General features: G+C 39.7%; 3 protein-coding genes across 6 annotated transcripts in view; all 3 read left to right on the top strand.

The window, feature by feature from the left end:
• Nucleotides 1-8,226, top strand: part of LOC139764896 (uncharacterized) — a 45,310-nt gene extending 37,084 nt beyond the window's left edge. Inside the window, exons 13-15 of one of the 3 annotated variants that reach the window (XM_071691957.1) lie at nucleotides 887-1,031; nucleotides 4,214-4,319; nucleotides 5,940-8,226. In XM_071691957.1, coding sequence (XP_071548058.1) covers nucleotides 887-1,031; nucleotides 4,214-4,319; nucleotides 5,940-6,123 — 435 coding nt within the window. In that variant the 3' untranslated portion in view covers nucleotides 6,124-8,226. The remainder of the gene's footprint in view (nucleotides 1-886; nucleotides 1,032-4,213; nucleotides 4,320-5,939) is intronic. The other 2 variants (XM_071691959.1, XM_071691958.1) reach the window with 2 other exon arrangements.
• Nucleotides 8,227-21,177: 12,951 nt separating this feature from the next.
• LOC139764901 (GSK3-beta interaction protein-like) lies at nucleotides 21,178-26,915 on the top strand. Its single transcript, XM_071691964.1, is given in 4 exon segments — nucleotides 21,178-21,333; nucleotides 22,989-23,189; nucleotides 23,191-23,201; nucleotides 26,643-26,915. Coding segments are annotated over 4 exon segments (534 nt in total). The 5' UTR covers nucleotides 21,178-21,192; the 3' UTR covers nucleotides 26,824-26,915.
• A 140-nt stretch (nucleotides 26,916-27,055) lies between these two features.
• Nucleotides 27,056-55,420, top strand: LOC139764900 (RING finger protein 141-like). Of its 2 annotated transcripts, none has more exons than XM_071691962.1 (6): nucleotides 27,056-27,197; nucleotides 28,650-28,805; nucleotides 33,472-33,643; nucleotides 41,623-41,701; nucleotides 43,156-43,465; nucleotides 54,153-55,420. In XM_071691962.1, exons 2-6 carry the CDS (start codon nucleotides 28,654-28,656, stop codon nucleotides 54,310-54,312), a joined length of 873 nt encoding a protein of 290 aa, XP_071548063.1. In that variant the 5' UTR covers nucleotides 27,056-27,197; nucleotides 28,650-28,653; the 3' UTR covers nucleotides 54,313-55,420. The 2 variants fall into 2 exon arrangements, with proteins under 2 accessions (XP_071548063.1, XP_071548064.1); XM_071691963.1 differs by having other exon boundaries at nucleotides 43,156-43,405.
• Nucleotides 55,421-66,689: the final 11,269 nt, after the last annotated feature.

Below are 66,689 nucleotides of genomic sequence, written 5' to 3' on the forward strand. Positions count from 1 at the left end.
ATTGGAGGTGGAAAGATGGAGTGAAAAAGATTTTGTGTGATCGAGGTCTGAACTTGCAGGAGGGTGAAAGGTGGGCAAGGAATAGAGTGAATTGGATCGATGTGGTATACTGGGGTTGACGTGCTGTCAGTGGATTGAATCAGGGCATGTGAAGCCTCTGGGGTAATCCATGGAAAGTTGTGTGGGGCCTGGATGTGGAAAGGGAGCTGTGGTTTCGGGCATTATTGCATGACAGCTAGAGACTGAGTGTGTACGAATGGGGCCTTTGTTGTCTTTTCCTAGCGCTACCTAGCACACATGAGGGGGGAGGGGGATGGTATTCCATGTGTGGCGAGGTGGCAATGGGAATGAATAAAGGCAGACAGTGTGAATTGTGTGCATGGGTATATATATATATGTGTCTGTGTGTGTATATATATGTGTACATTGAGATGTATAGGTATTTATATTTGCGTGTGTGGACGTGTATGTATATACATGTGTATGGGGGTGGGTTGGGCCATTTCTTTCATCTGTTTCCTTGAGCTACCTCGCAAACGCGGGAGACAGCGACAAAGCAAAATAAATAAAATAAATAGTAAATGTTTTACCTTTTTTCTCACTGTTGATGTTTTATCCCTTTCTGCTTTTTCTTCTGTTTATGAAATCCTTGTTGGATGCTTAATTTGATAATAATCAGTGTGCTGAAGTTTTCAGTAAATGCATTTAAATTTGTGTTAGTTTTCATTACCTGAAAAATGGAGTTGTTTAGGGGTCCAGATACTTGAAGATTCTTCAAGCTCCACCCTTTTTCAAGTATGGATTAAAGCAAATGATTAAGATAGGTGACAAGTCAGTGTGGAAAGAATATACAGTATAGCAATGCTTCATTATCCCATTTCCACAGGTTGCTCAGAGAAACTATACCATTTTAAGCCGAGAAAAGGAGATTCACAACTTATCAGGTGCCCTAAAATTGTTCTTCAGGGAGCTCAAGGAACCCCTGATTCCCTTTGACAACTACCAGGAGTTCATCCAGGCCACTGGCTCTGGTTAGTGGCGTGTTTCTCTGCATGTTAAATAGAACCAATCTCAGATCTGTGTTAGAGCTTTAGGAAGATGTGTTACAATACCATTCAGTTTTTGCTGTCACTTAGCTTGTGCTTGAAAAGTGAAATTTGAGAACAGGAACCAACTTTAAAATGTCATATAAGTCAGCACACCACTTTTCAAAGTGAAACCTAGGTTGCATTAAAAAAGGATCCATAGTACCATCCACCCCAGAATTAACTGAGGCATATTCATAGATAGTAGCCATGAAAACACAACACATTAGTATTTCCCATAGCCTCCACTGGATGGAAACATCTCTATACATCTTCTTGCCATTCCAGATACCACTGTAAGGCTGCTATACCTGCTTCTGTAGTTGTTGACTCTTCCTTTTTTTGGAAGTTCTTGTTTCTTTGTTCCACTTTTGTAGTTCCTTATGCAAATCAAATGCTTTTTTTTAACACTGATTTATAGTATAAGCTGAGAAATGAATTTGAATTTGGATTCACTGATGCTTGTTTTGGTATCATGATGAACAAATCCTGTAATTATGTTTTTTTTGTCTTTTGTCTTTTTAAGTTGTTGGTTTTTCCTTTTCTTGCATGGAAGAGATAGGTAAGCATATCACCATGATTTAAGGAAGTTTTAGCTAATCCTTAAACCTAACTTAATGAAGATTTCGTCTTCAGTATATTCCAGATTTCTTTTAAGGTATTTCAGATTCAATTTTGATTAATCCTTTCTCAAAAGTTTGGTAAAGAAAATTTAAAGCTCAAAAATTTTTTGTAATCATGCTTTGCATGTTACAGTATATCATTATTTAGATAGACCGTCAGTAATGTTTTTCTTCATTTAATTGCTGATAGATTTTTGAATTGTGCGGATGGGCCAGTCATTGGCCATGATTTTGAAAACATTGATTTTTAATTTGATGAAATGCAAGTCAGTAATTAACTTCGAAGAACATAAGGTGAATGTTAATTTGTGCCCTCTTAAGAACCTTGTGTTCCAAGTAACAGCTGAGTCTTATGAGTAAGCCAGAGTTGAACAAATATTTATTGCAAAAAGAGACACTTGAAGTCATTCTTACACTTATACAGTTATTCCCCATGTTCCTATGCATGTTGGCATCTTTTTTAATTAGGCATGTCGCTGGTAGTATCTCCAGAACTAAGCTGAAAATGGCTTGAGTTTACAAGGAAGATATTTTTACCTGCAAAAGATGTTTCTTTTCAAATGTAAAACTGTTTGATAAGACTCAAGTCTTATATTGTTTGATTGTGATTAAGTCATTGTTACTGATTCTTCACTGTTGTTCACAGAAGATCAGTTCCAGTCATAAAAGAGTTATATCTATACTCTGACAGAAATTAAGAAAAGAAGCACATATCCCTTTTGTCTATTCTGCTTAGGACATGTTTGTTCTAAGAGATAGAATTACTGTAGAAGAACGATTTAAATAGTCCTAGCAGCATCTTCTTTGAGTTACTAATATATTTTTTCATAGTTTGTTAATGAGTTAACCATTGAATGATAGGAATTTTGGTTTAACTAGTGAATGATGGTAATTTTGGTTTGTTAGAAATTACTTTGTTTTGACAGTTTAGATTTCCTTTTAGTGGATGATACATGTACAGCTAAATGTTTTTATGAAGTTATTGTTCTTACAGCTCACTCATGTCAAAGTGGTAATAAGTCTTGTACTCAAGATTGTGTATTTTTTCTTAGAATCTTCATGGTGCATTATACATTCCAGGAATAGTAGTGCTGAAGATTTGTCCTTTCATGCTTATCTCTCTTATGCTGATACAATGGTGGTAAGGCTTCTTGACAGGCAGTTGAAATTGGTATCACTGTTGTTTGGAAACACAAGATATTTTGACTTAGGGTTAATTCATCAGTCTTTTCATTAATCCTAAGAGTTGGTTCCACCAGAAAAGGATGGAGTGGTCACAAAGAATCTTTTAGTGTTTCTGCTTTTGTAGTGATCCACACTTGACCAGGTCAACACTTAGAGTCTCACAGCTTTCTGTCAAACTTTTTTACGTCACATACGTTATGCTCTTCGTGATTTCATCTTCCTATGTCTTTGTGAATGTTATCTTGGTTCACTTAATTCAATGATCCAGTCTTTTCATTTCATTACTTTTTGATGATGTTGCACGGATTCCTGATAATTCTGAATTTTGAAATGATGTGTTTAACTTGCAAGCACAGATTTTTGTCCCCCATCATGTAATTGTTTTGCTGGAAGATTAAAATGTAAAACTTTTTTTTCATGCCACCACCAAAGCATGAACATGAGGTATGTATTATTGATCAGCCATCATTATATTTACTGATTTTTTTTGTTTCTTGGATAGTTCATGTAAGTAAACTTTGTTAATGTATATTTCTCTATGATCAGTAGAATCTTTTTTATCCATTGTGTCATGTTAAGTATAACTCAGTAAAGCTTTGTTTCCTTTTTCATGTATCTCCTTTTACAATATCTCACCTGTGTCTCTATGTATCTTATTTAGCACTACCTCACCTGTTTCTTTATGAATGCCTTGTCTGATCACTTTTACTCCAAAATATTATGAAAGTGCCAATATATGGATTTCAGCAAACAAAGACTTCATGATGATGTATTTATTATATTTGGCAGAATTATTCATTGATAAATTACATATTTGAGTTTTTTTTTCCAGTATTTACATTCCTACACTAAATTAACATACTTTTCCAGCACATTGCAGTCACAGAATCATTACTGCTTTCCCTTTCATCATTTATTGTCCCATCACTTCTTCGCCTTCCTCCAACTGGGTCATCACACATGTTGCAGACTCATAACACTCTTCACTTTAATTACTGGATCCTTTAACACAGGCATAAGGAAACTGATATGTAGAATTTTTGGTCAAGTATGTAGAGCACCCATGCAGTACAGTTGGACAATGTAGTACACAAACTGCCTTACTTATACTCTTGGTTCTTATCCCATACCTGGCTTTCATTGAGGGAAGCCGTTTGGTTCCTATCCCATACCTGGCTTTCATTGAGGGAAGCCATTGACCTCTTGGAGAGTTTGTAGTAATTGATGTGATAATTTTGATTTAAGTACTATAATCCAGCAATTATATTGTATGTATTACCTTGACCTCTAATTATCTGACTTCTCATGTGTACTCTACAGAATATCGGCGCATGAATCAGCAAGCAGATAAGTTAACAAAAGCAGTAAATAGACTGCCACCAGAAAACTGTGATACACTGAAGGTCCTTCTTCAGCATTTACTCAGGTGGGAATTCTTTTCTATAGTTTTCTCAGGCAATAAACTGGATAGGGATAGGGAAAAAAGAATAGTGCCCATATATCTCCAGCTTTTCATAGACAGTGACCAGCGGGGACAGGTGTAGGGGCTTTGAAATCTTCCCCAATGAATTATTACTTTCTAAAGAATGTAATAACTCTGGATTTTTCTGTAGTGAGTGCTGTGTGCTACCCCTGCCTTTTGGCAAAATGTTAGGGGCAATAGATAGAAATAGTAGGTAGGAGCGTTAAGTACAGACGTTAGGTAGGTAGTAGGTAGGAACATTAGGTAGAAGTAACGGGCAGGAATATTAGGCAGTAGTAGTTGGTAGGAACATTAGGTAGGAGCCTCTGCAAACATTGTGTTAGACTTGCCCTCTGCCGTTGGCTTGTTAAAGGTAAGATACTAAAGCTAAGAAGCGGCTCTGGAGTTCACTAGTTATGGAGATTCTATTGCTGTGGCCATCCCATTGAAAGAGTTCCAGTTGGGAACAAGCATCTGAGATATAGACAAATAGATTGTTAATGTGCTAACAATTTCATATGTGGGTAAATGAGGTTGGAGATAAGAGTGTAATTTGGTTGTGGGTTCAGGAACAAAGGAAATGATAAACACGCAGAAGCATGAAGAGAAAATGAGTGAGCATGGAAAAGTGACCTGTGTGCAAAAATACCAGGAGAGATCAAGATTGGCATAAGGGTGAGAGTAAGTGAAACTATTGGAGTAGAAGATATGTAGGGAAGTAATGCTATGCGAGTGAAGTTTGTGGCATATAGAAGAAGGGATGTGGAAGTATGAGAAGGGAGATATTAGTGGAATTATGAGAAAGAGAGTCAGTAGTGGAATGAGGTTAGAAATCACTAGTGATACAGAAAAGGTAGGTGCATGGATGGTATTTTCAGAGAAGCAATGAGAGTAGTAGAGGAAGGGCTGGAGAAAGCACTGAGACCTTTAGAGTAAGATATGAGAACTAAAAAGGAAGACATATAAAGGACAGGCTGATAAGAAGGACTTATGTTTTGTCAGTAGAGTGAGCAACAGGGAGTGGGAGACTGAACATTCGAGAGGGCAGGAGGTATGCACTGGTGGGAGCTTGCTGTCGGTGAGCTGTATTGGGACAAATGGAAAGGTTAAGATAAACTGTAGGGTAGTGTGTAGGGCTTGGCTTTGGATGTAGACCCTAGTTTCAGTAGTTTATGTATGACAAGTGATAACTTGGTGTGTGCAAATGAAGCTATTGTGCCTGTGTTCTCAATGCTCCTTTGTGAAGGCAAGATTTTCTGATAGGAAATGAAACCAATTATTCAGTTTTGCGTATGTGAGGTGAGGTTGTGGGGCCCATGGGAATCATTATGATACTTTGTATAGGATTCTGAAGTATCATCATTCTCTCTCATATACAGTGGAATAATTTAACAATAAAGTTTGTCCTGGTGGTAGACATATATATCCAACTGAAAAACCAGTAGAAAAGCTGTATAGTATGACATAATTGGAAAGCTGTTAGATGATGCTGCATAATGAATTTTTTTTCTGAATATTATGATTTAGTATTGATTATCTTTACCAGCCTTGTTATTTTTATTGTAACTTATTTCTCATTCGCAGAGTAAGTGAATATGAGAGTGAAAATCGGATGAGTGTCTCCAACCTAGCCATCGTGTTTGGACCTTGCCTTCTTTGGCCTAGAGTGACCTTATCCCACGACTTGATGACTGATGTGATGCTTCACAATCGGGTTATAGAGGGACTTTTGACTGATTTTTCCAAGATATTTCCCTCCAAAAGGTGATGAATCATCTTTAGTGATACAGTAAGTTGGATCATAAGGGCTTCTAATCAGTTTGCCATGGAAGAGCTTATGACAAGCTCTGTGTTTTTTATTTTAACTCCCTGACAGCATATTTATTGAAAAGTTCATCATATTACAGTGTATAAATGACTTTGTTATTGCTGTGTGAAAAGGTTTTTAACACTTTTATTCTTGGTCATGAAAGTTGTACAATAAGTGATGTAAGTATTCTTGGTGACAAGTGTCCTTCAGATTTTGGAGGCAAATGATATATCAGTATTTGTTACAAAATACACCTCATGTAATGTGTGGCAAGCATCAGAGTTCCTTTATTGAAATCTTAAGGCAAGGTAAATGTGTTTCACTTTGTTTCATAAAAAACAAAAGTGTTCATATATGGTCATGCTTATGCTACCCAGTGATATGTTCAGTATATGTGTGAGGTGCTATTTTATCATCTTTAAAGTGTTTTCCTTTGTAAAAAGTTCATGAAATGTCATTATATGTATTATATGCTATTGCTCTGGCAAGTACATATCTTTTCCTTTAGAAAATAAGTAGACAAAAAGACATTATGACTATGGTGATATTTTGATAAATATGTTTGCACCTGCGAACACTTGTAAATATAGGTGTTATTATTGCCTGTTCCATTCCTGCATTGAGCAGGAAATAGTTATATTCAAGTCAGCTGTGTACAATATTTTTCTGTGTTTTCCTTGTATATGTAACAGATGTATATTTTAAATCTATTCTATGTGTTTTAGATATTGTATAGTAATATTTCTCCTTAGTTGTTAATATGTGTGTGGTGTATGGTCTTGTCACAAAGTATTTTTCTGTTGATAATTATTGCCTCCTCAAGAATTCTAAGGCTTATTTTATTTATTATCCCGTTGTTGGACCACAGGTGGTCTTCAGCTTACCTTTTTAGCAGTTTTAAGTAAAGGTTTTCCCTTACATTTGTAGCTCCCATGTTTTGTAATCATCGTTGTGCAACTAAAATTTGCCATTCATAATGCAAACCCTTTCTGATTTGCAGATCACAATACACTTTGAAAAGCTCACTGCTTAGATTGCAAAACTGTCAAAACAAACCCAGCTGCTTGCAGAATGTTACACCAATGTGTAGGCAACTTATAACTTATAGGGCAAGTTCTTTAGATACAGGTGGTTTAGGTTTACAAACTTTATCCTTAGGTGTTGATGGGTCATTCAAGGACCCTTGTCCCTCATTTGTTTTTGTTTTTTATAACTCTTTATACTGCTCTTGTTATTCCCCATAAAGAGATCTTGAAAACAGATCAATTGTGTCATGATTATGATGATTACTAAATAATTTGGCTGTTAATGTGGTATTCACTATTCTAGCCAAGCCTCGCCAGGTTATTTATGACAAAGTTACCTTCCGAAACCTTGGTGAGAACAACAATGTCAAAATAATTAAATCTTTCATAAAAGTAATGAGTGTGTTAGTGGTTTTGATGCACGAGACCGGGTCATAGTGATGGGTGATTTGAATGCAAAGGTGAGTAATGTGGCAGTTGAGGGAATAATTGGTATACATGGGGTGTTCAGTGTTGTAAATGGAAATGGTGAAGAGCTTGTAGATTTATGTGCTGAAAAAGGACTGATGATTGGGAATACCTGGTTTAAAAAGTGAGATATACATAAGTATACTTATGTAAGTAGGAGAGATGGCCAGAGAGCGTTATTGGATTACGTGTTAATTGACAGGCGTGCGAAAGAGAGACTTTTGGATGTTAATGTGCTGAGAGGTGCAACTGGAGGGATGTCTGATCATTATCTTGTGGAGGCTAAGGTGAAGATTTGTATGGGTTTTCAGAAAAGAAGAGTGAATGTTGGGGTGAAGAGGGTGGTGAGAGTAAGTGAGCTTGAGAAAGAGACCTGTGTGAGGAAGTACCAGGAGAGACTGAGTACAGAATGGAAAAAGGTGAGAACAATGGAAGTAAGGGGAGTGGGGGAGGAATGGTATGTATTTAGGGAATCAGTGATGGATTGCGCAAAAGATGCTTGTGGCATGAGAAGAGTGGGAGGTGGGTTGATTAGAAAGGGTAGTGAGTGGTGGGATGAAGAAGTAAGAGTATTAGTGAAAGAGAAGAGAGAGGCATTTGGACGATTTTTGCAGGGAAAAAAAGAAATTGAGTGGGAGATGTATAAAAGAAAGAGACAGGAGGTCAAGAGAAAGGTGCAAGAGGTGAAAAAAAGGGCAAATGAGAGTTGGGGTGAGAGAGTATCATTAAATTTTAGGGAGAATAAAAAGATGTTCTGGAAGGAGGTAAATAAAGTGCGTAAGACAAGGGAGCAAATGGGAACTTCAGTGAAGGGCGCAAATGGGGAGGTGATAACAAGTAGTGGTGATGTGAGAAGGAGATGGAGTGAGTATTTTGAAGGTTTGTTGAATGTGTTTGATGATAGAGTGGCAGATATAGGGTGTTTTGGTCGAGGTGGTGTGCAAAGTGAGAGGGTTAGGGAAAATGATTTGGTAAACAGAGAAGAGGTAGTGAAAGCTTTGCGGAAGATGAAAGCCGGCAAGGCAGCAGGTTTGGATGGTATTGCAGTGGAATTTATTAAAAAAGGGGGTGACTGTATTGTTGACTGGTTGGTAAGGTTATTTAATGTATGTATGACTCATGGTGAGGTGCCTGAGGATTGGCGGAATGCGTGCATAGTGCCATTGTACAAAGGCAAAGGGGATAAGAGTGAGTGCTCAAATTACAGAGGTATAAGTTTGTTGAGTATTCCTGGTAAATTATATGGGAGGGTATTGATTGAGAGGGTGAAGGCATGTACAGAGCATCAGATTGGGGAAGAGCAGTGTGGTTTCAGAAGTGGTAGAGGATGTGTGGATCAGGTGTTTGCTTTGAAGAATGTATGTGAGAAATACTTAGAAAAGCAAATGGATTTGTATGTAGCATTTATGGATCTGGAGAAGGCATATGATAGAGTTGATAGAGATGCTCTGTGGAAGGTATTAAGAATATATTGTGTGGGAGGAAAGTTGTTAGAAGCAGTGAAAAGTTTTTATCGAGGATGTAAGGCATGTGTACGTGTAGGAAGAGAGGAAAGTGATTGGTTCTCAGTGAATGTAGGTTTGCGGCAGGGGTGTGTGATGTCTCCATGGTTGTTTAATTTGTTTATGGATGGGGTTGTTAGGGAGGTAAATGCAAGAGTTTTGGAAAGAGGGGCAAGTATGAAGTCTGTTGGGGATGAGAGAGCTTGGGAAGTGAGTCAGTTGTTGTTCGCTGATGATACAGCGCTGGTGGCTGATTCATGTGAGAAACTGCAGAAGCTGGTGACTGAGTTTGGAAAAGTGTGTGGAAGAAGAAAGTTAAATGTGAATAAATGCAAGGTTATTAGGTACAGTAGGGTTGAGGGTCAAGTCAATTGGGAGGTGAGTTTGAATGGAAAAAAACTGGAGGAAGTGAAGTGTTTTAGATATCTGGGAGTGGATCTGGCAGCGGATGGAACCATGGAAGTGGAAGTGGATCATAGGGTGGGGGAGGGGGCGAAAATCCTGGGGGCCTTGAAAAATGTGTGGAAGTCGAGAACATTATCTCGGAAAGCAAAAATGGGTATGTTTGAAGGAATAGTGGTTCCAACAATGTTGTATGGTTGCGAGGCGTGGGCTATGGATAGAGTTGTGCGCAGGAGGATGGATGTGCTGGAAATGAGATGTTTGAGGACAATGTGTGGTGTGAGGTGGTTTGATCGAGTGAGTAACGTACGGGTAAGAGAGATGTGTGGAAATAAAAAGAGCGTGATTGAGAGAGCAGAAGAGGGTGTTTTGAAGTGGTTTGGGCACATGGAGAGGATGAGTGAGGAAAGATTGACCAAGAGGATATATGTGTCGGAGGTGGAGGGAACAAGGAGAAGAGGGAGACCTAATTGGAGGTGGAAAGATGGAGTGAAAAAGATTTTGTGTGATCGGGGCCTGAACATGCAGGAGGGTGAAAGGAGGGCAAGGAATAGAGTGAATTAGAGCGATGTGGTATACCGGGGTTGACGTGCTGTCAGTGGATTGAAGCAAGGCATGTGAAGCGTCTGGGGTAAACCATGGAAAGCTGTGTAGGTATGTATATTTGCGTGTGTGGATGTATGTATATACATGTGTATGGGGGGGGGGTTGGGCCATTTCTTTCGTCTGTTTCCTTGCGCTACCTCGCAAACGCGGGAGACAGCGACAAAGTATAATAAAATAATAAATATAAAAGTAATAAGCTAATTGGGGAAATATAGGAAATTGATAATGTCACAAATACAAATAATGTTTTAAAGAAGAATTTACAAACTTAAAGATGAATTTACAAACTTAATATCTATGTCTGCCTGTGTATCTATATATCTGATGCCTGGTCCCTTTGGGAACTCCGTCAAGAGGGTGGCCATAGCAAAAGAATCTCCATAACTAGTGAACTCCAGTGTTGCTTCTTAGCCTTTAGTGCCTCTCCCATAACAGGCCACTGGCAGAGGGCAACTCTAGCTCAATGTTTTTAGAGGCTCATGCCTAATGTGCCTACATTAATGTCCCAACCTGCTACTATCTAATGCTCTCAGCAAATATTCCTACCTATTACTTCTACCTAAAGTTTCTACCTGATGCTCCTGTCTGGTGTTCCTTCTTACTTTTTCTTCTACCATTTTACCAAAAGATAAGGTTAGCACATACTGCTCACTGCAGGAAAATTTGGTTACAGAGAATGAGTTGTGTGAGTAAGGTGTTGTTGTTTTATGTGACAAGGAAAGATTGTATGTTTGTGAACAGAATGCCGGCAGTCCACTTGTTGGTAAGGCAGAAAGTAAAGACAGCTACCTTGGTAACTACACAGGTATCCCCTCGCAATACCCTGGTAGGTCGTACTAGTAGTATACCTCCCTGGTTGGTACATTACAAAAGCAATGTGCATTATGAAGTAGCAACCACTATTGTAGTGATGCAAGAGTATTACCATAGAATATTTGCCACAAAATGATCATCATAAGCTAGGTAAGAACTGTAACATCAAAATGATAGAATCTCTTCAAAGAATGCTAAGGTTAGAGAGGAAATATAAGAAATTGATATTGTCACAAATGTAAATTATAACTTGTAATTTCAGTTTCATGTTAAAGTAATTTTTTATTCTAAAATGGCACCTGTCGTTGTAGTCACACCATGCATTCCTTTATTTTTATGAAATGATCCTCAAAAAGCAAATGATAAAGTGTTCCATTGAAGTACTTATGTCAACCAGGAAATACATTAGCTTAATCTTATAGTATCATCTGTGTTAGAAAAATGTGTAGGTTCATTCTGCAGTATCACTCTCTGTCTCGTCATTTTGTGCAGAATTAGAGTCTTATTTTTTACAAATTTGTCACTCATGTTTCTAAGGTTTTAAAAATGGCAAGGAAACCTTTATAATCATTATGACTCATGTATCATCTGTTATACATATAATAATGTAATTACAGTTTTTTATACATTAGCTAACTTTCACTTTTTAACACTTGGAATTGTGCTTTTTGTATCCAGTCCTGAGTTATTCAGTTTCAATAATTTTCTGGTAAGTTGCTTGAGATGCTTCATTGGAACTATCGCTCACATTGTACGATTTGCACTGTGAAAGATATTTCTGGTTTGACTTTTGAGTTCCAAACTCGCCAAGGGTCATGTGCAAAGAAGCCCCTCATCACTTATTGGTGTTTACATTCCTAGAAGACCTCATGTGTGGCAGAACCATGGTTGGCAATTTACAGGGCCTATGGGAAATGGGGTGTTAAGGAAATTACCACATGAGAGACATATCTAAGTCCTATGATGAACACTTCTGGATTAAGAAAAAGCAGAATATACTTGAAAAACATGTTCATTCAGTAAAAGTACATAGAAATTATGTGAGAAATAGGAAAGCAATAATATGATGACAGTATGTCACCCATTCATGCCACATCTCAGTATTCCCATAGGTTACCATGATACTTACCACCATAGCAACACTGCTTGGTTATTGGAGACAGCATACATAAATTTATAAAGTTGTATGATAGGAGGGAATGTTCAAGAAATGTTATGACACCACCCTCTACCCAGTTTTGGAGGTCTTTTGGGCAGGACAACATGCAGCGTGCATCCATAGAACTTGCACCCATTGTGCAGAAAAAACATTGGCAGTGCCATAAAAACCATGGATACTCAAAACTTCATGCCAAATATACCCCAGGCCATGGTTGACAAATCTGCGGTAGGGAAGGGACCTTTGTATAACACAAGCCGTATGGGTGTCTCTGGCCATTTTTAGAAAAGTACTATCATTCTTGGGTGTTTTAGAGAGATTGGACATAAGTGTTTACAGCACAACTTTTGTTTATAGGATACAGATTTTGTTTTGTTTCAATTTTCTTTTCAGAGAATACGTTGTACATAATGTTGAATGAGTACATAGGAAAAAAGCTATCCGAATATAAGAACCATTGAATTGCTGGCTCAGTTTGGATGATATCTATAATGGTAATTGAAAATTCTTTTTACAGTATGACAGTGTATACTAATTTTGGTCTTGTGATTTTTCTTTGTGCTTAGCTTAGTTCACCTTGGTATAGTAAATCTTAACTGTCAATTAGTTCATTTCTCTAGTTTTGTAGAAACAGATAACTGCAAGCAGCTTTTTGTTTTTATAGTAAAGCAATTTCCACTATGTAGATTCTCTGTTTTTAGCATTGTATTGTCAAGCTACATTATGAATGGGCATATTCAGTTACATGTGTCTTAAGGATATTTAAGATTTCAGAGGTAATGTATAGTGTCCATAGTATTTTCATTAATTATATACAGGTGTGTTGTTCACTTTTTACTCATACACATATTTCAGGTAATTATACAAAGCCACATTCTAGATGTAAAGACCAATAATTCTTTTTAAAAGAGTTGTTCTTTAGTAATTAGATTATATCAGTTTTAATGGTCTTTACTGGTTAACTGTTTTACTGTACCATATGAGCCCCAATTTTCCAGTGCAGTGGTTCTTAAAGAATCTTTTTTCCACAGATGCCACTGAATGTCTCTTCAGCTTTGTAGGCATAATCTTTTAAATTGTAATATATATGCAGTGGTGTACACTGCTTAGTTTTATAAGAATAATATGAAACTTCATTGTAGAAAGTCTGTTATAATGAATTAACTTTTAAACATTTTAGCTGTGTATATTAAGTTCATGAAAGCACTTTCAGGTTGTTTTTGTGCCAGCACAAAGGAGAGAAAGATGTAAGTTATGCAAGGGCATCTCACAGCGATGAGTACTACTGTATCATAAGCATTAGGAAATCACCATTAAGAAATATGGAGTTAAATTATGCAAGTGCTACCAGGCTTCACTGGGGAAGGTGTTCTGTAAAGGAGAGAAGAATTACAATGGCAGTGTCTCATAGTGCTGGTAGGTTTAACTCTTTAGCCTTAAGCATTTTTTCCACGTTTAATGTGTATTATTTAATTAATGTGCAGAATGAGACCAACAAAAGACTTAAAACATCTTAACTCCATCATGAAGAATCCTGATACCAAGCTGAATGGCACAACGCTTGGTTCTACTTATACTCGTATCCACACACCCACCCTGTGCCTCCGTTCTTACACTCGTTCATTTCTCCATGTCCAGTTGCATCCACCTACTCTTTCACATCCGTGCTCATTCCCACAGTTGGATATACTTTCCAGCTGATGCACACCCACAATCATCCATGTATAACTTCGCCCACCAGTTTGTACCTAACAATTCCCAAGTGCATACCCATTAACCTACCCTCAAAAATAACAAAATATTCACTTGCTGAAAAAGTACCTTTCACCCAGATGCAGATGAAATCCTAGAAGTGTTAAAGTCCCTCCCCATACTTAACAAATGGTTAAATTCATCCTACCCATTCATTCATATCTGTATGTAAGCACATGCATACATATGCACACATTTATTTGTTGGTAATAACCTATTTGCACTTTATTGGGAGGGAGTTGAACACTTATAAGAGCCTCATCTTTTAAGCTTCCCCTATTGTCATCCCATATTTTTAACTTTTGTACACTTTCAGCCATTACAATTTCATCACTAAGTTTATTCCATTTCTCTACTATTTTGATACCCTAGAAGTACTTCACTTCATTTTTTGTAAGAAAGTCCATGCTGGTTGTTCTCCCATGTATCTTTCAAAGAACTGTTCTTTGGTGACATCAAGTTGTTTTAAAACTCTGCTCACTTCCACAGTGGACAATTTTATGATCTCTAACATCTCACTCTAAGTTGTTTCTCCATTTCTCTGAATTTTGGTACAATCACTATTGCCATCCACAGGGCCTTGTATAATAGTGCTTCATTAAGTTCAGTGACCAAACGTTAGAAGCACCTTCCATTTTTGGGCAGTGCAAAGTGAACAGTTTGACAATTATTTTATTATCTATGTATGTGAGTGCAATGTTGAATTTTAATATTAGTCAATAGATGCTTTGTTTCCTTTACAGTTCTCCTAAGATGGCGCTATCAGTAGGATAGGTACACTGTCAATTGATAGGTCCCCATCATACATTGATTCATGCACATTATATGCTTAATGATATTCACATCAAAGCCATCTTTTACCATGTCCCATACATGGGTTGAATTTCATTGACCATGTACCGAACACACTTTGGAGTTTGTTTAGTTTCCTTTGTACAGTCGTGCAATATTCATCAGTTTACTTTCCTTATTACTTTTTGAGTCATGATCAGTTATGACCCAGTTCCTTCTGGAAGGTCATTTACTTAAATCAAGAAGACACAGTAGTTCCAAAAAGTTGCCTAGTGACAAACCAATAGTGACCTCAGCCCGAGAAGACTCCTTTGATATGTATCATATCTTCCCTTCCACTTATCTTTTGTCCTACAGAGTAATCTACCACACATTCCTGCCTGAATATCCAGCATCTCCATCACCTTAGTATTTGGTACAGTTTCAAATGCTTTCAGACTGTCTAGATACACATAATGCCCCATCCTTCAGTTCTGTCTTAAAAGGAGCACACTACCAAGGAAGTCTTAAAGAGGTTTGTTACACATGGCCTCCTTTCCCAGAATCCATTCTGTGTCTTATTTTGGTAGTTTATCCATTGCTAGTAGACATCCATATGCTTCCTGACTATTTTTCCAGTATTCTACAGCTTTGCAACTTTTCAAACTCCTTTCTTGAAGGTAGGTATGGCAATTACCCTCTTCCATTCCCTGGCATTTACCTTACACCAGTGACGTATTGAAGATTTTAGGTGGCCTGTCAAGCAGCTTATCTGCACATTTTTTTCGGCATATATGGAAAAACTTCCTCAGGATCATGAGCCTTATATTAGCCAGTGCTTTCCAAGACCTGTATCCCTTACTACGTTGCTGGTATTGAGGCTATAGTGTCTTCCTCTGTGATAACACTTATCATCATATCATTCATCTCCTTGCATATCTCTGCATTATCTTTTTCAACTTTTCCCTCATGACTCCTAAGTCATGTTAAGCTCTCTTTAACTGAGAGGTTACCCATGATGACATTATGGAGAAGTTTAGGTTAAATCCTGCTTTGTCTACAGTATTCTTTTGAAAAGTTTCATTAAACATCTTTCTTATTTTCTTATACTCATTCTTTATACCTTTCAAATGCTGTCTTGCTGTAGTACCACCTGTATCTCATACATTATATCCCCAAGCTCCTTTGCTTTTTGACATTTATTTAACTACATCTATCTTCCCTAATCTTCTCTATATTTGTAACTCATGTTAACAATCCTACTTCTTCAGAGTAAATTTCACAGAACCTTCCATATCATTGATCTCTATCATGACTGCAAAACTTCATATTCCAATTGATATTCCCAAAGAAATTTTTTAGCTCAATGAATTTTCCATGATTAAATTTCCTCTTTGAGTCTGGTTTCCTTCCTCCCTGTCTTTTTTTTTTTTTTTTTCAATTTTGTGTATCATGTCTGGTAGTCTCAATTTCCATGCTACCTACCATGTGTAAAGAGATCTTGTAATGATGATGTAGCAGTCTGGACATACATGCATCTGCTTATACTTTTAACGCAAACCCACATATTTATAAAGGCACATCCGCTTACCCTCACACCCATGTACGTTCATGCACATCTACTCTGAACCCCAACCAACATATCTACTTGCTTAGCCACTCAGACATCTTCACACTCACATTCCTACTCTTCTGTACATCCACTCTGTATGTTATACTCACGTACATACCCAAACGCTCTCTTATCACATTCACCTATCCTCCCATACTTAAAAACATGCATCCACACAACATACAACCACCCACATTTACCTACTCTGTACTCAATAGTGTTCCTCTTCTGGAAATTATTCTTCCTTGCAGTCTAAAGAAATGTACCCCACTATAGGCTTTAGTCTCCTTTTGTAACACTTCATAATCTAAACTTTTGGGGTGGTCTTCAGATAGAGTAGATGCTATCTAATTTTTTCATCTTAACTGGTAGTTCTATTTATGAAGTTAACCTTTTGAAATCTGTCTCCAGTTTCAGGCACAGATATAAGGGGGTACATTAATTATTAACTCAGAACAAGCCATAGAATAAGGTGATTACCCTCTAGTCGAAAATGATTTTCTAAATCTTTGTTCTTTGTACTCAAAATTACATTTATTCATAACATGACTGAATAGCATAATCTCTTGAAATTAAGGAGAAGTGATGTAGGTGAAATCCTTTATAACCCATTATTGGGTAGAGAGTTACCTTTGTAAAAACTGTGATTATTATTGTTTATTGGCAAATTTGTTCTCAAGGTCTTGAGATGTAAATATATTCTTAAAATAAACATTTGAGTTTGGTATTAGTCCACAAATGATGAATTAATCACTTTCAAGATATTTATCAGTATAGTACAGGCAGAACATAAAAGTACATAGTCAAGATATAAAGATATTTTTTTTATGTACATTTTTATTTAATGCAGTTCCAAGTAAGATTGTGACTTTGTGGAAATATATAAACACACATACCTAGTTTAAGGAAAACACAGAAGATTACTTTCATAACAGTGTGATGGTGTAGGCCAAATTTGCTCGTTATAAAGCAAGGCAGATTTTTTTTAATGCATTGTTTTGGATGCTCTCAGAAGTTTAGGATGGTAAGAATTTCAACAATGTTTATATCCCAAGCATACCAGATTTTTTTATGTTCTACCTCTACTTAAACTACTGAAATCAAACTGAAGTGTATATTAGTAATATTTAGTGTTTAAGGGGATAAATCATCTTGTAAATGGTTGAATCTATAAATGAATTTTCAGGTTGATAGCTGTTTAATATTTCATGGCCAAAAGTTATTGTGCTATGAGCAGTGCATAATTTTCTATTTGTCAATCTTCTTGGTTATACTTTTCAATTGTGAAACTTCTCAGTGACGTGGAAAAAATCCAAAATTCTTGTTTTCATATGTAAATAAATCATTAAACAAAAGAACTGAAATCTGACCATTCATGGCAGGAGAAAAGTATGAAAATTGCCTTAAAGAAAATACATGTGATGCAAATGAATTAATGCAAGTCAGTATAAAGTACAAAAAACAAAGAAAATATTACGATTTATTTGATCAATTTGACAAGAATGTCATCACCAACAACAATGACATGATAATATAATAAAATCTAAGACAGAATTAGTCATCAGGATCAGAGGAAATTTTATCAATCTTCCTAGAAGTGACAGATCCTGACAGCAAAGCCATTAATGCTATTGAAGAGACCAGCAGTGCAGCTGAAATGTACAAAATGGCTCATTTATCACCAAGAGACAAGCATTATACCTCCTTTACCCATATAGTAACAGAAATTTCTAACTATAGCCTTTCAAACTTTCAGTACCTCAAGTGGGCACTCTATGTTTTCTAGAGTATCCAAGTCTCACCCTGCCTTCTCGTGATGACCTCGTTGATACACCCCTTAGGGATGGAATTAAAGGGGGAGGTGTTGTCCAACTCCATCAGGGTAATCCTTTTAAATCTAGACAGACACCTGAATTGAGCTTAACTTTTTATTTTTTGGACACTTTTGGAGCCTCACTGCCTCTGAAAACACTGCACTGGAGTTTTCCTTTGCTAGTGACCTGTCAAGGGTGAGGCACAAAAGGCTAAGAAGCAGGTATGGCAAGGAGTAAAAGAGACAAGTGATAGAAGGTGATGATGCTGAATGTAAATGGGATGACTGGTGAGAGTAAAAGGAGGGAGCTTGTGGAATAGTTTAAAAGTTGTAGCTTGGATGTGCTGGGGATTGGGACCCCCATATCCCTGGGCAGGGTGTGTGGAGTGAAAATAGAAATGATGAATGCAAGCTATGGGAGGGTGTGGAAGGAGTGGTATGGACCGAAATGAGTGAAAATTATTGGGAAGAGGGAAAGAAAGATGTGCAATTCTGCCATCACCGAGGGTGTGGGAATGTGTTAGAGTATGGTTGGAATGGATCAAGAACAATGTGGGTGAAAGAAAAGATTGAAAATGTGAAGGATGCACGGATGTGTGTAAATATGCTTGTGAATATGAAGATTGTGCATGGTAAGAATGAAATGAAGCTTTTCTGGAGAAATTAGAATGACTGTATAAATGGCTTTGAGAATGAAAAAAATGTGATCATATTGGGTGATATGAATGTGAAAGTAGGATTTGATGAAATTAGAGATAGCTGAGTGACACCTGCATAGTGAGCCAGCACAGTGGTTATCAAAGTTGCACTCTTGTGACCCAGGTAGCTGTCTTTTCTTTCTGCCTCACCCACATGTGGACTACTGGCATTCTGTCCACAAACATACAATCTCTCCTTGTCATACACAAGAAAATCCAGCTTGACATGGAGAAATACATTACCCAGAAATCTCTCAATAAATAGCAAAGTAATGCGCCTTTAAACAAGATAAAGAATTATATTCTAAAACATGTTAAACAGTTGGACACATGAATGTGGATGAAGTGCAACAAGGCTTTTTATAACCACAGAAAGGCAAATCCCATGATGCTGCTGCTGCAGCGGAAGAAGTGATTTTTCAAACACCCAGTGATGGTGGTACAAGGGAAGAAGTGAAGCCAGTGTCATGTGGTGTTCCTACTGGGGAAGAGGTAAATCTGGTGTCTTGAGGTGCTCCTACAGAGGAATGGGTTATGCTAGAGTCCCATGGTGCTGCTGCAGGGGAAGAGGTGTTACCAGAGTCCCATGCTGCTGCAGGGGAAGAGGTGTTACCAGAGTCCCATGGTGCTACTGCAGGGGAAGAGGTGTTACCAGAGTCCCATGGTGCTACTGCAGGGGAAGAGGTGTTTCCAGAGTCCCATGGTGCTGCTGCAGGGGAAGAGGTGTTACCAGAGTCCCATGGTGCTACTGCAGGGGAAGAGGTGTTACCAGAGTCCCATGGTGCTGCTGCAGTGGAAGAGGTGTTTCCAGAGTCCCATGGTGCTGCTGCAGGGGAAGAGGTGTTACTAGAGTCCCATGGTGCTGCTGCAGGGGAAGAGGTGTTACTAGAGTCCCATGGTGCTGCTGCAGTGGAAGAGGTGTTACCAGAGTCCCATGGTGCTGCTGCAGTGGAAGAGGTGTTACCAGAGTCCCATGGTGCTGCTGCAGGGGAAGAGGTGTTACCAGAGTCCCATGGTGCTGCTGCAGTGGAAGAGGTGTTACCAGAGTCCCATGGTGCTGCTGCAGGGGAAGAGGTGTTACCAGAGTCCCATGGTGCTGCTGCAGTGGAAGAGGTGTTACCAGAGTCCCATGGTGCTGCTGCAGGGGAAGAGATGTTGCCACGCTCCCATGGTACTGCTGCAGTGGAAGAGGTATTGCCACACTCCCATGGTGTTTTGGGGAAAGAGGTAAAGCCAGAGTCCCGTGGTGCCGCTGCGAGTGGAAAAAGCATTACTCAAGTCCAATACTGCTGCTGCAAGGGACAGAAGGATACCGAAGTCTCTGGGGTGCTGCTTTGTGAGACGAAACCATCCGGGTCTCGTGGAGTTTCTGAGGGGATTGGAACGATGTTGATTCCCATGGTACTGCTGTGATGTGAGAGGCTGTACCGCAGTGCCGTGGTGTTCTAGCAAGAGGGATGAAGTGATGATGGAATATCCACAGTGACTCAAGACGCCCCCGGCAAGGTCCACATATGTAATTGGGGAGTAAGGAGGGTGAGAAGACAGAACAAAGCAACGATTACATTGGCACAAATCAAAAGGATTCAGTATCAAGTAGCAGTGAAAGAAGACACGTGAAAGGGATTCTTGCCGGCAATAGGATATCCAAGGTAATTAATTCTTTCATTGAGGATAGCAGTGATTGGTAACTGAAATAATACAATGAGTTGAGCATTAATTTTTTACATGATTAAATTCTTCGTGAATGGAACATATTTTTTCTTCGTATTATTAAATTTCCGTTATTCAAATTCAACTACTCATTCGCTATTCAGGTTAAGCAGATAGTGAATGTCTTAATTACGTTGGGTAGGGTCAATATGGCAGCCATGATGGTTTGAAGGTATTTCCTTTCTTGTCTAGCACTTGGGCCACATACGCAGAGAGCGTATGTAGTCTAGAACCATCCTTAACATCCAGTGTTAAAGATTATTCGGTTGATGGATTTACCTTGTCGTTGACCTCAATGAACTCTTTAGACCCAAACAACCAGCCCGAGGAAAAATGCCTATTACGTAGTTGTACTGGAAATGTGGTGGGAATGGAGGACAGGATTGGAATGAAAAGTACACAATCTCATGACGTCTTTAAGTCTAATGAATTATTATCAGATAGCAGCATTCTCGTAACATGGACATTTATATGTTGAGTACGACGGAATCAGCTGTTTGATAGTTTATATGGGTACGGGGCTAAATATAAATACCGCTGCCTTGATAATCGTAGCTATATCTCAAGTTCATATATATATAACTAACTGTGGATATGATTCTAATTCATAATGATACGTATTAAAATATGGCAATGCCAACTTGGATGAATACACAGGGAATTACTTTGAGGTATTTAGGTGAAAGAATTTGTATGCCCGCGCCCCACGAGTCTCCAGACCTTAGAGCCAAGCAGAAGCACAAAAATAGTCTCCAGTCTGGTGAATATACTTGGTATGCTGGGGATACAGTGGTAGGACCTGATAGTAGTCGTCTCCCATACAGTGTAGAGCATGTGAGTATATTAACCGTTAATGCTAACCTGGGCAACAGGACTGGCCCGTTGGGCATGACTTAACTATGATAACGAGTTGTCCTCCCTCCTCCACCCTCCTCCCCCCAAAACTTCCACAAGAGTTGATATTACTGACGAGTTGTCATCTTTCCCACCCACCCCCACCAAACTACCACAAGCGTTGTCATTACTGACGTAATTTACCCAGTTTTGGAGGTGATTATCGCCTGTATGATAGTGTCTCGATGAAATTGTAACAATGGACGTCGAGCACCCTACCAGTGATGGCTGAAGTCCAGTTTATCTCTGGTGTTACGAATATCGTGTGAGATTTGCGGATATTTTTTGTGACATGTTTTGTCTCTTGAATTTTGTGACGTCAGGTTTGGATGGTTTAGCATAAAAGTTTTCTAATCATGTTAATCCATATTTTATATGTATATCAATGCTCTCTACCTATTTTTAACAGGTGTGTTTCTTATTTTAATGTCACCATTTTAAAATGTCGAGCCCAACACCAGTTTTATCTTTCTCAACAATAGTTACATTCTTAAATATTGGCTAAGTATTGGCTTGAAAATATTGAATAATGTGTTTTACTTATGTTACGATTATATTCCACCGTCATGAATATACTTCTCATAACCCTTTTCCTTAATTGCTGATGGTCTAGTCAGTTTTAAGAATGTGTGTGTGTGTGTGTGTGTGTGTGTGTGTGCGTGTGTGTGTTTGTATACATGATATATGACTATTTTGTAGCCAGAACAAGACATGTGTTGCTGGTGTACCCCATTGCCTCCACTTGGCAGTGGAGTTTTGCTCTTCTGGAAAACTTTTGCAGTTTCTTCGCTGTGTTGTCATTTTGCCCATCTGCTTCTAGGAGTAATATTTTAACTTGCAGCTTAACCGTAGTTATAACATAACTAATTAAAATCTGATATGCATTAGATTTGATACAGTAGCATGATCTTATAAAAAATCAAAATCACTTACTCATAAAATTTCTTACAGTTGCAAGAGACTCATGACTCTGATTCGAGTTTTCCCTGAGTTATGCCACTTATGAAAAGGTTTAGCTAGGAATGTAGCTTTCCATAGGATTTGAAGAAAATTCCACCTATTGTAGCAGGACTATATTCATTTATTTCCCCAGCTTCTAAAGAACTGAAAGGCCTGCAACCTAAAACTTTAGTTAGGATTTTTACCTGTGTTATGCTTTTTATAAAACTGCATAACTTAAAACTTTACCTGGCTTATAACTTAGTAGTTGAATCTTCAGGAAACAAGAGTGGAAAATTCCAACAGAAAGAAAGACAGCTGAAATGTATCCGTTATTTTTTATTTCTTTTTTAGAATAAGTAAATAGTTATCTTCTTAACTGTTTTAAATATCATAGCTGTTACATGCTGTAGTGCTATTCGTCTTGCTTTGTATTATGAACATAAATGAATTTGGTTATAAACTAGTGTACTGTAAGTTGTTTTGATCAGACTTTACTTTCATTTTATTGATGAATTAAGATTATCACAGAACTCATAAACTGAAATTATGAAATGAGTTCTTAGAAGAGGTCAGCTGTCTTCAAGTTTTCTGGTATGCTATGAAAGGTTTATGCTTTAGTTTTAACTGTTTCCTAACCCTGCGTAACACATCAGCATGACTGTCGGAGCATGGACGACCAAGAGGAACGTGTGCATGACGAGGAGGAGTGGAAAAAAGAGGCTGCAGCTGTCATCCAGGATGTAGAGGAATGTGTGTCCCAGATTCATATATCGTCCCTCCCGTCCTCCAACACCACTATCTTCTTCAATATCACCACCAAGGAAGATAAAGCTTATTGCATTGAGCTCACTGCCTGCTGGATTCAGGTATTTTAGTCATCCATAAGGCTTATGTTTTCTTATTACAGTAGTAACTGCCCCAAGGATCATAAAGATTGCCAAATACTGCTCATTTGAAGGTAACATTATTTTGTGTAGGTTTTAGGTATCTGGGGCTACATCAGGATGTTGTGAAATGTATGTGTGAATCACATGTTATGCATATGCTAAGTGTTTGAAAAGGTTTGATGTTTTTTATGTTTTAAATTGTTTGATTAAGCTGGTTAAAATAATGACTGAAATCTGTTTGTTACTCACTGTGGTTAGAGAAATGTCTGTTTTATGCATTTTTGAATAACAGAATTCCCTTCATCCTATTTTGTGCCTTAAGAAAAATTTCATTTTGTGCTCTTGTGTTTTGTGGCACCTTATGTTCATTTGAATACTTGATGATGTATAAAGTGTTTCTGCAACATTTATGTGATAATAGTCAACAGTGTTGTTAATAGTAATGTATTTCTAGCATACACTTTTGAGGATTAAAACAGACATTCAGTGCACATTACCGAGAGTCGGCTTCAGTTTTGGTTTTCTTGCACTTGAATTTTTTATTCCTTTCCTGTTTTATTTATTTTATTATACTTTGTCGCTGTCTCCCGCGTTTGCGAGGTAGCGCAAGGAAACAGACGAAAGAAATGGCCCAACCCCCCCCCATACACATGTATATACATACGTCCACACACGCAAATATACATACCTACATAGCTTTCCATGGTTTACCCCAGACGCTTCACATGCCTTGATTCAATCCACTGACAGCACATCAACCCCGGTATACCACATCGCTCCAATTCACTCTATTCCTTGCCCTCCTTTCACCCTCCTGCATATTCAGGCCCCGATCACACAAAATCTTTTTCACTCCATCTTTCCACCTCCAATTTGGTCTCCCTCTTCTCCTCGTTCCCTCCACCTCCGACACATATATCCTCTTGGTCAATCTTTCCTCACTCATTCTCTCCATGTGCCCAAACCACTTCAAAACACCCTCTTCTGCTCTCTCAACCACGCTCTTTTTATTTCCACACATCTCTCTTACCCTTACGTTACTTACTCGATCAAACCACCTCACACCACACATTGTCCTCAAACATCTCATTTCCAGCACATCCATCCTCCTGCGCACAACTCTATCCATAGCCCACGCCTCGCAACCATACAACATTGTTGGAACCACTATTCCTTCAAACATACCCATTTTTGCTTTCCGAGATAATGTTCTCGACTTCCACACATTCTTCAAGGCCCCCAGAATTTTCGCCCCCTCCCCCACCCTATGATCCACTTCTGGTTCCATGGTTCCATCCGCTGCCAGATCCACTCCCAGATATCTAAAACACTTCACTTCCTCCAGTTTTTCTCCATTCAAACTCACCTCCCAATTGACTTGACCCTCAACCCTAGTGTACCTAATAACCTTGCTCTTATTCACATTTACTCTTAACTTTCTTCTTCCACACACTTTACCAAACTCAGTCACCAGCTTCTGCAGTTTCTCACATGAATCAGCCACCAGCGCTGTATCATCAGCGAACAACAACTGACTCACTTCCCAAGCTCTCTCATCCCCAACAGACTTCATACTTGCCCCTCTTTCCAAAACTCTTGCATTTACCTCCCTAACAACCCCATCCATAAACAAATTAAACAACCATGGAGACATCACACACCCCTGCCGCAAACCTACATTCACTGAGAACCAATCACTTTCCTCTCTTCCTACACGTACACATGCCTTACATCCTCGATAAAAACTTTTCACTGCTTCTAACAACTTTCCTCCCACACCATATATTCTTAATACCTTCCACAGAGCATCTCTATCAACTCTATCATATGCCTTCTCCAGATCCATAAATGCTACATACAAATCCATTTGCTTTTCTAAGTATTTCTCACATACATTCTTCAAAGCAAACACCTGTTCCACACATCCTCTACCACTTCTGAAACCACACTGCTCTTCCCCAATCTGATGCTCTGTACATGCCTTCACCCTCTCAATCAACACCCTCCCATATAATTTACCAGGAATACTCAACAAACTTATACCTCTGTAATTTGAGCACTCACTCTTATCCCCTTTGCCTTTGTACAATGGCACTATGCACGCCTGTACTGAACTGAATTTCAGTTTGTAAGCCTACTGTCTATTGCAGAGGGAAAATGTCATGCTCTGAAATCAAGAAACTGCCAGAATAAGAGATTATGACATATATCCTTGGGACTTTTACTATCATAAGCTTTGAACTGATTTATCTAAAATTTCTCTCTCTCTCTCTCTCTCTCTCTCTCTCTCTCTCTCTCTCTCTCTCTCTCTCTCTCTCTCTCTCTCTCTCTCATTTAGCATTTGTTATGCAGTTTTAGGGTACACTTAAATGTCAGATCTCCAGATAGAACAGAAAAAAATGTTTTGAATACATCTGCTCAGTGTATGTGCCAGTTGACTGATTTACATCTGATTTAGGAGAAGCCCTATTAGGTAAAGACATTGTCATTGCTAGACAGGTAGACCGTACTTTACAGCCTTCAGTATTGATTAACTCGGATCAGTGAGTTGTACATTTAGAACAGTAGGTATCGTGACATCATTTGGCTAGTGGTATTTCATATGACAAATAACATTCACTTCTCACACCAGTAACATCAACATGAAAGCATCATGCATGCTGAATGCCTCAAAACACTAGCTTGCACTATATTTGGACATGAAAAAATACCCTTAACATCCTTTACAAAGAATTCATTTGGTTCTTCGTAAACTATGCCCCTTCTGCCCAACCTTTCACCCTCTCAAAAGCAAATATAACAAAGCTGCAAACCATAGGAAATAGTGCACTTAGAGCAATTACTGGATACCTAGCAACCCCAGACACTCAACACCTATGTTAGACCCCTCCCCCTCAAATCAATATATAATTAACCCATCCCCAAATAGAAATGAAAGACTTATCCCAGCCTCACACTTCAGCAACCTTTACTCCTAGATACCCACACCCCTAGCAAATATAACACAGACAAAAACATGTACACTGGAATAGCGGGACAAGCACAAAACATATGCCCTCCCAACTCAGAATACTCCTTTCCAGATATACACTCATCAAAAGCCACACTTCTCAGACAAACACAAGGCATGCTTTGGACTTGACCAATTCCAGCTACACTACAAGTACACTTTCATCATATCCAAACACCCTTCATGTTCGTTTTCAGTTTAATGTGAAGCACTTGGCACGCATGCACACACACACACACTCTCTCCTTTTTTATTTTTATTTTTCACAAATGAAACTGTTTTCACAATGATAGTAAAAGAAGGTCAGTAAAGATCATTATTCCTTAATGATTTGAAAACTTGTATTTGGGCATTAGATCCGTTTATACTTTTAAATGAAATGCTAAAACATTTTACAAATTTCTCTGCAGGATTGTAGGCACGAAGTACAACGATAACTCCAGGCCCTCAGAAAGTTACTTTGAGACTCCCTATGCATTGCTAGACAGTATTAGCCCCCTCTATCGTGAGAGTTTTAGTTTGGCTTTAGCCAATAAGTTGATGAAGCTTGCTGATGCTAGAAACAAAGAAGATGTGGAGGTGGTGAATTGATGTCTGCAGTTTGAAATTGCCATGCTGTGTGCTTTGTTTAATGTCATAAGTTTTCCTAGAAACAAAATACTAGACAATTTGAATTTGTTTATCATTAGTATTGCACTGAAGGTGCAGTAGAAGTTGATTAGTTGACTTTCAGAACTGAAAACCCCTGAGTTGGATTTATACTCCAAATATTGAAAGGTCATGGATGTTAATGATAACTGAATTGTTTTGATAAGGAATTACAAGAACTTGCTGAATGTTGAAAAATAAAGAATGTGTCAGTGCAAGATAGAAATCTTACAGATGCATTTGAGCCAGCTTATGGAACTAAGGTCAACAATGTGACCTTTGGGCATTACTGCTACTCACATCTATAGCCATTTCAGGTGAGTATTTCTTTATTTGGTAGAGTTGTACCTCGGTTATCCATTAATGAATTTTAATAATTCATTACTTTTTCAGGGAAATAATTGGTTAGTTGTTTACGGTATCAGTTCCTCTCAAGTAAAAAGAAAAATTTCTTTAACCATTAATGTTTCTTAGGAATGTTTTACATTATTCTCCTAGTTAGACATACACCAAACATTTTCAAAGATAAGCAACTGTCTGTTCTGTCTTATTTCAATAAATCTGCTCAGTTAGAGCAGCTAAACCATGATGGAAAGATTGTCAATGCCAGATTGTATCATTTTACAAAAATAAATGAAAATCATTACATCATTATCCTCATTGTTTCGAGGGGAAGCAGTGCTCAGGAATTTGTCCCATGTTCACTGCCCCAGGTCTTTACATGTGATATATCTATCTATCTATCTTTCTGATTCATGTACCCTAAAGGAACTCAATTAAGGGAGTAGCCATGGCAAAAGAGTCTCCATTACTGGTGAACTCCAGTGCCCTGTTTTATCCTGAGGTGCCTCACCCTTTAGGCCACTTGCAGAATGCAACTCTAGTGCAGTGTTTTCAGAAGCTCCCACCTAATGTTCCTACCTACTGCTAATGCCAGATGTTTATACTAATTCTCCAGTTTAATGTTCTTACTTACTACTTCTGTCTATTGCTCTTACCATTTTGCTGTAAGGCAGGGCTAGTTCAAAGTGCTCATCACAAGAAATTGTAAAGTTATAAAGAATGAGCTGTGTGAGTTAAGTGTTGTCAAGCTTTATGTGTGAAAAGGAGAGATTGTGTGTTTGCGGACAAATTGCCAGCCATCCACGTGTGGGTGAGGTAGAAAGGAAGACAGCTACCAGGTTCAGAGTAGTGCAACCTGACAAGAACAGATGGGTAGTACCAGTAATATACCTCCTGGGTTGGTGGCAGCCTACCAGCTATTGCCTACCTACCTACTACTTGTGATGATAATACTGTTATGTTTGTCTTGGCAGTGTAAGTGCTTGGTAGTTATGGCATAGGGTTTTGTTGTCTTCATTGTAGAAGTTTCATCTTGGCATAGGGGGCTCATGTGGTATGGATGGTGTCCTGAATGTAGCTGTGCATGCAAGCAAGACATGTTTTTCTTGTGAGTTAAGATCAAGAAAGTGTATATCAAGTGGAGTAGAATTCAAGATTGGATTATGTTATGGTTTAGAATGAGAAGAATTTTTTCCGTCATTTTTCATTACCGTCATCATTATAGTTATTAATATCATTGTAATTATTATTAGATATTTTCATTATCATTAGACCTTATAGCATATTTTCACAGCTGCCACCAGTCACCACTACCACTGCCACTTCACCACCATCTTCCAATCCCCACCATCATAATCATGTGTGTTGCAGTGATGATAATTAAATCTCTGTAGCTCTGTACTTACAAATATTTGTGACCTCTATAGCACGATGGGTCAGGGTAACAGCAACCCTCTGCGGGAGAATCTGGAGTCCCTGCACAACCAGTTAATGAAGCATGCTGGTGCTGATTATGACATAGCCACTACCACAACACTTACCTACGACCAGTTCCTCGGCTACATCACCCAGCTCAATCAGATGTAAGATGAGTGGATGACTTGTTTTTAAAACAGTGTCAAAATTGTTTCAAAATTTATAGAACTACAAGTGAAAATTTCTGATAAAACAGACATTAATAATTGAATAAGATACAGTGGATAATAAGTGTTTAGATTATGTTATTGTACAGTATTGCATTCCAAAGAAGTACCTTCTTAGATTATGATTATATTTGTATTGTAAGAGCTGTTGTCAACATAGAGGGCAGTGCTGCATGTAGAGAAATTTCTACAAGAACCTCTTCACTATACTACTTTGCAAAACCTAGTATTGAATACACTGTAACAGTGCTGGAAACTGTACCAAAGTATATAGCCAGTTATTGATGTGTCACTGTGGATTTTTTTTTTGAGATGAGTCATGACTAAAGTCCACATTGAGGCCAGGCTTCCTCAATTGAAATGTTAAGAAGGTTCATGAGAGGGACAAATGTGAAAAGAGGAAAGATATTTTAAGAATATTGGAGGAAATGAAAAACTTGCCTCTTAAAAAGGGCCAGGTTATAGTTGTGTGGAAAGATATGAAGGGGCAGACAGTTCAAAAGCTCTGAGGTGTAGGGAAAAGAACATATAAAAATGGTTTACCCTTGAGTTGCCATCAGCCACATGGTAATTGTGGGATGCAATAGTTTGTTCTGTAATATGTGGTCAAGTTAATGGTGGGACACACAGGCAGCCCACTTCCAGATGCAAAAAGCAATGTGCCATCACACCCATGAAAGAGGGGAAAGTGAACCAACACTGCGACATATGGGAAGTCAAGTTGAGAGTTTAGACAGTGAATCGAGAAGTCAAACTCATTTAGGCTTGCCTATATTTAGTAAATATGTAGAGCTAGAACATCCCCGAGTGTATCAGAATTCTGCTTTTAATGAGCTGTTCGACCACCACCAGCTTAAGTTTGGGATCTAACAAATTTTTGTAAATGTCCGTTTTATCACAAGTTTAGTCTAGAAAGTATCTTAGAGACAGATTTTGATATTCAAGTAACATGAGGTTTCCAAAATAGTTTACATGTTACAATGACACCAAGTATGTACATTCTGTTGGTGTTGAGATTATAGGTCTATCAAAAGAGTCAGTTAAATTATGAGGGATTTAAGAGGCATTCAACTTAACCGGGTGCAATCTACCTCACTGAGATATACTGTCCAATAGAGTTAGTTATGTTGAAACAAGATGCAGGTTAAGTTGTGGAAGATGCAGCAGAGTTGAGGAAAGTAGGCAAATGCAGTGTTGAGATAGCATATAAGTACAGCATTTGGGTAGCTGTTGAAGAAAGGATATTGCTGATGAAAAGGAGGAAGAGTGTAGGAGACGAGACAGAATCTTGAAGGACACTGCTGCTGATAGGGAAAATCGGAAAGGTTAATCCATCGGCAGCTGCAAAGGTAGGATGGCCAAAGGGAAGGATTAGATATATAGGAACAAAGAGAGGAAACAAAGAAAGACAAAAGAATGTAGCTTGGAGATGAGACCCTGATGCCATACCTTGTCAAATGCTTTTAATATATCGAGGGTTACTTCATAGGATTGTCAAAGTCTGTTAGAGATAATGACCAGGCATTACTAAGACATGAGAAGATATCACCAGCATATCTTACATTGAGAAGCCTTGCTAATGATCAGTGAGAAGACCGAGAGATTCAAGATGTTTCAGGAAATGCGAGTTTTGGATGGATTCAAAGACTGTTGAAAAAGTACAAGTGAATGGAATGGGATGATTGTTGTAGGGGTTAGAATGGACCTCCTTTGGCATGGAATGGAAGCAGATGTGTTTCCATGAAGAAGGAAAAGTTTTGATGTTTCAACTGAAGTGAAACAAATGAGCAAGCAGAAGGGCAAGTTTGGAAGCACATTCACTACTCTAGGATGGATGCCACGTGACTCAAAAGACATGCTTTTGTCCAGACAGAGCAGTGCTTTTTGGACAGTACAAAAAGAGATTACAGGGAGGAGCTTAGGCTTAGGATATGTAACATCAGGGGTTGAGGAAATTTTAAGAGTCATCCAACTGGAGTTAGATGGAGTGTTTGAATGGAAGGGAAGGAGAATAGAGATGGAAAAATTGGGAACAGTAGTGGTGTCTGATTATTTACGTAGCCTTGAAAATGATAAACTTATGTGGTTTTTAGCTGAAAATAACCACAAACAAAGACCCAGGATGGGAGCAAGAAGTGCATATTTTCCACTGTTTTCTTTATTTCATTTTCAGTTTTACATCATAGGTTATTTGTGGAGGTTTGTCTTTTGAAGTTCTATCCTTTATTATATATGCTTTTTATGTGCTTGAATAGTATCCAATAGAAAAAAATTACTTTTGAATGGAGAGAATCCATTGTATGTTGTGACTTGGGTTACTTTTATTAGACTATTGAGAAAAAAACTAGGCTGACTTCTACTTGTCATTTGAGCTTTATTTCTATAAGAAAATGACTGGACAGTTATAGAATTGGTTGAAAGTTGAAGTTTAGCAAGCGCTGCTGTTTAGTATGCAAGAGCATTTTCATACTAAGTCTTTCTTTGCTGTGACCACATTGATCTTTCTAAAGAAAGAGTATCGACATTGAAAGGAAAGAGGTTGGATTGTAAGAATGGCCTAGTCAGATGATCAGATTTTTATTCTCAGTTGAGAGAGAATATTCTTAAGGTTCAGCTGATTTTCATTGAGGAGTGTTATAGCTAATTAATTATCTGAATGGTGCTACTTAGGAGATATTTTTACCGTGTTGGAGAAGGATAAGCCAAATGAAGCCTCTGTGGTTTCTAGTGCTGATATCTATCTCTCTCTCTCCAACAGAAGAATGAAACTTTAACATAAAAACTGTAATCATGTATTTTTAAGGCTATAGACAGAATGTTCCACCTCTATTCTCCAGGTATTATTTTGGGTGCTTTGGACTTGAGCTATTTTCATGTGTCCCAGGACTTGTGACCTGGACCTGTGACAGATGTGTAGATGCTGCTTCTTGTAGCTCCTGTTTAGAGACTGATCACATGAAGATTGATCTTTATGGTACCTTCTTTTCTCAAGCTATAAAGTGGTAGACTTATCCTCCGTCTTTTGTCTTTAACAAAATCATCCCGCCCTTAAGAGGTGGTTGTTCAAACACTTAAAATTGGATTACTTCCTGCATTTATTTTCCCCCAACTCCATATTGATATCCTCAATGCCTGTCCCAAAAACCTCTGGGAACTCCTAGTAGTTGGCCACAGCAAAAGACCCTTCATAACTGGTGAGTGGTAATGCCACTTCTTAGCCTTTATTGTCTTATCCTCAACAGGCCATTGGTGGAGTGCAACTCTTGCACAGTGTTTTCTGAGGTTCCTACCTAATGTTCCCACCAACTTCTACCTTGTACCCACTTTTCTTTCTTTATCAGTCTTCCAAGATAGTCGGGATTTGACCAGTTTTTGCAGTCCCACATTGGTCACTGTAAAGGAAATAATTTATTAAGATGCTGTACAAATTCAGAGGAACAGGTTAGGAAATATTTAATGTGTAGTAGCATGAATGAGCCATCAAAGGAATTGAATGTTTTTTAGGAAAAAAAGAAGGCAAAAACAAAAATATTTTGGGTTATGCATCAGGATAGCAAAGTAATGATTAAGCTGCTGTACTCCTAACAAGTGAAAATTGAATAAAGTTGCTTTAGTAGAAACTGTGATAGAAAGAATTTTAAGTACTTCTAGATATTAATAGTGGGTAGTAGTTGGTAGGCAGCCAACGATCAGGGAGGTATATTACAAGTAATACCCATCTGGGTATCAGGAGGGTTGTTGACAGCTGCTTAGTGAGCCAGCACTTAAATGGCTGTCAGGTTTCTTGGCTCTGGTAGCTGTCTCTTCTTTCTGTGTCTCACAGGTGAACTGCTGGCATTTTGTCCACAAATGTACAGTTTCTCCTTATCATACGTAACACTTGACAACACACAACTCAGCTCATTGTATGTAACTCTAGATTTTCCTGCGGTAAGCACTGTGGGCTAGCCCTGCCTTTTGGCAAAATGGTAGAAGCAGTAGAAAGGAGTAGTAGGTAGGAATATTTAGGCAGGAGCATTAGGTAGAAGTATTGGTTAGGAGCATTGGATAGAAGTAGTCAGTAGGAACGTTAGGGAGGAGCCTCTGCAAACTGCACTGGAGTTGCTTTCTGCCAGTGGCCTCTTAAGGGTGAGGTACAAAAGGCTAAGAAGCAGCACAGGAGTTCATTAGTTATGGAGATGATTGTTATGGCCACCCCCTCAAGGGAGTTCCAATTAGAACAGGCATCAGAGATATAGTAAGATAGGAAAATCAAGTTGAAGAATCCGTTTGCATAATGCAAAGGGTTTTTAGAATTGTAGATTTTTGTAATAAAGCTTTCATCTCTGAGAAGAAGTGACTTTTTGCAGTTGTGAAGGTAAAAATATCAGATCTTTGGTCTTGATCTCTGAAAGCATAAAGGGAATCTCTGCAAGAATGTTGTTTTCTGGATGATTACTGTAAGAATTACAGAGGAGTATCTTTTTAGCATACTTGGCAAAGTATATATAAGGATTTTCATTTGGGTGTGTAAAAAAAGATTTAGAAAGGGTAGAAAAAGCTAAGTTGTAAAAAATACCAGTAGATTTACTCAAAGTCGTCACCCATGGTTATTTTTTTTCTACAGTTGCCGAGAGTACAAAGACAGTGAAGGTCGTGTGCTAGTTTTTGCTGTGAAAAAGGGCACAGATTCCACCATATTTTGGAAAGCCACTGTACGTATTGCATGTGTGAAACTCGATACAGCAACAAACAAGGTGCAGTCATATCGTCTGCTGAATATACGCCAGTTTCTACAGGTATGTTGCTCATTGTTTTTTGAGAATCAAATTGAGTCTAGAAACCTGATCGCAAAGTCTGCCAGGAAAAGTAAATATAGAGATGTCAATGACAGTACTAATGTTGGTGTATTTAAGAAGTTTATTGCTCCATCCAATCCTGGAAGAGTGTCTATAAGTATGTAGGTACTAAGAATTTTTGTCATTAACATTTTTGCTACTTTTGATAATCATTTACGAGGGATTTTTGTTGTTTTTGTACCGTTATCAAACCTTTCAGTGTGCATGTGATTTTCTTCATCCATTCCTTGAAAGTGCGCAAGTATTTTTTTCATACATGATCGCCACATCTGCTTACATAGATTCTCTTGCTGTCATTAGTAATATACAGAAACTACAGTTCCCTGTCCATAATCAGTCCCCACAGACCTTTCTATGGTTTACCCTGTGTGTTTCTCATGCCCGAGGTATAGTGAAGAAAGAATACCACCCATGTATCTCCTACATGTTTTAGGTATCAAATTAGGGCAGGAATGGGGGATAGAAATTCTCCCATCATGTATTGCTTAATAAAAGCAGAAATAGGAAAGAGCTAAGTGAGGATCTTTTTTCCTCTAAGGCTCTGTCAACTGTTCTGGATGCTACCTTGCTTACTTTGGGAAATAGCAAATAGTAATGAAGGAAAGGAAAAAAATGTATATTTCTGTGTTTGAGTAGGTATATAGAAATATAAAACCATTTTTTTTTCATGAGTTCTGAACCAGACATTTGTAGTGTAAGAAAAGCACATTATTAATTGGATTGGTTAATCCTTGGTAAGGGCAGCAGCAGTTTGACACTGGATGTCAAAAGTGCTGAATATCCCCCTTAAAGGCTCACTAGTGCCCACCATGGTCACTGGTAAGTTATTGGGCCTCCAGGCAGTGCCAGTAACTCATCCTTTGTTTGGTTGTCATGCATAACTAAACTACAGAGCATGCAGAAATCAACTTATGTCTGGAAAGCATGTGCCTTTAACAAGGACAATAACTTTCTAAAATGGGAAACACAAGAAGGAGTCACGCGGGGAGTGCTCATCCTCCTCGAAGGCTCAGATTGGGGTGCCTAAATGTGTGTGGATGTAACCAAGATGTGAAAAAAGGAGAGATAGGTAGTATGTTTGAGGAAAGGAACCTGGATGTTTTGGCTCTGAGTGAAACGAAGCTCAAGGGTAAAGGGGAAGAGTGGTTTGGGAATGTCTTGGGAGCAAAGTCAGGGGTTAGTGAGAGGACAAGAGCAAGGGAAGGAGTAGCAGTACTCCTGAAACAGGAGTTGTGGGAGTATGTGATAGAATGTAAGAAAGTAAATTCTCGATTAATATGGGTAAAACTGAAAGTTGATGGAGAGAGATGGGTGATTATTGGTGCATATGCACCTGGGCATGAGAAGAAAGATCATGAGAGGCAAGTGTTTTGGGAGCAGCTGAATGAGTGTGTTAGTGGTTTTGATGCACGAGACCGGGTTATAGTGATGGGTGATTTGAATGCAAAGGTGAGTAATGTGGCAGTTGAGGGAATAATTGGTATGCATGGGGTGTTCAGTGTTGTAAATGGAAATGGTGAAGAGCTTGTAGATTTATGTGCTGAAAAAGGACTGATGATTGGGAATACCTGGTTTAAAAAGCAAGATATACATAAGTATACTTATGTAAGTAGGAGAGATGGCCAGAGAGCGTTATTGGATTACGTGTTAATTGACAGGCGCGCGAAAGAGAGACTTTTGGATGTTAATGTGCTGAGAGGTGCAACTGGAGGGATGTCTGATCATTATCTTGTGGAGGCTAAGGTGAAGATTTGTATGGGTTTTCAGAAAAGAAGAGTGAATGTTGGGGTGAAGAGGGTGGTGAGAGTAAGTGAGCTTGGGAAGGAGACTTGTGTGAGGAAGTACCAGGAGAGACTGAGTACAGAATGGAAAAAGGTGAGAACAATGGAAGTAAGGGGAGTGGGGGAGGAATGGGATGTATTTAGGGAATCAGTGATGGATTGCGCAAAAGATGCTTGTGGCATGAGAAGAGTGGGAGGTGGGTTGATTAGAAAGGGTAGTGAGTGGTGGGATGAAGAAGTAAGAGTATTAGTGAAAGAGAAGAGAGAGGCATTTGGAAGATTTTTGCAGGGAAAAAATGCAATTGAGTGGGAGATGTATAAAAGAAAGAGACAGGAGGTCAAGAGAAAGGTACAAGAGGTGAAAAAAAGGGCAAATGAGAGTTGGGGTGAGAGAGTATCATTAAATTTTAGGGAGAATAAAAAGATGTTCTGGAAGGAGGTAAATAAAGTGCGTAAGACAAGGGAGCAAATGGGAACTTCAGTGAAGGGTGCAAATGGGGAGGTGATAACAAGTAGTGGTGATGTGAGAAGGAGATGGAGTGAGTATTTTGAAGGTTTGTTGAATGTGTTTGATGATAGAGTGGCAGATAAAGGGTGTTTTGGTCAAGGTGGTGTGCAAAGTGAGAGGGTTAGGGAAAATGATTTGGTAAACAGAGAAGAGGTAGTAAAAGCTTTGTGGAAGATGAAAGCCGGCAAGGCAGCAGGTTTGGATGGTATTGCAGTGGAATCTATTAAAAAAGGGGGTGACTGTATTGTTGACTGGTTGGTAAGGTTATTTAATGTATGTATGACTCATGGTGAGGTGCCTGAGGATTGGCGGAATGCATGCATAGTGCCATTGTACAAAGGCAAAGGGGATAAGAGTGAGTGCTCAAATTACAGAGGTATAAGTTTGTTGAGTATTCCTGGTAAATTATATGGGAGGGTATTGATTGAGAGGGTGAAGGCATGTACAGAGCACCAGATTGGGGAAGAGCAGTGTGGTTTCAGAAGTGGTAGAGGATGTGTGGATCAGGTGTTTGCTTTGAAGAATGTATGTGAGAAATACTTAGAAAAACAAATGGATTTGTATGTAGCATTTATGGATCTGGAGAAGGCTTATGATAGAGTTGATAGAGATGCTCTGTGGAAGGTATTAAGAATATATGGTGTGGGAGGCAAGTTGTTAGAAGCAGTGAAAAGTTTTTATCGAGGATGTAAGGCATGTGTACGTGTAGGAAGAGAGGAAAGTGATTGGTTCTCAGTGAATGTAGGTTTGCGGCAGGGGTGTGTGATGTCTCCATGGTTGTTTAATTTGTTTATGGATGGGGTTGTTAGGGAGGTGAATGCAAGAGTTTTGGAAATAGGGGCAAGTATGAAGTCTGTTGGGGATGAGAGAGCTTGGGAAGTGAGTCAGTTGTTGTTCGCTGATGATACAGCGCTGGTGGCTGATTCGTGTGAGAAACTGCAGAAGCTGGTGACTGAGTTTGGTAAAGTGTGTGGAAGAAGAAAGTTAAGAGTAAATGTGAATAAGAGCAAGGTTATTAGGTACAGTAGGGTTGAGGGTCAAGTCAATTGGGAGATGAGTTTGAATGGAGAAAAACTGGAGGAAGTGAAGTGTTTTAGATATCTGGGAGTGGATCTGGCAGCGGATGGAACCATGGAAGCGGAAGTGGATCATAGGGTGGGGGAGGGGGCGAAAATTCTGGGAGCCTTGAAGAATGTGTGGAAGTCGAGAACATTATCTCGGAAAGCAAAAATGGGTATGTTTGAAGGAATAGTGGTTCCAACAATGTTGTATGGTTGCGAGGCGTGGGCCATGGATAGAGTTGTGCGCAGTAGGATGGATGTGCTGGAAATGAGATGTTTGAGGACAATGTGTGGTGTGAGGTGGTTTGATCGAGTAAGTAACGTAAGGGTAAGAGAGATGTGTGGAAATAAAAAGAGCGTGGTTGAGAGAGCAGAAGAGGGTGTTTTGAAATGGTTTAGGCACATGGAGAGAATGAGTGAGGAAAGATTGACCAAGAGGATATATGTGTCGGAGGTGGAGGGAACGAGGAGAAGAGGGAGACCAAATTGGAGGTGGAAAGATGGAGTGAAAAAGATTTTGTGTGATCGGGGCCTGAACATGCAGGAGGGTGAGAGGAGGGCAAGGAATAGAGTGAATTGGAGCAATGTGATATACCGGGGTTGACGTGCTGTCAGTGGATTGAATCAGGGCATGTGAAGCGTCTGGGGTAAACCATGGAAAGCTGTGTAGGTATGTATATTTGCGTGTGTGGACGTATGTATATACATGTGTATGGGGGTGGGTTGGGCCTTTTCTTTCGTCTGTTTCCTTGCGCTACCTCGCAAACGCGGGAGACAGCGACAAAGCAAAAAAAAAAATGTATATATATATATATGCGGAAGATGAAAGCTGGCAAGACAGCAGGTTTGGATGGTATTGCAGTGGAATTTATTAAAAAAGGGGGTGACTGTATTGTTGACTGGTTGGTAAGGTTATTTAATGTATGTATGACTCATGGTGAGGTGCCTGAGGATTGGCGGAATGCGTGCATAGTGCCATTGTACAAAGGCAAAGGGGATAAGAGTGAGTGCTCAAATTACAGAGGTATAAGTTTGTTGAGTATTCCTGGTAAATTATGTGGGAGGGTATTGATTGAGAGGGTGAAGGCATGTACAGAGCATCAGATTGGGGAAGAGCAGTGTGGTTTCAGAAGTGGTAGAGGATGTGTGGATCAGGTGTTTGCTTTGAAGAATGTATGTGAGAAATACTTAGAAAAGCGAATGGATTTGTATGTAGCATTTATGGATCTGGAGAAGGAATATGATAGAGTTGATAGAGATGCTCTGTGGAAGGTATTAAGAATATATGGTGTGGGAGGAAAGTTGTTAGAAGCAGTGAAAAGTTTTTATCGAGGATGTAAGGCATGTGTACGTGTAGGAAGAGAGGAAAGTGATTGGTTCTCAGTGAATGTAGGTTTGCGGCAGGGGTGTGTGATGTCTCCATGGTTGTTTAATTTGTTTATGGATGGGGTTGTTAGGGAGGTAAATGCAAGAGTTTTGGAAAGAGGGGCAAGTATGAAGTCTGTTGGGGATAAGAGAGCTTGGGAAGCGAGTCAGTTGTTGTTCGCTGATGATACAGCGCTGGTGGCTGATTCATGTGAGAAACTGCAGAAGCTGGTGACTGAGTATGGTAAAGTGTGTGAAAGAAGAAAGTTATGAGTAAATGTGAATAAGAGCAAGGTAATTAAGTACAGTAAGGTTGAGGGTCAAGTCAATTGGGAGGTAAGTTTGAATGGAGAAAAAGGTAGCGCTAAGAAAAGACAACAAAGGCCACATTCGTTCACACTCAGTCAGAGAGAGAGAGAGAGAAATATATCTGTATTTATCTATTTTTATTCTTTAGATAAAGATATAATTTTTTTATTTTTTTTATTATACTTTGTCGCTGTCTCCCGCGTTTGCGAGGTAGCGCAATGGAAACAGACGAAAGAATGGCCCAACCCCCCCCCCATACACATGTATATACATACGTCCACACACGCAAATATACATACCTACACAGCCTTCCATGGTTTACCCCAGACGCTTCACATGCCTTGCTTCAATCCACTGACAGCACGTCAACCCAGGTATACCACATCGCTCCAATTCACTCTATTCCTTGCCCTCCTTTCACCCTCCTGCATGTTCAGGCCCCGATCACACAAAATCTTTTTCACTCCATCTTTCCACCTCCAATTTGGTCTCCCTCTTCTCCTTGTTCCCTCCACCTCCGACACATATATCCTCTTGGTCAATCTTTCCTCACTCATCCTCTCCATGTACCCAAACCACTTCAAAACACCCTCTTCTGCTCTCTCAACCACGCTCTTTTTATTTCCACACATCTCTCTTACCCTTACGTTACTCACTCGATCAAACCACCTCACACCACACATTGTCCTCAAACATCTCATTTCCAGCACATCCATCCTCCTGCGCACAACTCTATCCATAGCCCACGCCTCGCAACCATACAACATTGTTGGAACCACTATTCCTTCAAACATACCCATTTTTGCTTTCCGAGATAATGTTCTCGACTTCCACACATTCTTCAAGGCCCCCAGGATTTTCGCCCCCTCCCCCACCCTATGATCCACTTCCGCTTCCATGGTTCCATCCGCTGCCAGATCCACTCCCAGATATCTAAAACACTTCACTTCCTCCAGTTTTTCTCCATTCAAACTCACCTCCCAATTGACTTGACCCTCAACCCTACTGTACCTAATAACCTTGCTCTTATTCACATTCACTCTTAACTTTCTTCTTCCACACACTTTTCCAAACTCAGTCACCAGCTTCTGCAGTTTCTCACATGAATCAGCCACCAGCGCTGTATCATCAGCGAACAACAACTGACTCACTTCCCAAGCTCTCTCATCCCCAACAGACTTCATACTTGCCCCTCTTTCCAAAACTCTTGCATTTACCTCCCTAACAACCCCATCCATAAACAAATTAAACAACCATGGAGACATCACACACCCCTGCCGCAAACCTACATTCACTGAGAACCAATCACTTTCCTCTCTTCCTACACGTACACATGCCTTACATCCTCGATAAAAACTTTTCACTGCTTCTAACAACTTTCCTCCCACACCATATATTCTTAATACCTTCCACAGAGCATCTCTATCAACTCTATCATATGCCTTCTCCAGATCCATAAATGCTACATACAAATCCATTTGCTTTTCTAAGTATTTCTCACATACATTCTTCAAAGCAAACACCTGATCCACACATCCTCTACCACTTCTGAAACCACACTGCTCTTCCCCAATCTGATGCTCTGTACATGCCTTCACCCTCTCAATCAATACCCTCCCATATAATTTACCAGGAATACTCAACAAACTTATACCTCTGTAATTTGAGCACTCACTCTTATCCCCTTATATATATTATTTTATATATATTTTATATATTTTATATATATATATATATATATATATATATATATATATATATATATATATATATATATATATATATATATATACACATACATATACACGTATTTATTTATTTATCTATTTGCTTATTTTGCTTTGTCGCTGTCTCCCGCTTTAGTGAGGTAGCGCGAGGAAACAGACGAAAGAATGGCCCAACCCACCCACATGCACATGTACATACAAACACGTCCACACACGCACATATACATACCAATACATCTCAACATATACATATATATACATACACACACATGAACATAATTCATACTGTCTGCCCTTATTCATTCCCGTCGCCACCTCGCCACACATGAAATGACAACCCCCTCCCCCGCATGCACGCAAGGTAGCGCTAAGAAAAGACAACAAAGGCCACATTCGTTCACACTCAGTCAGAGAGAGAGAGAAAGAGAGAGAGAGAGAGAGAAATATATCTGTATTTATCTATTTTTATTCTTTGGATAAAGATATAATTTTTTTATTTTTTTTCATACTATTCACCATGTCCTGCATTAGCGCGGTAGCGTTAAGAACAGAGGACTGAGCCTTTGAGGGAATATCCTCACTTGGCCCCCTTCTCTGTTCCTCTTTTGGAAAATTAAAAAACGAGAGGGAAGAATTTCCAGCTTCCCACTCCCTCCCCTTTTTGTCGTCTTCTACGACATGCAGGGAATATGTGGGAAGTACTCTTTCTCCCCATCCCCTGGGATGATATATATATTAAATTATATTTATTATATTTAATTGCTGTTTCCCACGTCAGCAAGGTAGTGCAAGGAAACAGGTGAAGAATAGCCCAACCACCCACATACACATATATGTATACAAATGACTGTACACTCACATATACATACATATACATTTCAACTTATACTTACATATACATACACAGACATATACATATATGCACATGTACATATTCATACTTGCTGCCTTTATCCATTCTAATATATGTGTGTGTGTGTGTAGTTTTTGAAAAAGTTTTTGAGCATTTTTCAGATGATTATGTACCTTTCAGCAAAGCTCTGTCTGAGACTTGTTACTGATTTTTAGGATGTTAATCCATGTTGTGATTACAAAGTTTCAAATATTGAAAACTAGTGTGAGTACATTCTCTATGTAAATCCTCTATTTTGTTTTCTTTCACTTTCAGGTGTTTCGAAGAATAACATACGAATGTACAGGAGGATCACTTGGCAGTATGGATGGCATATTTGGTGTTGATGCTACAGGTACAGTAAATTTTTTTCTCCAATATTGGACTATATCCTTTAGAATTAGTAAAATAAACTCACCAAACATGATTATATAAAAGCATTATAGCCAAAAAAAGCTAGACAGAAATTTAATTGAAAGAAAGGTAGATGATTTATCCCTGGGGAGAGGGGAGAAAGAATACTTCCCACGTATTCCCTGCGTGTCGTAGAAGGCGACTAAAAGGGGAGGGAGCAGGGGGCTGGAAATCTTCCCCTCTCGTTTTTTTTTTTTTTTAATTTTCCAAAACAAGGAACAGAGAAGGGGGCCAGGTGAGGATATTCCCTCGAAGGCCCAGTCCTCTGTTCTTAACGCTACCTCGCTAAAGCGGGAAATGGCGAATAGTTTGAAAGAAAGAAAGAAGGTAGATGATTGTCTGTCTTTCATAATCCATGAAAACTATTTCACATGAATATGCAAGGTCTAATGACTGAGAACTCCAGAATTAAGACTAGTTGTCAGTATGGGTATGCAAGTGAAGATTATAGTAATATAGAAATGCAACTGAAATGTGGATGAATGTGAAGCAGATTTAAAAAGTAATGAGGCCTTCAAAGTGTATGAAATACAACAAATTAGTTTGTCTTCCTCTTGTAGTATGCTCTCAGTTTGACCCTTATTAATTTTGAACTTAATACTTTCCTTAGCACAATCCCACTGCTCATTCTTCATGAGAAGTACCACCTTCTTTTGCTCTTGACCTTTCAGTAACACTGAACTTTGCCTCCTGAAAATTCACTAGCCATTGTACCTTAACCCTTTCATTCATACCTAGAGGATCCAGGTTTCTGCCTTATTTTCATCCTAGTTATGATCATTTACATTCAGACACCCAACCTGTAGCCTTCAGGGACAAATCTTTTCTTGGCTCCTTCTGCCCAATATATGTTGGGAAGGTTTCCAGTCCCATTCCCCAGCCCATTAGTTTACACATATGACACAGAGATATTCCATTCTTCCATACTATTCACCATTTCCCACGTTAGTGAGGTAGCATTAAGAACAGAGGACTGAGCCTTTGAAGGAAATCCTCACTTGGCTCCCTTCTCTGTTCCTTCTTTCGGAAAATTAAAAATGAGAGGGGAGGATTTTCAGCCCCCACTCCCTCCCCTTTTAGTTGCTTTCTATGACATGCAGGGAATACGTGGGAAGTATTATTTCTCCCCTATCCTCAGGGATAACGGAGATATATGGGTAGAATTCTTTCTCCCTGTCCCAGGGGATTTTAGATATTAGGGTATATAATTGTATGAAAGGTGTGTGTGTTGACATATTTGATGCTCTGAATATACTCTGATTGGCAAGGAAGTTCCTTGGCTGAAAATAGCTAAATAGGTATAATCTGAAATAGATTTATGTATTTGATGCCAAATTTTATTGTTTTTGTACTGTATACCGCATATAGTTTGTGAAGGTTTTTATCACTCTGCAGATGACACTTCAGAGGGAAGAAGCAGTGGTGAACCAGTCCCTCCTACTATGGCTGCATCTATGGTGTTAGGAAGTATGCAGGAAGTTGCAGAACCATCATCCAGCCCCATGCAAGGTGATGGACTGGAGAGCACTGCTGCTTCAGGGACCTGGGGCACCAACCTTGAGGAATGCACCATCTGTCTTGAGCGTCGGCCAGATGTGATACTTCCATGTGCCCACGCGTACTGCCTCCCCTGCATAGAACAATGGTGGGAATATTCTAGGCCCTCCTCACAAGATTGTACTTCCTCCAGCTTTGTGTACTCAATGTAAGCAAGAGAATGTGATATTGCTTGGCTTTGCATGCTCTACTAAATGATGTCAATAGAAGTGCCTCAAAATATGGGGTATTTTTATGACTCGTGGGAGGCAAGGTAGATCATTAGTCGTAGCTTACACTAATTGAGAGAGATTGAAAGTTGAAGAACATGAATAGAGAAGTTTACAGAAATTTGAAGTAATCCATTAACATCTTGGCCATTAATTTTTAAACTTTAGGGCACTAGAATTAATTTATATGGTCTTGTCTTTCACCAGCACTTACCTATTGTTAAATACCTCCTCTCATCAGCACACACTGACATTAACTTGGGCTTCTATATGTCTCTCCTGTACACATTTATGTAAAGTCTTTTTAGTATGTATATACTCATCAGCACACACACACAGTAAGATTGTTCTATTTCTCACTAGCACTCACACAGTCATTTATTACTTACCAAGGATTTTTTTTTTTTTGTGTGTGTGTGTCACTATGTTTAAGTTCTTATAGTACTATTTGAAAGAAAAACTTATTATTTTACTAATAGTAGTACAGAGAAGCTGAGAATATTCCTTGGACCTTTCTAGAGTGTGAAGGGATGAGTGAAATGAATTGAGATAATGAATTTTGGATGTTATACTGGAAGAAATACAGAACTTTCACTTACTAGCTCTTCATTTTAAGATCATACAACATATTGGATGATAATGCAAGGGTGAATTTAAGAAGATAAGGGATAAAATTTTAAATCAAACTTAAAAATGAATAGTGAAATGAGAAGCTGAGGAAATTGATGAAATGGAACAAAAGTTGGAATGATATGGCACATAAAGAGTGCACTTATTGAGGCTACCTCGGCTCTGTACACCAAGAAAAGGGTATGAAAAGATGTGGGCAGCACAGTGGGGAAAAAATAATTGGAGAGTGGTTCATGAGAATAAAGGAAAATGTTGGGAGTAATTAATTCTTATTGAAAGTTGTGATGAATGAAGGGTATTGTGTTTAGAATATAAGGTCTTGAGTAGTGAATTACAAGAGTTAATGCATATGAATGAAAGGAATGTAGATAAGGATACATAAGAAAAAGAATTAACATAAGTTTAAGAAAGCTATTTTAGAAGCAGGTAAATAAGTGCGGAATGGAGGATTATGCTTGGTGACCTTTCCATGTGTAAAGCTTCAGTGATGTGCAGTAACTAGGTAGGTCAGTGAAATGGAGTACATATGTAGGAGGAAGCTGTGATCTTTCTATGCATGTACAGTTTCTCTTTCCTTTCCACTCTCTGATTGGATATCAAACCTGTGTAAGCCTTATGGTGACCCAGAAAGGCATTTGTGTTAATCCTTATGCTCATGTTTGTAAGAAAAGTTCCCCTTAGGCTTGTTTTTAAAAGAATTTTAATGCATGTAACTACATGATAAACAGGCTGTTTTAAAGTCCAGAATTACAGGAGAATTTCACCGATGACCTTTATGTTAGCAAATGTTTGATTTGCATGAGATGATCATGACGTGTAGTATGAACATTTGTTGAGCAAAAGAACCAACTGAGAATTGTGCTTGTGATTCCAGCCTTTTGAAACACTGTGTTATCAGACTCAAAAGAATAATCGGCACTCTTTAAAATGAATTATATTTCTATGTATTAGTAATTTTTGCCCAGACTTCTTGTTAACGTCAGAAGATTGATCATGTTGCTTTGCTGATGTCCATCCACATATACACCTATATGCATATGCATCATAATTATGCAGATGTAATAAGTGATTATTGTTGAGTCTTAATATCTCGGTTTTTGCATTTATATTTGAACCTTTAGGTTGTTGATCTCATTTGTTTATGATAGTCTTAAATGAATATTTAGATTGCATTAAGAAATGTACGTAAATTTTTTCATCCTTGATCACTGTTTTTAGCATTAGCAAGGTTTAGTCGATACTTACAAAGAAGGAATGCAAATGACTGGGAGATATATAAAAGAAGGCGGCAAGAGGAAAGTGCAAGGTTGAAAAAGGACAAATGAGAGTTAGGGTGAGAGTATCATTGAGCCTTAAGGAGAATAGATGTTTTGGAGTGAGGTAAATAACGTGCGTAAGACAAGAGAACAAATGGTAACAATGGTGAAGGGGGAATTGATAACAGGTAGTGGAGTGAGTATTTTGAGGGATTGTTGAATGTTTTTGATGATGGAGTGGCAGATGAAGCTTGTTTTGGTCGAGTGGTGTGCAAAGTGAGAGATTCAGGTTGAGTGGTGAGTGGTTTGATGAAGATAGAAGTGTTGAAAGCCTAGTGGAAGATGAAATCTGGTGACGTGGTGGTATTGGATGGTATTACAGTTGAATTTATTAAGAAAGGGGGTGACTGTGCTGTCAATTGATTAATAGGGGTATTCAATGTGTGCATGGATCATGGTTCCTGAAGATTGGTGGAATGAATGTATAGTACCATTGTACAAAGGCAAAGGGGATAAAGGTGAGTGTTCAAACTACTGAGGCATAAGTTTGTTGCGTATTCCTGGAAAATTGTATAGGAGAGTATTGATTGAGAGGTTGAAGGCATGTACAGAGCATCAGATTGGGGAGGAGCAGTGTGGTTGTAGAAGTGGTAGAGTATGTGTTGATCAAGTGTTTGCTTTGAAGAATGTGTGTGAGAAATACTTAGAAAAACAAATGGATTTGTATGTGGCATTTATGGATCTGGAGAAGGCATATGGCAGGGTGGATAGAGATGCTTTTTGGAAGGTCTTAAGTGTATATTATGTGGGAGGTAAGCTGCTTGAAACTGTGTAAAATTTGTATCAAGGGTGTAAGGCATGTGTATGAGTAGGAAGAGAGGAGAATGATTGGTTCCCAGTGAATGTCAATCTGCGATAGAGTGTCTGATGTTCCTGTGGTTGTTTAAGTTGTTTATGGTTGGGTGGTTAGGGAGGTAAATGCAAGAGTTTTGGAGAGAAGGGCGAGTATGCAGTCTGTTGGAGATGAAAGGGCCTGGGAACTAAATCAGTTTGCTGATGATACTGGTGACTGAGTTTGGAAAAGTGTGTGAAAGGAGGAAGTCGAGAGTGAATGTGAATAAGTGCAAGGTTAATTGGTTCAGCAGAGTCGAGGGACAAATTAGTTGGGATGTGAGTTCAAATGGAGAAAAATTGGAGGAAGTGAAGTGTTTTAGATATCAGGGAGTGGACTAAGTAGCGAATGGAACCATGGAAGTGAGTCATAGTGTGGGGGAGGGGGTGAAGGTTCTGGGAGCAATGAAGAATGTGAAAAGAGAGAATTTTATCTTAGAGAGCAAAAATGGGTATATTTGAAGGAATAGTAGCTCCAACAATATTTTATGGTTGAAAGGCAAGGGTTATGAATAGAGTTGTGCAGAGGATGCTGGCTGTGTTGAACATGAAATGTTTGAGGACAGTATGTGCTGTGAGGTGGTTTGATTGAGTAAGTAATGAAAGGGAGAGATTTCTCTCACACATTTGCCATTTCCCGCATTAGCGAGGTAGCGTTAAGAACAGAGGACTGAGCCTAAAAGGGAAAATCCTCACTTGGCCCCCTTATCTGTTCCCCCTTTTGGAAAAGTAAAAACTGGAGGGAAGGATTTCCAGCCCCCTGCTCCTCCCCTTTTAGCCGCCTCTTACAACATCCAGGGAGTGTGTGGTTGAGAGAGCAGATGAGGGTGTGTTGAAATGGTTTGGACAATGGAGAGAATGAGTGAGGAATGGTTGATAAAGAGGATATGTGTGTCAGAGGCGGAGGGAACAAGAAGTGTGAGACCAAATTGGAGGTGGAAGGTTGGAGTGAAAAAGATTTTGAGTGATCGGGGCCTGAACATGCAGGAGGGTGAGAGTATTGCAAGGAATAGAGTGAATTGGAACGACATAGTATACTAAGATTGATGTGCTATTATTAGACTGAACCAGGGCACTTGAAATGTCTGGGGTAAACCATGGAAAGGTCTGTGGGGCCTAGATGTGGATAGGGAGCTGTGGTTTTGGTGCATTACATGTGACAGCAAGAGACTGAGGATGAACGAATGTGGCCTTTTTTGTCTGTTTTCTTGGCACTACCTCTCTAACACAGAGGGATAGTGATGTTTCCTGTAGGGCTGGGAATGAATGAAGGCAGGCAAAGAAGGAACAGAGAATTGGGCCAGGTGAGGGTATTCCCTCAAAGGCCCACTCCTCTGTTCTTAACGCTACCTCGCTAATGCGGGAAATGGCGAATAGTTTGAAAGAAAGAAAAATATATATATATTTTATCACTGGGGATAGGGGAGAAAGAATACTTCCCACGTATTCCCTGCGTGTTGTAGAAGGCGACTAAAATGGGAGGGAGTGGGGGGCTGGAAATCCCCCCCCCCTCTTGTATTTTTTTTTTTGATTTTCCAAAAGAAGGAACAGAGAAGGGGGCCAGGTGAGAATATTCCCTCAGGGGCCCAGTCCTCTGTTCTTAACGCTACCTCGCTAATGCGGGAAATGGCGAATAGCTTGAAAGAAAAAGAAAAAGTATATGGATGTGTATACATACATACATCTAGGCTGTGGAAATGAGCTATTTGAGAATAGCATGTAATGTGACTAGATGGAATGAAGAAAGAAATAGAACGGTGTATGAGAGATGTGGTATGACAGGAAATACAAAGGGAGTGAATTGTGGAGTGGTAGAATGAATAAAACTTGTGTTTTGAGGTGGCTTGGGCATGTGGAAAGGATGCAAGACTGGGACTTTACAAGTAGTGTGTGTGATAGCACAGTTAAAGGGGCTGGTGTGAGTGGAAGACCATCTGTGACATGGGCAAATAGGGTGGAGCAATACTGGAGGGAGAGAAATAGGGGAAGAATGCATTGAATGGCATGCAAGGGAGGCATGTAAGGACAGGGATAAATGGAGACACTTTTGCTGCAGCCACCCCTTGATGGAAGTTTCTGGAGGGAATGGGTATTAGAGATATGGATAGATATAGACATATATATACATATGCATACACACACACACACACAAACATATATATTCATGTACATGTTTTGGACAATCACATGTTTACCAAATGGCGTCCTAGCATCGTCTCTTCGATGTATATCAACTGACTGTTATATTTCTCTCTTGTGTCTCCCCTGATGATGTGATTATTACACGAAAGTGCACTTGGGAACTTTTCGTGTTTCATTTTCCCCGTGGACTCATAGGAATTCATGTACATATTCATACTTCCTTGCCTTCATCCATTCCTGACACCACCCAATCCCACAGGAAATAGTGCATATGCATGAAGAAAAAGAAAAAAGATATGATATACATTTTTTCCCCCCACATACCGGATTGCTGTCTCTGGTATCAGCAAGGTAGAGCCAGGAAACAGACAGAAAAGCTATTTCTGCTCACAGTCGTTCTCTTACTGTTGTGTAATACACTGAAACCACAGCTCCCTATTCACATGCAGGCCCCACGGATCTTACCATGTTTACCCCAGACATTTCACATCCCCTGGATCAGTCCGTTGACAACACATCAATCTCAGTACACCACATCTTTCCCACTCACTCTGTCCCATGCACGCCTTTCACCCTCCTCTTTTTTTTTTTTTTTTTTTTTTTTCCCGCTGTCTCTCGCGTTTGCGAGGTAGCGCAAGGAAACAGACGAAAGAAATGGCCCAACCCACCCCCATACACATGTATATACATACGTCCACACACGCAAATATACATACCTACACAGCTTTCCATGGTTTACCCCAGATGCTTCACATGCCCTGATTCAATCCACTGACAGCACGTCAACCCCGGTATACCACATCGATCCAATTCACTCTATTCCTTGCCCTCCTTTCACCCTCCTGCATGTTCAGGCCCCGATCACACAAAATCTTTTTCACTCCATCTTTCCACCTCCAATTTGGTCTCCCACTTCTCGTTCCCTCCACCTCCGACACATATATCCTCTTGGTCAATCTTTCCTCACTCATTCTCTCCATGTGCCCAAACCATTTCAAAACACCCTCTTCTGCTCTCTCAACCATGCTCTTTTTATTTCCACACATCTCTCTTACCCTTACGTTACTTACTCGATCAAACCACCTCACACCACACATTGTCCTCAAACATCTCATTTCCAGCACATCCATCCTCCTGCGCACAACTCTATCCATAGCCCACGCCTCACAACCATACAACATTGTTGGAACCACTATTCCTTCAAACATACCCATTTTTGCTTTCCGAGATAATGTTCTCGACTTCCACACATTCTTCAAGGCTTCCAGAATTTTCGCCCCCTCCCCCACCCTATGATCCACTTCCGCTTCCATGGTTCCATCCGCTGCCAGATCCACTCCCAGATATCTAAAACACTTTACTTCCTCCAGTTTTTCTCCATTCAAACTTACCTCCCAATTGACTTGACCCTCAACCCTACTGTACCTAATAACCTTGCTCTTATTCACATTTACTCTTAACTTTCTTCTTTCACACACTTTACCAAACTCAGTCACCAGCTTCTGCAGTTTCTCACATGAATCAGCTACCAGCGCTGTATCATCAGCGAACAACAACTGACTCACTTCCCAAGCTCTCTCATCCCCAACAGACTTCATACTTGCCCCTCTTTCCAAAACTCTTGCATTCACCTCCCTAACAACCCCATCCATAAACAAATTAAACAACCATGGAGACATCACACACCCCTGCTGCAAACCTACATTCACTGAGAACCAATCACTTTCCTCTCTTCCTACACGTACACATGCCTTACATTCTCGATAAAAACTTTTCACTGCTTCTAACAACTTGCCTCCCACACCATATATTCTTAATACCCTCCTCTTTATATAAATGAAATATATGAGAATTATCTGTGGGGATAGGGGAGAAAGAATACTGCCTATGTTTCTCTTGCATGTTGTAGAAAGTGACTTGGAGGGGTGGGACTGGGGGCTGGAAATCTTCCCCTCATGTATTACTTTCGAAAAGAAAGAACAGAGGAAAATGCTTAATGAGAATCTTTTTTCCCATGAAGTTCATTTGCATACTGTGTAACACAATTTTTGTTCTTTGGTAGTAAGTGTTATTTCCTGATTTCTTATGCGTAAGTAGAGAAAAAGGATGTCATTCCCTTCAAACTTTGTGACCAGGACAGTGATACTTTTTAATTTACCTATTTTGAATTGGACTGTTGGCAAATTTGCACATTTTTATTCGCATGAAGTCGGGAAAAACAACATATGATCCAAAATTAATGTGTATTTACACTAATGTTAAACAAAAGTGATCACAAAAGATTTAGAAGCGAGTAGATTTTGAGATTTACAAATTTACTGTAGAACACTTTCACAAATCAGACCCCAAGTATAATCTCCCATCATATTCTTGTTATATATTCCTTGGTAGCAGTGTTCAGTTCATTACATCCTGCCAGAAGCACTTGCCTTGCTCCTCAGAATATGCTCCCATGTTCTCTTGAATTTATCAAGATGAGCATCAAGGATATGGACCTTGAGGGGCATCCTGCAGCTCATTTTGCCATAGTTCTTCACCTTAGTCTCGACCAGCTTCACTTAGTTTTCGGCCTTTGATTGCCCAGGAAGCCACAAACCACTATGACAAAGCTGTACCAAGCTGTATTCTCCTTCCTAGTGAGTTTCTTTGGGAATTCCTTGCACTCTAGAATCTTATTTGAGGTCCGACAAAGACACCAGATTTGACCTTTGCCTCAGACAGCTTAGGGAAGAAGTCTTGAAAGTACTTGAAGGCTGCTACCTCCTTATCTAGGGCTGTGACAAATTGTCTCATAAGGCCTAGTTTTATGTGCAGTGAAGGTCTGGATATATGATAGCAGGTGCATTCTTGCCAATCCAATGTTTGGAAGGGTCCATCTTGCAGACATAGCAATTGCCTGTGTGGTCTGTGGGTTCCTGCTAAATCCTTGGAATATGAACTTCATGACTCTTCCCCTGTGGATCATCCTGCAAAAATAAAAAACTATAAAATTGTGATTATGAAAAAAATTATATTTACAATTTTTTTTTTTTTTTTTCATACTATTTGCCATTTCCCGCGTTAGCGAGGTAGTGTTAAGAACAGAGAACTGGGCCCCAGAGGGAACATCCCCACCTGACCCCCTTCTCCGTTCCTTCCCTTGGAAAATTAAAAAAAAACAAGAAAGGGGAGGATTTCCAGCCACCCTCTCCCTCCCCCCCCAGTCGCCCTCCATGTTAAATGTACAAGAGATTCTCTGAACATATTCCCTATTATGATATTTTATTTCCGTAACTTTGAAATTTTTTTAGAAATTTAGAATTTAAAGATTTTTAGATTTTATGAATTCTTAAAATTTCATAAGATTCTGCCATCCAAATGAGGAACAGTTGTCTATCTTACCTTCCAGATTTTTTTTTTTTTTTTTTTTTTTTTTTTTTTTTTTTTTTTTTGTAGGCCTCACACATCATAGCAGATACTGCCACAGATTACTTTTTTAGCTCATTTTGATAGATTGGCCACAGACACAGCAAAATGTGTCTACCAGATGCTTGCAGCCTCTAGATGCCATATCAAAAATGTATGTATGTGCAGCTAGATTTAAACTGAACTGGTTGGCTTAAGGCTGTATTTTATTTATACTACATTTATATTACTGGAAAGTTCTATATCAGCTACTCAAGACTGAATCTATCTGGAATGTTCTGAAAAATAGGTAATTTCAAAATATGTCCTGATCACAAAAGCAAACTTTCATGGAATAATAGCCATTTTCTTTACTTTTAAGACATGATCAATTAGAAAATGACGCTTATTACCCAGGAACAAAAATAATAAAAATTTGTTACACAGTGAATTGTCAACATTACCTCACTCATGCAGGATATAGCAATTATGTATGAAAAAAAAACATATTTGCTCATAGTTAATTCCTACTCCAGGAGTCCCTTCTCACAGGAAGCCAGCCACGTCCACCCGTTGGAATTGCATGACCAATCGTGTTGTGATGTTTGTTTGTGTTGTGTGTGTGGAGAGTGCAGGGCGCTTACACTTTTTTTCTGATTTTTATTTCACCCTTTGGGCTAGCTACTGAATGATATGAGCTTTTGAGTGTAGCTGGTAGAGTTCAGAACTTTTTATTATCTTTCTTTATTAACACATCTGTATATAGTCAGTCCTGCACTCGTCTTCAATTTTTACACATTAACTGCAATACTGCATGTTTGTTTACAGTTTGATAACTTTGGTAGTTTATATATTTACCCTTTAATTCCATTATGTAATTTGTAGCTTTTTCATATAGATGTTGTTAGTATATTTGAGGCAAATATGTATACTTCATATCTAGAAATGTTGATATTTAGTCATTTCAGTAAGCAGATGATTTGATTAGATTTTGTTTTTCATAAGTATATATATTTTTCTATTCAAGCATTGCTTTCATTAATTGAACGTTAGCTTAGTGGTCTATAGCCAGTACCATTAAACTTTATTCAAAACTTTGAAATTTAGAAGCTAATGATCTGAATAGGGTTTGGTGTCTTAAGGTACATTTTTTGATATTGAGTACATTTGCTTAGCTTTAGTATTTTCATTTTAACATCAAATATTGTCAGTCCTTTAGGATGGGTATTTTTGATAAGGCTGGTATGAAGTAATATGCATGTTGGTCCATTAGGCAGGCCACATTTAAGCTGCATCACTATTAAAGGTGTTGAACATATCCTCAGATTCACACTATTCTTCAAATATTGCTATTTTCCAGTTTCTTTTGCTTTTTATTGCTTTCTCTTGCCTACTTTATTCTTTGAAATCTATCTTTCTGTATCTCTGACACCTGTTCCTGCAGGGGAACTCCCATTAAGGTGATGGTCACAGCAAAATAGTCTTCTTTTTTTATGTGTCCTTGCATGCCTCCCTTGTATACACCATTCCATGCATTCTCCCACCATTTCTTTTCCTCCCTCTTCTACTCTATTTCCGTATGTCACGGGTGGTGGTCTTCTTAGACCAACTCCTTTAATCATATGAGTATACATTCTTTTTGTAAACTCTTAGATTGCATTTTTTCCAAACCACCTTTGCATTCTCTACCATACCAAATCTCTCGTACATCCCCCATTTCTTCATTCCATCTAGTTCATTTCCACAGCCTAGATTCTTGACCACAGTGACTCATTCCTTGTCCATGTTTCAGCTTAATAGGTCAGGGTCAGGAGTACTATGTTGTCCAGTAATCCTTTAGAACTTTTCCTGTTACCTACTAAAGGGAAAACTTCTGGTCTGCACACACATACATATATACACGTTTGCATATTCATACTTGCTTGCCTTGCATACTCACCCCTCTTTCCAAAACCTGCATTTACCTCCCTAACCACCCCATTGAATTAAGAATTTATTGATATAACAAGCATACTTGTAAGAGTATTTGTTTCCAGTTAAGTACACACAAGAGAAGTAGAAGTAGTGTATCAAGAAGAAATATTTATTGAAAATATGAGAGAGAACATAGAAATCTAAAAAGGACAGTTTGGAGTTGAGGAGTTTGTGACAAACAGTTAATAGTGCTGCAGCCTGAATGTGACAAATAACTTTTGATTGGAAAAATGGACATTTCCTGTTATCCATAGTAGTACTTGCATTTTTAACTGAAACCTAAACTGTATGATATTGCTAAAGTTAAGGATCACACATATTTATACCCTCATTGTTTATCCTTCCCCAGGACTGTGGTAGACAAGACATGTCCTGTTTGCAGAGAATCCCTGAAGAGCACTGATGATACCTGGGTGCTGTCTGAGGTTCCTGACAACGATCAGGTCAATGAGGAAATTCGCAAAACATTAATTGGCTTGGCTGGGGATGAAGCTCGAAGCCCAGTATAAAAACCAAAGACAACCAAAGAGTCACCTCCTACATTTAGAGAAGGATCTTTCAGGCAAAGTTTGCTTTAGGCATTTGGTTTCACAAACATCGCCTTACATTCTTGAGTTCAGTTGAATGTTATGTTTTTGCTGTTGCGAGGGTTGTTACAGATACCAGGTGCTTGCAAATGTCCTCTCCGTCAACCACAAGCATAAGTGAAAGTTGAGAATCTCGATAAGTCATTAAGCTGCTGAACCCAGGTCTTTATTCTCTGCCTTCATTTTTCCTCTCTAGAATTGGTTAAAATTAATCTTGATTACATATATGGAAACACAGTTTCAAAATAGTAGATGTCAACCTTTTCTTTGTGTTGATGGCTTTCGTTATTTGAAAGAGATGAAGTGCAGTTGGTTTGGAACAACATTAATGCCTGCTGTTATAAGTATTGATATCACCAGCTACAGGCACAGTGGTTAACTGGATTCCCTAGGTCAAAGTAAATAGTTTGATGAAGTGTTTAGTGAAGCAACTCTTATAGAAACAGCTAATAACACTGACTTTCACACTGTCAAAATATGGTTGACATCTTAGTCATCATTTGGATGATGTATACAATTAGTCTTTACCCAAAGAAGTATTACCGGTAATATTTTTTATTCGAAAGTAGTTGAATTGTACTAGCAATAGTTATGGGCAATATATATGATCTTTATATCAAGTGATAGGGTATGATTCATGGATAAGTTTGGAGGTAAGGATAAAGGAAAATTTTATAAGCATAGAGGTAGTAATGTGCCCCATTGTTGGTGGTATACACAGTGCTTGTCACCAGCATCTTATACTCTTTCTGACTTGCTAATATTCTTCTCCCACAGGAGGGTGCTGCTCTCCCCTTTAAAAGAAGGGCATGCAGATGTAAGCCATCATATTATGATATTCCTTTTTTTAGACATCCAGTTTTATAATTAGCTAAATATAATAAATAAAGACAATTAGAATATAGGTAGAGCATAAGTTGAGAGAATATGCTGAAATAGGTCCTTAGACCATTGTAAAGATATGCAAACTTGTTCATGCATATATCTGGCTTGTATTGGTAACACACAATATATTAAAGGACAATAAGAATGGCTCTGTTTTATGAAAAAGATTAACCCATGTTGTTAAGTCATTGTACTGTAGTAATCATCTTCTCTTTCTGTAACATGCTGATTTCTGCGTAAAGCCTAGGGAGATTCGTGTGAAAATTTTTCCTTTTGATAGTTTTAATTATAGAGATAAATGTAATTACCTGTTTGTAAAAGTGTGAGAAGAACAAGAGAATAAACAATAGAAATGATAAGGGGAGTTGATGGGGGAGTGGTAATAAACAAAAAGTGAAAATTAGAGGAAGTATTATGAAGGACAGCTGAATGTGATAAATGATAGAATGGCAGGTATATTGTGTTTAGGACAAGGTGGCATGGGGAGTGAGATAGCCTTTTTGAATGGTATGGTGAAAAAGAGGTAGTGAAAGCCTAAGATGAAATGTGGCAAAATAACCTGGGTGGATTGGATCGCAGTTGAGTTTCTTAAGAAAGGTGGTGACCCTGTTGTTGATTTGTTAGTCAGACTATTCATGTTTGATTATTGTAAGGTAAGGTGCTTTAGGATTGACAGAGTGCATGTATATTTCTCTTATATGAAGGCAAGGTCGACAAAAATGAATGCCTGAATTACAGTAATAAATATGTTGATTATACCTGTTCAGGTGTTTGAGATGTGAATATGAGAGGGTGGTGGGATCTGCATCATATATGATTATGAAGGAAAAGTGTAGCCAGAAGAGAGGTAGAGGATGTGTAGACCAGGTGTATGCTTTGAAGTGTATGTGCGAGAGATACAGCCCTAAGTAAAAGAGAGTGAATCTTAATTAGCATATATGAATGTGAAGAAAATGTATAATAGGGTTGACTAATAGTCCTGTTTTAACTGCAGAGTAAGGTATGTATACAAGTTAGATGGGAGGATGCTAAGTGGTTCCTAGTAAAGATGGGTCTGTATCAAGGATGTATAATGGCTACTTGGCTGTTTAATCAGGTTATGGATAGGGTTGCGTGGGAGGTGAATGCAAGGGGTTTAGAAAGAGGGGAGGTCTACAGTAAGGTATTAGATGCTTTTAATTCTCTGTTAGGGCAAAGAATGGTATGTTTGAAAGTATAGTGGTCCCTATGGTTGTGTATGGATATTAGTCTTGGGCCTGAATCTGAAAAACAGAAGGTAGATGTATTGGAAATGGAATGCCTAAGGATAATGTGGTGCGAGGTTTATTGATCATGTGTATTTGCAAGGTGTGGTAGTAAGTGCAGTTTGATAATAGATTGGCAGATGTAAAGTGTTTTGGTTAGGGTGGTATATAAAGTGAGAGTCAGGGAGGGTGGTTTGGTGAAGAGAGGAGAGGTGGTGAATGATTTGTGGAAGACAAAATCCAGAAAGGCAGCAGGAGTGAATGGTATTGCAGTTGAATTTATTACAAGAAGTGAGGGGGGGGTGAATGTGTTGTTGTTTGGTAAGGGTATTGTGTATATATAGATCATGGTGAAGTGCCTGAGAATTAGCAGAATGCATGTATAGTGCCATTATACAAAGGCAGAAGGGAAAAAGGTAGTGTTCAAAGTAGAGGCACAAGGATTTTGAGTATACCTAGAAAGTTATATGGGAGGTATTGATTGAGAGGGTGAAGGCATGTACAAAGCATCAGACTGGGAAGGAGCAGTGGGGTTTCAGAAGTAGTAGAGGATGTGTGGATCAGGTGCTTGCTTTGGAGAATGTGTGTGAGAAATACTTAGAAAAAGATGGATTTGTATGTATCATCATTTATGGATCTGGAGAAGGCACATGATAGTTTTGATAGAGATGCTTTGTGGAAGGTATTAAGAATACTCATACATATATACACATGTACATATTCATACTTACTTGCCCTCGTGCATTCCTGGCGCCACCCTGCCCCACAGGAAACAGCATTGCCACTTCCAGCATCAGCGAGGTAACACCAGGAAATGGGCAAAGAAAGGCCACATACACTCAGTCATTCCCTAGCTGTCATGTATAATGCAATGAAACCACAGCTCCCTATCTAGACCCCCACAGACCTTTCCATGGTTTACCCTGGATATTTTGCCTGCCTTGATTCAGTCCACCATTGGCACATTGACCCCAATATACCATATTGTTCCAATTCACCCTATTCTGTGCATGCCTTTCACCCCTTTGTAATTTTAGGCTCCAATCCTCCAGAATGACTTTTACTCTTTCTTCCCACCTCCAGTTTGGTCTCTCGGTTCTCCTTGTTGCATCCACTTCAGACACTTATATTCTTTTTGTCGACCTTTCTTTGCACATTCTCTCCATATGTCCAGACCATTTCAACACATCCTCTGCTCTCAACCACATTCTTTTTATTACCACACCTTTCTCTTACCCTTTCATTACTTACTCGATCAAACCACCTCACACCACATGTTGACCACATTTCATTTCCAACAAATCCACTTTCCTCTGCACAAGCCTGTCAATATCTCATGTTTCACAACCATATGATATTGTTGGAACTACTATTCCTTCAAACATACCCATTTTTGCTTCGAGATAACGTTTTCTCTTTCCACACATTCTTTATTGCTTCCAGAACCTTCACCCTCTCCCCCAACCTATGACTCGCTTCTGATTTCATGGTTTCATCTGCTGCCAAGTTCACTCCCAGATATCTAAAAGACATCACTTCCTTCAATTTTCTCCATTCCCACTTACATCCTAACTGATTTGTCCTTCATCCCTGCTGTACCTAATAACCTTGCTTTTAGCCACATTTGCTCTAAAGTTTCTCCTTGCACACACTTCCAAACTGGGTCACCAACTTTTACAGTTTCTCTCTCGAATTGGCCACCAATACTTTATCATTGTCAAACAACAGCTGACTCAATTTTGAGGCCCTCTCACCCCCAGTAGACTGCATACTCACCCCTCTCTCCAAAACTCTTGCACTATGGTGACATTACACACCCTTGCTGTAGACCAACCTTCAGTGAGAACTAATCTTCGTACTTGCTCATACACCTTACACCCTTCATAAAATCTCACTGCTTCTAGCAACTTACTTCCCATGCCATATATTCTTTAGATCTTCACAAAGCATTTCAATTGTACCCTACTTTTTTTTGCCTTCTCCAGATCCATAAATGCCACATATAAATCCATCTGTATTGCTAAATATTTCTCACATACATTCTGTAAAGCATACATCAGAGCCTCTCATCCTTTACTGCTTCTGAAACTGCATTGCACCTCCCTGATCTGATGCTCTGTACATGCGTTCACCCTCTCAATCAATACCCTCCCTTAAAGTTTCCAGGTATACTAAACAAACTTATGCCTCTGTAGTTTCAACACTCACCTTTATCCCCTTTGCCTTTATACAGTGGCAAAATACATGCACTCCTCCACTCCTCAGGCACTTCACCATGATCCATAGATACACTGAATATCCTTACCAACCAATCAACAATCATGGAAGCATAAGCGAGTCATAGGGTGGGGGAGGGGGCAAAGGCTTTGGGAGCGAGAAGAATGTGTAGAATGAGAGAATGTTATCTTGGTGGGCAAAGATGTGTATGTTTGAGGGAATAGTAGTTCCAAGAATATTATATGGTTGCAAGGCATGGGCTATAGATAGGGTTGTGCAGAGGAGGGTGGATGTGATGGAAATCAAATGTCTGAGGACATTATAGTGGTTTGATTAAGTAATGAAAGGGTAAGAGAGATGTAGCACCAGGAAACAGATGAAGAATAGCCCACCACTCATATACACACATATATACCTAAATGCCCATAAATGCACATATACGTACGTATACATATCTACATACACAGACATATACATATGTACATATTCATACTTGCTTTCATCCATTCCTGGCACTGCCTTGCCCACTGGAAACAGCATCCCTACCCCCTGCTTCAGCGAGGTAGCATCAGGAAAACTGACAAAAAATGCCACATTTGTTCACACTCAGTCTCTAGCTGTCATGTGTAGTGCACCAAAACCACAGCTCCCTATCCACATCCAGGCCCCTTAACCCTTTCCATTGTTTACCCCAGACGTTTCACATGCCCTGGTTCAGTCTGTTGACAGCATGTCGACCTTGGTATACCACATTGTTCCAATTCACTCTTATTCCTTGCACACCTCTCACCCTCCTATATGCTCAGGCCCTGATCGTTTATAGTCTTTTTCACTCCATCCTTCCTCCTCCAATTTGGTGTCCCGCTTCTCTCTGTTCCCTCTACCTCTGACACTTATATCCTCTTTGTCAATCTTTCCTCACTCATTCTCTCCATAACTCCATACCATTTCAACCATCCCTCCTCTGCTCTCAACCACACACTCTTCATTTCTACATATCTCTCTCACCCTTTCATTACTTACTTGATCAAACCACCTCCCACCACATATTGTCCTCAAGCATTTCTTTTCCAACACATCTATCCTCCTCTGCACAACCCCATTTATATCCCGTGCCTCGCAACCATATAACATTGTTGGAACTACTACTCCCTAAAACAGACCCATTTTTGCTCTCTGAGATAACTTTCTCTCCCTCCACACATTTTTCATTGCTTCTAAAACATTCGCCCCTCCCCCACCCAGTGACTCACTTCCGCTTCCAAGGTTCCATTTGCTGCTAAGCCCACTCGTAGATATCTAAAACATTTCACTTCTAATTTTTCTTCATTCAAACTTGCATCCCAATTAACTTGTCCCTCAACCCTACTGAACCTAATAACCTTGCTCTTATTCACATTTACTCTCTTCTTTCTCCTTTCACGTACTTTTCCAAACTCAGTCATCAACTTCTGCAGCTGTATCTTCGGTGAACAACGACTGACTCATTCCCATGCCCTTTTATCTCCAACTGATTGTATACTTGCCCCTCTCTCCAAAACTCTTGCATTTACCTCCATAACCATCCCATCCATAAATAAATTAAACAACCACGGGGACATCACACTCTCCTGCCGCAGACCAGCATTCATTGGGAACCAATCACTTATCTCTTCCTACTTGTACACATGCCTTACATCTTTGGTAAAAACTTTCTACTGCTTTTAGCAACTTACCTCCCTCACCATATACTATAAAGACCTTCCGCAAAGCATCTCTATCAGCCCTATCATATACCTTTTCCAGATCCATAAATGCTATATACAAGTCCATGTGTTTTTCTAAGTATTTCTCACACATTCTTCAAAGCAAACACCTGATCCACATATCCTCTACCACATCTGAAACCTTACTGCTCTTCCCCAATTTGATGCTCTGTACATGTCTTCACCCTCTCAATCAATACCCTCCCATATAATTTCCCAGGATTACTCAACAAACTTATGCCTCTGTAGTTTGAACACTCACCTTTATCCCATTTGCCTTTGTGCAATGGCACTATGCATGCATTCTGCCAATCCTCAGGCATTTCATGATCCATACATACATTGAATATCTTTACCAACCAATCAACAGCACTTTCTTTGTTAATAAAATCTACTGCAATACCTTTCAAACCCACTGCCTTGCTGGCTTTCATTTTCTGCGAAGCTTTTGCTACTTCTTTTCTCTTAACCAAACCATTCTCCGTGATCCTTTCACTTCGCCCATCACCCCAACAAACTTTCTCGCTTCATCACTACCTGTTATTACTTCCCACTTGCCCCCTTCACCATTGTTCCCATTTGTTCTCTTGTCTTATGCATGTTATTTACTTCCTTCCAAAACATCTTTTTTATTCTCCCTAAGGTTTAATGATACTCTTTCACCTCAACTCTCATTTGCCCTCTTTTTCAACCCTTGTACCTTTCTCTTGACCTCCTGCTGCTTTCTTGTAAACATCTCCCAGTCATTTGTACTTTTTCCTTGCTAATATTGTTCAATGCCCTCCCTTTTCTCTTTCACTAACAACCTTAATTCTTCACCCCACCACTTGCTACCCTTTCTTCTTTACCAATCTCCCACCTTTCTCATGCCACATGCATCTTTTGTATAACCTATCACTGCTTCCCTAAATACATCCCATCTTTACCCACTCCCGTCACGTCATTTGCTCTCACCTTTTGCTATTCTACACTCAATCTCTCCTGGTACTTCCTCATACAAGTCTCCTTTCCAAGCTCACTTATTCTCACCAGTCTCTTCCCCTCAACATTCTCTCTTCTTTGTTGAAAACCTCTATGAATCTTCACCTCCACAAGATAGTGATCAGACTTCCCTCCAGCTGCCCCTCTCAGCACATAAATATCCAAAAGTCTCTCTTTTACATGCCTGTCAATTGAAACATAATCCAATAATGCCCTTTGACCATCTGTCATACTCACATATGTATACTTATGCTTATCTCTCTTTTTGAACCAGGTATTCCCAATTACCAGTTTTTTCAGCACATAAACCTGGTGTCATGCATTAAAGCTGCTGACACACTCACTGAGCTGCTTCCAAAGCACTTGCCTCTCATGATCTTTCTTTTCATGACCAGGTGCATAAGCACCAATAATCACCCATCTTTCTCCATCCACTTTGTTATACCCACATCAATCTAGAATTTACTTTCTTACACTCTACCACATGCTCCCACAACTCCTGCTTCAGTAGTAGTGCTACTCCTTCCTTATATGAATATATATATCACCTCTCACCTCACTGAAGCAGGGGGTAGTGATGCTGTTTCCTGTGGAGCAGGGTAGCGCCAGGAATGGATGAACACAAGCATGAATACACACATGTGTATATATATGTATATGGCTGTGTATGTGTATATGAATGGATGGACCAATCTTAGTCTGTTTGCTGGCACTACCTCACTGATGCGGGAAATGGCAATCAAATATAAGAAGATTGAAAAATTTAAGATATATATATCCACAAGATGGAAGCATAAGTCATGAAGTGTAATGATGTGTTTGTTTCTCTTTGGAGAGAGTTGTGGGCATGAAAGATCTTATGTTGAGTCGATGATTGTACTGCACCCAGAGCATAGATGAGAACATTTAAGTTGTATGTGTCTGGGGAGTGTAGGTTGCAGTGCATGTATGTCTGGTTGGATGATAGTTCAGAATGAGTTAAAGCGGAGTTCCTTGGTGCTCATTGTTTATTTGTTCTGACCACGTTGTGTTTGTTGTGGATGGGGGCTGGGTTGCTGAGGTGTGAGGAAGGAGTTAACTTTTTATTTCTCATTGAGGTTTTAGTGGATCAAGTTATGGAGTTGTTTGGACAGGAGGGGTGCATACTGCTGTTGCAAAAAGAGTCAAGCACCAAGCATGTAGAACTGGGATTGTATTGGCAGGAACTTTGTTCCATTGTGTTGATGTTAAGTCTTTGTGGTCGCTAGGCAGTTAATGATTGTTATTACTGCACTCTTTCGTATGGTTTGCAGAGGGTTGGATGACCTCTAATGATCATCCGGGTTGGAGGCAATGACCCAACTTCAGAATGGTGACCGGTGACAAGGGAGGTCATTAGTGGGTGGTGGTATGAGGGGTGGAGAGAGATGGGTGGCAGAAGGGTCTGGCATCATCCCAAGCCGTACGTGACCATGTGGAGCCCAAGACAGATAGCTTATCACATCTCTCTCACTTTAACAAGAGGCCGACTCCACCGTTGCCCTCCATAACCCCATCACTTCCCTCCACAGCCTCAACTGCCCTCCATAACCCCATCACTACCCTCCACAACCTCACAGCTGCCCTCCATAACCCCATCACTTCCCACTACAACCCCACAGCTGCTCCCTGTAACCCCATCACTGCCCTCCACAACTTCACCGCTGCCCTCCATAACCCCATCACTTCCCTCCACAGCCTCAACTGCCCTCCATAACCCCATCACTACCCTTCACAACCTCACAGCTGCCCTCCATAACCCCATCCCTTCCCTCCACAACCTGGCTGCTACTTTTCAGAACCCTATCACTACCCTCCACATCCCCATCATTACCCTCCACAACCCGACCATTGGCCTTGCCTGTCCCAGGAGAGGCACCAGTGTATGGATGGAGCATCAGGTGGTGATGGGGATTGGTGGTTATAAATAAATGATGGAACTCCACTAAACCTTTTACGTTATCGTGAGGGCCATGGGTGATGGACGGGGTGTACTCGCTCGTGTGATAACGGTCAGGTGTCTCCCACGTGTTGTCCTGGCCTTGTTGATGTGGCGTCTTCTTGTCACCAGTTGCTGTGGTGTTGTGGGTCGTTGCTGTGGTCTGTGGTGTGAACCAGTTGTTGTTGGGTCGTTGCTGTGGTCTGTGGTGTTAACCAGTTGTTGTGGTCTGTGGTGTTTACCAGTTTCTGTGGTCTGTGGTGTTAACCAGTTGCTGTGATGGTGTAGTGGGTCGTTGCTGTGGTCTGCGGTGTTAACCAGTTGCTGTGGTGTTGATGTGGGTCGTTGCTGTGGTCTGTGGTGTTGTTGTGGGTCGTTGCTGTGGTCTGTGGTGTTAACCAGTTGCTGTGGTGTTAATGTGGGTCGTTGCTGTGGTATGCCATTGCAGTGGGTCGTTGGAAATTTGTTTTGCTGTTCATGGTTTTGAGTCTCGCTGTGCTGTGTCTTTCTGTACGTGTTTAACAGTGTCTTTGTGCAGTGTTGCCAGATGGCGTGGTTGCTGCGGTTGTGGGCTGTGGGGCTGTGTGTTCTTGTGTCTGTTTGCCTATGGCGAGACGGACCCATGGTTTCTGGGGAGGGGGTCAGTTAATAACCTTGAGGTACAACTGTCGCTGTAATGCCTTTATCACATGTTGTTTGAGGAGGATTTCTCCTCCTCCAACAACCCACGCTCGTCGTAACGATATGGGTCGTACCGTCGTGGTCAAGGTGACGACCCGTCGTAATGATATGGGTCGTACCGTCGTGGTCAAGGTGACGACCCGTCGTAACGATATGGGTCGTACCGTCGTGGTCAAGGGTACGACCCGTCGTAACGATATGGGTCGTACCGTCGTGGTCAAGGGTACGACCCGTCGTAACGATATGGGTCGTACCGTCGTGGTAAAAAAAAAAGGGGGGGATGGGGGAGGAATGGAGGGGGGGGGAGAAGAGCTACGTGATTAAAGTGCGAAGAAAACGAAAGAGATAAGAAGACATGCGTAATTGATCGATTGATTAATGTTTGTACATTACCGGGAGGGAGTTTTACGCCCTGCGTAATTGATCAATTAATGTTTGTACGTTACGGGGAGGGAGTTTTACGCCCTGCGTAATTGAGCGAATGATTAATCTATTTACAGTACGGGGAGGGAGTTCTGCTCTCGTATAACCCCATTTCTTTGAACTCTGTTTATGTTTAATCACTCATTACCCATTTCCATTGTACGGGGAAGAGTTTGATGTTTATGAATAATCACCCATTACCCATTTCCATTGTACGGGGAAGAGTTTGATGTTTATGAATAATCACCCATTACCCATTTCCATTGTACGGGGAAGAGTTTGACCCTAGTGTGGGCCCCGTCTGTTGAATATTTCCCACTTTGGTACAAATTTTTGAGTTCATTTCGTGGCCATGTCCTCGGTCATGTGTGTGTGTGTGTGTGTGTGTGTGTGTGTGTGTGTGTGTACACTCGGGAGTATATAAACATGTTTGCCTGACCCCTGGAAGTGTTCCCGTAGATAATAGGGGGTATATAAACTGTGTCAAGTGTACGGCACAGATAAGGAGGGAGAGAGAGAGAGAGAGAGAGAGGACGTAAGCAATCGAGATGAAAAACTGAGTTAAAAGTGATGTTTCGTATTCATAATTGACGTAGAATTATTTGGCCAAGAAGGACATTAGTATATATAGGGGAGAAAGAATACTTGCCACGTATTCCCTGCGTGTCGTAGAAGGCGACTAAAAGGGGAGGGAGCGGGGGGCTGGAAGTCCTCCCCTCTCGTTTATTTTTTAATTTTGCAAAAGAAGGAAAAGAGAAGGGGGCCAGGTGATTATATTCCCTCAAAGGCCCAGTCCTCTGTTCTTAACGCTACCTCGCTAACGCGGGAAATTACGAATAGTATGTAAAAAAAAAAGAATATATATATATATATATATATATATATATATATATATATATATATATATATATATATATATATATATATATATTCCCATGAGTCCACGGGGGTAAAATGAAACACGATAAGTTCCCAAGTGCACTTTCGTGTCATAATCACATCATCAGGGGAGACACAAGAAGAAATATTCAGTTGCTATACAACGAAGAGACGTTTCTCTCGTTCTCGTAAATATAGATAGTGGGTATGAACTGGCCGCGGGATAAACAGGGAAGACAGTATATAATTTATGACACGATTATAGTACAAGTGTGAGAGGAAAGATGAGAGAAAGAGAGATAGGGATATTTATCATGTCTTTCCATCCTCATACACTTGGCTATCTTATTCGATCATGGGAAATATAGTAGGGAAGGTTAGAGACGAGAACCTGATGCCACACCTTTCTTCACCACCACCAGATCAACCTCAGTGGTTACCATAAACCATAACCTCAGTGGTTACCATAACCTCAGTGGTCACCACCCACCATAACCTCAGTGCTCACCCCCCACCACCATAACCTCAGTGCTCACCACCCACCATAACCTCAGTGCTCACCACCCACCATAACCTCAGTGCTCACCATCCACCATAACCTCAGTGCTCACCCCCACCATAACCTCAGTGGTCACCCCCACCATAACCTCAGTGCTCACCACCCACCATAACCTCACTGGTCACCACCCACCATAACCTCAGTGGTCACCACCCCACCATCATAACCTCAGTGGTCACCCACCACCACCATAACCTCAGTGGTCACCACCACCATAACCTCAGTGCTCACCCACCACCATAACCTCACTGGTCACCACCTACCATAACCTCACTGGTCACCACCCACCATAACCTCAGTGGTCACCACCCACCATAACCTCAGTGGTCACCACCCACCATAACCTCAGTGGTCACCCCCACCATAACCTCAGTGGTCACCACCCACCATAATCTCTGGTCACCACCCACCATAACCTCACTGGTCACCACCCACCATAACCTCACTGGTCACCACCCACCATAACCTCAGTGGTCATCACCCACCATAACCTCACTGGTCACCACCCACCATAACCTCACTGGTCACCACCCACCATAACCTCAGTGGTCACCACCACCATAACCTCAGTGCTCACCCACCATAACCTCAGTGGTCACCCCCCCACCATAACCTCAGTGCTCACCCCCCACCATAACCTCAGTGGTCACCCCCCACCACAATAACCTCAGTGGTCACCACTACCATAACCTCAGTGGTCACCACCCACCATAACCTCAGTGCTCACC

Source organism: Panulirus ornatus, chromosome 51 (genome assembly GCF_036320965.1).
Source record: "Panulirus ornatus isolate Po-2019 chromosome 51, ASM3632096v1, whole genome shotgun sequence".
Lineage (NCBI taxonomy): Eukaryota > Metazoa > Arthropoda > Malacostraca > Decapoda > Palinuridae > Panulirus > Panulirus ornatus.

Excerpts from the sequence above, each read along its gene's own strand:
- LOC139764900 (XM_071691962.1), top strand. The coding sequence starts at position 28,654 with ATGGGTCAGGGTAACAGCAACCCTCTGCGGGAGAATCTGGAGTCCCTG. Across the intron at positions 28,806-33,471 it reads ATCACCCAGCTCAATCAGAT|TTGCCGAGAGTACAAAGACA; the intron begins GTAAGATGAGTG and ends TTTTTTCTACAG. Across the intron at positions 43,466-54,152 it reads TCCAGCTTTGTGTACTCAAT|GACTGTGGTAGACAAGACAT; the intron begins GTAAGCAAGAGA and ends ATCCTTCCCCAG.